The sequence below is a fragment of the Tachysurus fulvidraco genome, chromosome 13 (genome assembly GCF_022655615.1).
Source record: "Tachysurus fulvidraco isolate hzauxx_2018 chromosome 13, HZAU_PFXX_2.0, whole genome shotgun sequence".
NCBI classification, from domain to species: Eukaryota; Metazoa; Chordata; class Actinopteri; order Siluriformes; family Bagridae; genus Tachysurus; species Tachysurus fulvidraco.
The window spans coordinates 13,844,640-13,916,728 of NC_062530.1; the positions used below are offsets into that span (position 1 = coordinate 13,844,640).

At 39.7% G+C, this 72,089-nt stretch overlaps 2 long non-coding RNA genes across 2 annotated transcripts; one reads left to right on the forward strand and one right to left on the reverse strand.

Moving 5' to 3' along the window:
• Positions 1-10,666: 10,666 nt before the first annotated feature.
• On the reverse strand, positions 10,667-37,254 carry LOC113652730. Its single transcript, XR_003442927.2, has 4 exons — positions 37,124-37,254; positions 18,254-18,310; positions 14,917-14,991; positions 10,667-14,761 (listed from the first exon to the last, which is right to left on the reverse strand). It is a non-coding gene; the product is annotated as an uncharacterized LOC113652730 (long non-coding RNA).
• Positions 37,255-37,334: 80 nt separating this feature from the next.
• Positions 37,335-38,782, forward strand: LOC113652729. The gene is made up of 2 exons (XR_003442925.2): positions 37,335-37,822; positions 38,597-38,782. It is a non-coding gene; the product is annotated as an uncharacterized LOC113652729 (long non-coding RNA).
• Positions 38,783-72,089: the final 33,307 nt, after the last annotated feature.

The window sequence follows — 72,089 nt, forward strand, 5'->3', positions numbered from 1 at the left end:
AAACTGCACTTGTTAAAGTTACAAACGACTTGTTCTTAGCTTCGGACCAAGACTGTATGTCACTATTAGTTCTACCTTAGTGCTGCATTCGACACTATAGACCACAACATTCTTCTAGCTCGCTTACAAAATTACACAGGTATTCATGGACAGGCTTTAAGCTGGTTTAGATCCTACCTGTCGGATCGATACCATTTTGTAGAATTAAATGGTGAATCCTCCAGTTTATTACCAGTTAATTATGGGGTCCCTCAAGGATCAGTTCTCGGACCTCTGCTTTTCTCTATATACATGCTTCCATTAGGGAACATTATTAGAAGACATGGGATTAGTTTCCATTGTTATGCTGATGACACACAGTTATATATCTCATCAAAACCAGATGAAATAGCCACAGTGTCCAAATTAACTCAATGCCTTAGAGAGATAAAAGACTGGATGAGCTGCAACTTTCTATTGTTACACTCTGATAAGACAGAAATACTACTCATAGGTCCAAAAACCAGTGCACAGAAACTCTCACAACTTAACTTCCATTTAGAGGGATGTACTGTTACTAGTAGCTCGACAGTGAAAGACCTTGGTGTTATATTAGACAGCAACTTGTCTTTTAAAAATCATATCGCCCATACTACCAAAACAGCCTTCTTACACCTTAGAAATATTGCCAAGCTGAGAAACATCCTGTCTGTATCTGATGCTGAGAAGCTAGTTCATGCATTCATGACCTCTAGACTGGACTATTGTAATGCATTACTAGGTGGTTGTACTGCATCTTTAATAAATAGGTTACAGTTAGTACAAATGCAGCTGCCAGAGTTCTCACTAGGACAAGAAAGTATGACCATATAACCCCAATTTTATCATCTCTACACTGGCTACCAGTTAAGTTTAGAATTGACTACAAACTGCTGCTACTTACGTACAAGGCTCTTAATGGTTTAGTTCCCATGTATCTAACTAGTCTTCTAACACATTACAATCCTTCACGCTCTCTGAGATCACAAAACTCATGACTTTTGGTAGTTCCCAGAATATCTAAGTCTACTAAAGGTGGTAGAGCGTTTTCGTATTTAGCTCCCAAACTTTGGAATAGTCTTCCTGATAGTGCTCAGGGCTCAGACACACTTTCCCAGTTTAAACGTAGATTAAAAACTCATCTCTTTAGTCAGGCGCACACATAATACACCCCATAATATCATGCACCAGTACATAAGACCGGCACATTTTTATGAACAGCAGATATGTTAATCCCTTTCCACTGCTTCTCTCTTTGTACCCATCCCGAGGCACCCAGACATTGTACCAGCTCCCAACGTCCTCTATGGGACGAAGCCTTTGGACGTCCACTGAGCCGAGGCCGACTCTAAGAATCCTGAGACGTCTCCAGTTAGACTCTGTGATACTAAGGAAATCAGAAGTCCATGATCTTTACACCAATACAACATTTAACTGACTGTATATTACAATCACACCCCCAGTGTCACCCATATGAGGATGGGTTCCCCCTTGAGTCCGGTTCCTCTCAAGGTTTCTTCCTTTACCAATTTAAGGGAGTTTTTCCTTGCCACTGCTGCCTGAGTCACCTCAGACTTGCTCATAGGGGAATGAATACATACACTTTGTGCTATACTATATATATCTAATAATAACCTAGAATTTTTATTCTGTAAATTCTTATTTCTTTTATTTTCGTTATTTCCTTTATCATTAATTATGTCTTCTTTCTGCTCTATGTTTATGCTCTGTAAAGCTGCTTTGAGACAATGTCTATTGTAAAAAGCGCTATACAAATAAACTTGAATTGAATTGAATTGTTTGTCTCATCTCATTCGGTCCGCTACCTTGTGCATTTCCTGCAGTGCATCAGAGATGGATCCAGGTCGTCATCATTAGAAGGAATGAAGATGCAACAGTGACACTTCTTCACTAATAGAGTATCTAAGGCTATTCTGCTCTGTGCTGTAGTCAATATAAGGGCTGCAAGTTCTTGTTTGGTACCTTCGGCTGCCTGGTTAGTGGAGTTAATATAAGTAGCATGCAGACAATGTGTGACTTCTTGTTGATTCAATACCTGAGTCATCCCATATTGTGGGTAGAAGGGGTCATCTCAGTTTACCTTTTAGTCTATGTTCTAGCAGAGGAAAGGCATCATCAGAAACATCTCTTTTGGGTCACTTTGTTGGTAAGTGTGTGTGAAGTATGACCACACCTGGGTATTTAAACTTTACTAAAATACATACTCCTTTCCAAAAAGAGACTTCCTTTGGGGGACGTCACTTCCTGTGCTTAAAAAGTTTTTATTTATCGGTCATATAAATGATACTCTTTTTATTTATTTATTTTAATTCTTCACTTTCCTATCGCAGTTCATTTTATTGCTCATTTTATTGCATTTTATTTACGTTTTTGTTTCCTGTTTTCAAACAGCTAGCAGAGGAAATGCTCTTTGTTGATCCAAAAAAACGTTTGCCAACTTATTAATTTGAGTTAAGTCAATCTCATTTAGGAACTTCCCTCCCAGAAGAAAATGCTAATTTTGTTTATGTGACAGTGAAGAGAAATGGTTGTTTATTGATTTTTAATGTAACTTAAATGTGCCTAATGTATAACTGTAACATTTATTGGAAATTGTTTTTATCATTATCATCATCATATAACAAAACATGTTTACTTCATTTATTATACAACAGTAATACAATTATTATAAGTAGTGTTAGTAGTAGTAGTAGTGTGCACAACATATATTATGAAACAATTAATTTAGCGGAGGAAAACTTTTACTGTGTAATTTCGTTAACAAGAGTGGGCGCCAATGATCTCCTCTCACTAGTTTGCATAATATCCTACAGGAAATTATTATTGAAAGGGGTGTGTCATAGCTGTGCAGCTGTTGATGTTCACTAAAAAAAGTATAGTATATGAATAAAATTCATTGTCTGTTCCATTGTCTGTTTATCAATTTATGACCCTAATCATTCACTTTGTGTTTTTTCTTAAACAGATCTACCTTGAGATCACACTTCATGCAGTGCAGATACTGTAAATACACCTGCGCCAGTCAAAATCTGCTGCTGAGACACTACAGGCTCAAGCACTGGCACCCAGGCCAACGTGTATCATTGTTGTGTCTTTACCCTGAGTGTGTCTGCACTTTCAATACACCAGGTGCGTTGAAAAGACATCTATATAGGGTCCACACAAATTCTGATAAAAGGACAGTGCAAGCTACATTTAACTGTGACCTATGTGATTATAACAATGTTTGTACTGAAAAAATCTTTGCATTAACATGAGTACACAGGTTAGCTAGATCATTTTGAACTTAATCACTAAATGGTATATTTTGTTTCAGAAAACCATAATGTTGCTGCGAGTGAGTGATTGTGACTCCAGAGTGCATAAAAAAGCTGACACTCCCCAAAGTGCCATCATCAGTAGATGAGCTCAAAGAAATTCTTTGTGACAACCTGAAAATTGATCAAAACTTTGTGATCCAGTACGAGGACCCTGATTTTGATGGTCAGCTTTGCAATTTGAGTAACATAGAAGAACTTCCATCTGATAAGGTCACACTGAAGATTATCTGGGAAATGTTCAAAATAGCATCAGTAACAGAACCCCCAAGAAACAAAAGCACAGGGTCTGACACTGATTTTACACTAGACGCAGCAAGCATCCCATACAATCTGTCCAGTCCATCTTTCACAGTCAGGGAAGAGCGTTGGCCACCCGTTTTCCAAATTCCAAATTTCTCTTATGATGTAGAGTTCAGACTGAGGAAAGCTAATGAAGTCTATGAAAAACAGAACACTACACTAATGGATGTTACAAGAGATGTCAAGTCAGAAATACTGGAGAAGTTGGCAGAAACAATATACTCCTTTAAAGCTTACCCAAGTGACTCTGAAATTGAGCAAGTAGCAGCTGTGTTAGTTTTCAGACATCCATGTTTAAGGGAACTTGGCTGTGACACAGGATGCAAGGGCTGGAAGATGAGCTTAAAGTTTAAAATGGGGAATTACAGACAAAAATTACGCAATGCTGGATGTAGTGAGCTTGACAATAAAAGAGATGATGGTTCAAGAGTTCCCCAGAAGAAACCACGAAGATCAGAAGTCAACTTTCTTCCAGACAATCCTGTTGGTTTGGATGATGACGCATTGGAACATGAAAGGGAACAGCTTGAGCTTGAAGTCAAGAAAAGGAACATGGACATGACAATACTAAACTCTAAAATGGAAACTACATTCCCTCTCAGGGGAAAAGAAATAGTCAGTGAGCAGCCGTTGGTCTCTGTCATCAAAGAAAGATGGCCAGGCCTCTTTTTGGAAGAGCAAGTAACTTATTTTTTTTTTACATTTTCTGTACATTACTTTGTCCTGTTTGTTTATAGATTTTAATGTTGACAGATTTTTTTTTTCTTCTTTCACTTCCTCAGGTTTGCACAGAGTTCCAAAGGATCACTTGTGTGGACCTTAAAACAGCGTTCATGACGGCTCTTAACAAACATAGCAACACCCTCATCAAAATATTTTGAGCAAAGAGTAAAGACATTGGAGATGAGTTGAAAATTTTACTGGACCATTTTGACGAGCAGGTATGACTCCTATACTTATAATTATGAATCCTTTTATAATGAGTAGTTTTACTTTTCTAATTAAGTATTTAATGTGACACATTTTTTGTGACAATTACTTTGTGTTTTTGAGTACCAAGAAGATATATATTGTGTATATATATTGTGTTCCACTTCAATTGTTGACTACTGTATATACACTACCAGTCAAAGGTTTGGTAAGATTTTTAATGTTTGAAAAAAAAGTTTTGTCTCTCACCAAGGCTGCATTTATTTAATAAAAAATATAGTAAAAACAGTAATGTGAAATATTATTACAATTTAATTATAACTGTTTTCTTTTAGAAAATACTTTAAAATGTAATTCATTCTTGTGTTGGCAAAATGAATTTTCAGGACCATTACTCCAGTCTTTTGTGTCACATGAACTTTCAGATATCACTCTAATATGATGATTTGATGCTCAAGAAACATTTATCGTATACAATTGTACAAAATATTTGTTTACAATATTTATTTTTCAGGATTCTTTGATGAATAGAAAGTTCAAAAAAAAAGTGTTTATCTGAAATACAAAGCTTTTGTAACATTATATACTACCGTTCAAAAGTTTGGGGTCAGTAAGAATTTTACTTTACACAATTTTTACACAAATTTACACAAAATTTACACAAAGATAGATATTTGGAAGAATGTTTGTAACAAAGCAGATCTCGCCCCCACTGACTACCACAGTATTTGTTTCCCCTTTAGTAGTCAACTTCTTCCAAACATTCTTCCAAATATCTATCTTTGTGTAAATTTGTCCAAATATCTTTCTACAGCAGAACAAAAAACTCAACAGAACACTCACTCACTCACTCTCACTCATTTTCTACCGCTTATCCGAACTACCTCGGGTCACGGGGAGCCTGTGCCTATCTCAGGCATCATCGGGCATCAAGGCAGGATACACCCTGGACGGAGTGCCAACCCATCACAGGGCACACACACACTCTCATTCACTCACTCACACACTACGGACAATTTTCCAGAGATGCCAATCAACCTACCATGCATGTCTTTGGACCGGGGGAGGAAACCGGAGTACCCGGAGGAAACCCCCAAGGCACGGGGAGAACATGCAAACTCCGCACACACAAGGCGGAGGCGGGAATCGAACCCCGACCCTGGAGATGTGAGGCGAACATGCTACCCACTAAGCCACCGTGCCCCCCACCTCAACAGAAAAAATAAATTTATACAGGTTTGGAACAACTAGAGGGTGAGTAAAATACACACACACTATAACACAGACACACTACGGCTCTACAGGGACTCCCCTTGTACCTCAGGGAATATGACGTAATATCAAAGACTTGTCTGGTAGGTTTTCAGCATTTATTCATCTCATATTTTCATTTGATCATAGTTATTTTATTAAATGCAATATTTAATAAAGGTGCTGACATGGTTTCCTTGTGGCTTGTTTTCATCAAGTGTTTGTCAAGTTAGCACATAATGTGCCATGTTTTGTTTGCAATAGCTTAAAATTTTATTTTAAACTATTGAACCATTCATGAAATATATGTAATTCTTAGGACACTGATTTAGAGGAGACTTACACAAGAGGAGTGAAACTGGCCATTCTCACAGTCAAGGAGGATGATCTCTCACAGGCAACAAATAGATGTCTAAACTTCGGCATCATCCTGGAGGAAACCGTGGCCATGTAGGACCTACCTGACTTTCCCACTGCTTTCATGGTACTCTTTGGACTTCTATATGCGCTGAATATTGAATATCCAAAAGGACTAAAATACACATTTGAGGCAGTGCAGAACATCTTTGTGGGATTGGGAGAAAAGTGCACCAACAGAGTTCAGTCCCTGAAGAATAAGCTTTTTATTGTATTGGGAGTTTAAGATGCATTGAGTTTTTTCAGATGCTCTTATTGTTGATGGGTACCTTTTGGTATAGTAATGTTTGTTTAGATGTTACTGTATATTGTGTAATGGTGAATTTTGAGTTTTAAGTTTTAAGACTTGCAGAGTTAAATTATCTTAAAAGTGAAATGCTTATTAATTTAACTGATATTCGTTGATATAGGCCTACTGTTCATTCATACTAAATGTTTCATATTTAGGTGAGTCAGTGCTTTGTAGATGGATGGACTATTTTATAGATCCTTAAAATTTTGACCGTGTGCTGCTGCTTAGTCACATGTTTCATATTCAGTGGCAGTGTTTTGTACAACTCTTAACTGCAGTGTTTAATTTTAGTTGTAGAGTTGCAGTATTTTAATTTGAGAAATTGTAATTGTCATGATGATGGCTATACATTTATTTGCATTCAACATGCTTGTGAAAAGGGTTTTAAAACAAATGGCTGTTCGGAATAAATGTTTTGTTGCATTGACACACAGTTTTCAGTTTTTGACTTGGGCGATGTTATTCTAGTTTCCAGTCATAACATATTATTACTTAGTACTAATTTCCAATAGCATTTTTTTGTTTACTCAACTTCACTAGCCATTGAGTTCTACAGACTAAAAATGTTGAGTTGGTACAACTTAAAAAGGTTTTTATAGAACAGTTTTACCTCTCCAGAAAACAATCAATTATAAGTTCACTCAACTAAACATTTTTTGTATAACTGACAACTATATTTGAGTCAGTTTAACTGTTATTTATAAAAGTTGAGTAAACAAGAAAAAGCTAGGGGAAATCAGTACTAAGATTTTTTTAGTTGTACTGGCTTAAATTTTTTTTACAGTGTATGGATAGAGATAGTAGTGTAGTTCGGTAAGTTTGGCCAGCAGCATTGGGGATGACCCCCCCCCCCTAAAACAAGGGGTTGCCAACCCGAGGCTCTGGAGCCGCAAGTGGCTCTTTCATCCCTGTGCTGCGGCTCCCTGTAGATTTGGAAAATAAATATTTAATTTACATTTTTTATTTTTGTTAGTTAGTTTTTAAAAAATTTTTTTTTCTAAATTCTAAGATCATGATGATCTTGTACAATTAAAATAAACGTGTTTCGCACATCGTATTTCTCACACAGAAAAACTTTTTGACTATCATATATTTAATAAGCCGCAGCGCCCAAAATGTATCAGTCCGAACTGCTGTCTCTGTGGAACCGGGCAGGAATCAAGCGCGTTTCAGTTCTTAGTCGAGCCTGACACTTATCAGCCAATCAAAAACGAGGCTACACAATAGCCATTCAGAAAATAGCACTATTTGGGAAAGATTTAACGCAACATCCAATGAAAAAAAGCAAGGGGTTGGAGATGTCATGTTTGCCTGTCTTCAAAACTTGAGAGACCTGGTCACGAATACGAAGGACTCAATTATACATTAAACATTTTATTTGAAAGTAACCTTCAACCCAGCATCTTTTTTCTTAAGGTTAGTACAAACTGTTCAAAATATTTTTGTTTACCTGCAGAAATAAAATTGCGTTTACTCGGTAGCAGTTAATTGATTTCATAAATGCAATACACTACAGTTTTTTCTATACTTTCCATAAAGGTAAAAAACAATATATGCAGTGTTATCTTCATTTTAGATGTCAAAAGAATGTTGTGGCTCCCTGTGGTATTTTTTCTGTGGGACACGGGTCCAAATGGCTCTTTGAGTGTTTAAGGTTGCCGACCCCTGTTCTAAACACACACATACAGTATGTTATATTAGTATGAAGAACTTCTAATAAGTTAAACATATGTCTAGATTCTTGCTTGATGCATAGCGGATCATCATGAATAACTGCTAGGCATGGCTGCTGTATATAACTATAACCAAGTGGACAAGCTTTGTTTAATGCGACAAACTTGTTTGGTTTGACCCATATTTCTGTTAAACACAGAACATTAAACTTCCGATCAGTAATCATTTTATTAGCCATAAGAGCTTTAGATGCAAGAGATCTTATATTTAACAGTCCTAGCTTCAGTTCAAAGGTGCTGGCTGTGCATTCACTATGATCTAATTTTATGCCAATAAGTTTACTAAAACATAATTTCTGAGTGTTTATAGTATTTTGTTTCGCTCTGGAAACACAGTCTTTATATTGTGAACCCTGGATTAGCCTGATTGTCCGCTCTCTGTCCCTGGCTCCAGTTTGGCACCGATTAACTAGGCCTGGTCTCAAACTATGTGCTATGCTTCAAGAAACAAGAGCAGCACCTTCCAGAGTGGGATGGACACCGTCCCATCCTAACAGGTCAGCCTTGCCCTCAAAAGTGCTCCAATTATCTATGAAGCCCACATTGTTTTTGGAGCAGCACCTGGACATCCAGCAGTTCAGCAACCATAACCTGCTGTAAGTTACATCACCATGCCACATTGGGATGAGGCCAGAGCATACTACAGCATCGGACATCGCCTTTGCTAATTTACACACCTCTACATATTACTCCTAGTAGTCTCTGACTGATGAAGGTGTATATTGTTAGCTCCTATGTGGAAAACTACCTTCAAGTGCCTCTGCTTGCCTAAGACCCTAAGATTACCTGCTATGTCTGGCGCCCTGGCTCACGGAATACACCTAACCAGTGCTGCAGGAGCCTCAAAAGTCTTGGGTAATTTCACATGCCTTAAGATAACCAGAGCTCTTTCAGGTTTCTCAGCATGTGCTTCACTGAGGAGAGCAAACCTGTTTACTTTGGCTTTGCGCCTTTGCCACCGAGTCATCACCCATTCACACAGCTGTGAGGACTTTAATGCCGGATTTGGATGGTTACGTACTACGCCTAAGGCATCCAGAATTTTCCCTCTCTAGTGTCTGGATGGACACCTCTAAAATACATTTATCACAAGTAAAATTAATGCTAATGTTATAGCATTGCGGCAGCTCACACTCTGGACAGTCTTTGAAATACTTAATGCTTACATACTTTTGACTTGAATCAGATCGGAATATTAAAAAGATCCGAAGAGTGTTTCTTTTGCTAGCTGTTTAAAGACAGAAAAAAATAAAAGTAATAGTAGTACAGTTGTCCTAATAAATTCGATCTTGGGTGGGTTGGGCTTGTGTTATAATTATGAAGACATTTTCCATGAATCATTTAAGGGTGTTTTATAATTTAAGCTCTTATTCATCAGTGGGACTAATAAAACACAGGACCAGTGGTGAAATATTCAGCTCAAATAATGTATTATGTCTAGACACTAACAATAATGAGGATGATAAAAAATCTAGACAATTACATTTTCTATCAGATTTACAAAACTTATAGTTGTCAGGACTCAGACCGGACATTGGCCACGTGCATGTGTTTATGTTCTTTGTCATGTGTCTGCCCCGCCCTTGTCTGCTCCTTCCGTTTCCACACACCTGTTTCCCATTGTGATTACCCTGTCTGTTTAACTGTGCCACGTTGCCTTGTGCAGCACGGAATCTACTGTTGTCTTGTCCTGTCTTTAGTCCGTGTCATGTTTAGTGTTATTTTGTTATTAAATCCTGTTTATTTCACCATCCTGCATTTGGGTCTGGTTTGTCCTGCGTTCGTGACAGAAGATTCCGCCGCACCAAAACCCAGCAGGATGGCTGTAACCTGGACCGGCCAATTGGGAGCCTCTTTTTTTTCCTTATTGTTTTTTTTCCCCTGGACTTTGCGGTTTTGGTGACATCGGTCCGCATTTTTTCGATGAGGGATGCCACTCCGCTTCTGGTTTCTCCGCGTGGGGTGCCACCTCACTTCCTGGTTGCGAGTCATGTCACCAGCCTGAGTTTTGTTTTGTTTTTTCGGTGTCCTGTGACATCGCCCCGCACCTGTCCGGTGGGGGCGTCGCTTCACATCCGGTTTCCGTGGAGGAGGCCATCCCACTTCCTGTCCGCGGGGGTGTTGCAAGTCCATGTTTGGCCCCTTTGGATTTGTTCTGTTTGGTGGAGGATTTTTTTTTTCTTCTCTTCAGCTCGGCTGTGGGCGTCGCTCGGCCCTTCAGCTTGGCTTTGGACGTCACTCGGCCCTTCAGCTCAGCTGTGGACGTCACTCAGTACTGTCAGGACTCAGCGAGGACTTTGGCCGTGTTCTTCGTCACGTGTCTACCCCGCCCTTGTCTGCTCCTTCCATTTCCACACACCTGTTTCCCATTGTGATTACTCTGTTTATTTAACTGTGCCACGTTGCCTTGTGCAGTGCGGAATCTACTGTTGTCTTGTCCTGTCTTTAGTCCGTGTCATGTTTAGTGTTCTGTTTTTCTCCATCCTGCATTTGGGTCTGGTTTGTCTCGCGTTCAGAACAATAGGCATAGGACATCAAAACGTGCTGGGTAGAAAAACTGGACAACATGCACCTTGGCGTGACATACTGATGCAATATAGACCATAAAAGTCTACTACAGTAGATTGTGAGTTTAAATGTTGACTCACATAATTCTTCCTTAATAATCAGATAATAAAACATTTTTTTCATCAATCTAAGAAAAGACACAATCATTAAGCCGGGTACTGCAATTTACTTTCCCTGACCTTTTATTGATTACACAATGGCTGCTACACAAATATCAAACTAAATATTGATTGGTGCAAAGGGGGACGCAGTTAGATTTATAACTGCTGAATGCAGTACAGAGAGAAGTAAAGCGTTGATATAAGGAGAGAGTGATGAAGTATGATGCGCTGTGGTCAAGCCATCACAACAAAGGGAGCACTGGGATTAGATTAGATAAATTTATTACCAGTAATGGCCAAGAAGTATGTTTTGAGTGAACATGGAAGCACAGCTGGGGTTGGCCAAAAGGTGGGTTAGCAGTAAAAACACCAGATACACGAGTCTGTGTGTCTTCTCATTCGTTCAGTTGTTTTTTCCTTTATACTCTTCACCAGCTGCCCAGTCCTGAGGCTTTCTGTGTCTTTCTGATATGGGAGATAAAATTGGATCTCAGATTTCTTTAACTGTTGTTGAATCAGGAATATACAGTACATTGTTTCAAGTGCAAGGTTTAAATTAATGTGTTCCGAGTTTTTACCTCATAAGGAGTATTTATATGTTCTTATATCATTAGCAGCTGCTATTCAACAGACTTTGATATAAAGACTGTGGTAGCTTAGTGTTTAAGTTGTTAAAGTACTGATAGGAAGGTTGTGAGTGTGAATCTCAGGTCCACCAAGTGTCCACTGCTGAGTTCCAGAGCAATGTCATTAGCCCTAAATTGCACAGTAAAATAATTTATGATTAAATGAAATTAAATATAAATGTAAGTTACTCTGGATAAGCGAGTCTGCCATATGGTTCAACCACAAATTTAAGTTTATGACACATGGTTGTTAAATAATATTTTCAAATTTTCTGTTACGGGTTGCATAGATAAATGTAATCATTTTAAATCATGATTAATCTTTGTATGTGATAATTTAACTCAATTAAAAATGAAAACACTGAAATTCTTTAAATTTATTTATCAAATACATGTTTTAAATATGCATTTGTCTCATTTGTCAATGACTATCACAGAATAGTATCAGAGATCTTGAAAATAATTCCTAGATTAAGAATCTAATGACAATCAGCAAAAAATTCTTGATTGAATAAGAGACAAGAAATCAATACCTGGTCTCCATTTCCTTCCTTTGATATGAAAGATTAAAATGTTAAGATTAGTAAGCCAGAATACCTTTTAACCTTGGTTATTTTTTTCCTTATATGTAATTTATAATCTTCTCACCATTTTGAATCCATGGAGCTGCTAATGAACATGATAAAAATGGCTTCATGATTGCAATATGTCTATTATATAATATGTATGTGTGTTGTATTACATTTTTAAAGGCAAGCCCATACTTAACTGTATTATAAAAAGACATTTGGGAGAAGATGTCTAAAATTCAAAGTGGAATTATGCATCATTAATGAAAAACATAAAAAGCTTTAGTTTCAGATGTTGTTTTGTTTATTTTTTTTTACAGCAGCTTGATCCACACCTGCATGCTCTCTGTCAGGCCAGGGTCGTCTGTTGCACGGCAGGAGGATATCGGAATGATTAATTGCACTGTCTGCTGAATAGAGGTCTCGAAACAGCGGGATTCTCTGCATATGTAAATACAAGTTGTCTCCACTCAGCACTGAGAAACAGGTTTAACAAAACGAGTCTACTACCTGAATCTGACCAATTCACCAATCTTTTCTATTAGCTCTGACAAACCAAAGACATGGGAGAAATCCCACAGCCCTTTCATCTTCCCAAATAAAAACACAACACAACATCTGCAAAAGTTTCCTGAGCCATCAAAATGGTCTCTCAATTTGGTTTACTAGGCTACACAATCATGGGGAAGACTGCTGAACTGACAGTTGTCCAGACAACAATCATTGACACCCTTCACAAGTTTGTCAACTCAAGAGCAAGTTCCCTGCCACTGATGTCAGTCATTTGTTATTGATAGAGACTAAGTGTCTCACACTGAGCTCCCAATTCACAGAGTGTGAGACTCTTTAAATTGAGAAGCACACTGAACTTGTCTCTCATTTCACTGAGACTCTATCTTTCTTCAATAGATGATTTGGCAGCATCTACAACAGCATTAAAGAATGTCACTTCTAACTTCTTTAATGCATCAATAAAAGCTTCATCATGAGCTTCATAGACAAAGCAACGTTTCGTGCACCTCAACCTTTTTTGCTTTAGTGTGGCTTCTACATTCATGGCATCACAGATATCCTTGGCTGTTGCCTCCAGAGCTGCTGCAAAACCAGAGACTCTCTAGTCAGTGAGGGACCTGTGTGTCTTATTGAGCAGATCAACAGCTACTGTACATCTAACTGCATATCAGAGGACTGCATAAGCTTGCTTACTGTATATGCTGGACAAAGGAAAGAAAGTGGAGAAGAGCAAATGGAGAAACGGAATGAGCCCACTTCCTCTGCCAAAGACTGAACATCAATTCTGAGGTTTCCATCAGTGGTCTTTTCCCTCACCTCCAAGAGAGCTTCTCTTCTGCAGCCTGATAACGTAGAGCTTCTCCACTTTTAATTCTGCTCTCCCACCTTGTTTCTGTCCAGCCCTTTACATTGATTTCCACATGTTTTTTGCAAGAAGTATTGCCCACCTTTGAGGAACTGCTGAAAAAAGGCAGTAGATTTTTTGGAGGTATCCAAAATAACTACTTGCATCCAAAGAGGCTTTGGCTGCATTAGCTACAACTAAATTTAGTGTATGTGTACCACATGGTACAAAAATGCACGTGGATTCTTATCCAGCAGCCTTTCCTGGACACCCTTGTGCTTGCCCAATTGTCTCACCAGTGGTTGCTTCAGCTGCAAGGAATCCGAGTAAATGCTCCTTGAATTCAGGCATGTCATTGAAAGTGACTGTTCTTATGACAACTCACACTTGGTGGCTTTCATTGGGGGTGCAATCTAGAACGACTAAGTAGTATTTGGCAGCTTTAATTTCTGTCACAGTTTTTTCTGTTACTTTGCCACTCATTGCTGCAATAAGCTCATTCTGAATTGTCTTCCCCAGGTAATGTGGCTGGTGGCCAGTAGCACATTGTACTCTTGCAATATGTTTTTGCATTACAGGATCAAACTTAGCAAGAAGTTCCACCTCTTTTAAAAAGTTGCCATTGTTAGTTGATACAGTGTGTCACTTGATCCTCTTAATGCTAGGCTTCTGCATGCAAGGGACTGGATGATATAGCTACTAAATGGGTAAGAACATCTCTCTAGCATCTTTTCAGACTCTAGTAGTGACATTTCTTGCATGTCTATAGTTTTCCTTTTTTGAGACGCATCTCTAACTCCTTCCATGCTGCCAAATGTTTGATGTGTTCAGGAGAGATCTCATGGATGTTTAAATAAGATGGTGCATTTTCCCAGTCATTTATTCCTTTTCTGACTATGTTGTGCTCAGAAAACAGTTTACAGCAATAGCAAAAGAGTGCATTGGTTTTAGGTGAATAGCTTAGCCAGCTTCTCCTCATTTCCTCACCATTAACTAAGGTTCTGTAATAATAATTGCGGTGGCATAATCTACTGTACCATCTTCCGTCTTAGGAAAGGTGAAGTCAGAATTGGGTTGCAATGGACATCTGTTTACAAAATGCATTTTAACTGCATCTGATAAGACAGATGGCCAGTCAGCTGGATCAAGTGGTGGTGCTTGCATGACATCAGCAGATACATCTACAGCAGGTAAAGCAGTCTGATCTGATGTATGGGGTTCTGAAGACTGAGGTTCTGCCTCTGATTCAGTAAATTGCCTTTAAAAGTTAAATATGTATTAAAAGAAATTAATTAGCAATTCTAATCAATCAAGCATCAATAGTGTCAATTCTCTGCTAAGTTAACTTGTGCAAAATATAATACATACATTCAAATATGAACTGTGGGAACTAAATAAAATTGCATTCCTCACCAGCAGATCCAACTTCAGATAGAGATGGATCTGTCTCTGTAACTGTGGGTGGACTAAGAAATTTCAGCATTGCCCCTATTTATTAATAAGAAAGGAAACATGTTAAATAAAGACTGTAATGAAATGTTATAAAATATTAACATGATTTTATGCTTAAAATACAATTTCGAAATGAAGGGTACATTAAGGACATGGATATTAATACATAATATTTACTATAGGGTGATATAGTGTTCTGTATACTGTTTTTGAACTTTACTATAGTACCTTTTTTTAGTATCTAAGAATTTTACCACAGTATACTATAGTAAATCCATCCATCCATCTTCTACCGCTCATCCGGGGCCGGGTCGTGGGGACAGCAGACTAAGGAGGGATGCCCAGACTTCCCTCTGCCCAGACACTTCCTCCAGCTCTTCCGGGGGAACACTGAGGCATTCCCAGGCCAGCCGAGAGACATAGTACCTCCAGCGTGTCCTAGGTCTTCCCCGGGGCCTCCTTCAGGTTGGACATGCCCGGAACACCTCCCCAGGGAGGCGTCCAGGAGGCATCCGAAACAGATGCCCGAGCCACTTCAGCTGACTCCTCTCGATGTGGAGGAGCAGCAGCTCTACTCTGAGCTCCTCCCGAGTGACTGAGCTCCTCACCCTATCTCTAAGGGAGCACCCAGCCACCCTACGGAGGAAACTCATTTCGGCCGCCTGTATCCGGGATCTTGTCCTTTCGGTCATGACCCAAAGCTCATGACCATAGGTGAGGGTAGGAATTGTCAATCTCCTTCTCCATCCTTCCCTCACTCGTGAACAAGACCCGAAGATACTTAAACTCCTCCACTTGAGGCAGGAACTCTCCGCCAACCTGAAGGGGACAAACCACCCTTTTCCGGCTGAAAACCATGGCCACGGACTTGGAGGTGCTGATTCTCATCCCCGCCACTTCACACTCAGCTGCAAACCATCCCAGTGCACACTGAAGGTCCTGATTTGAGGAAGCCAACAGGACAACATAATCTGCAGAAAGCAGAGATGAAATCCTGTGGTCCCCAAAACGGACTCCCTCCGGCCCCCGACTGCACCTAGAAATCCTATCCATATAAATAATGAACAGGACCGGTGACAAAGGGCAGCCCTGTCAGAGTCCAACATGCACTGGGAACAAACCTGACTTACTGCTGGCAATGCGAACCAAACTCCTGCTCCGTTCATATAGGGACCAGACAGCCCTTAGCAGAGGGCCCCAGACCCCATACTCCCAGAGCACCCCCCACAGGTCACCACGAGGGACACAGTCGAATGCCTTCTCCAAATCCACAAAGCACATGTGGACAGGTTGGGCAAACTCCCATGAACCCTCCAGCAACCTGGCGAGGGTATAGAGTTGGTCCAGTGTTCCACGACCGGGACGAAACCCGCATCGTTCCTCCTGAATCCGAGGTTCAACTATCGGCTGCATTCTCCTCTCCAGTAACCTGGCATAGACTTTTCCAAGGAGGCTGAGGAGTGTGATCCCCCTGTAGTTGGAACACACCCTCCGCTCCCCCTTCTTAAACAGAGGGACCACCACCCCAGTCTGCTAGTCCAGAGGCACTGTCCCCAGATGCCACGCAATGTTGCATAGGCGTGTCAACCATGACAGCCCCACAACATCCAGAGACTTGAGGTACTCGGGGCGAATCTCATCCACCCCCGGTGCCTTGCCACTGAGGAGCTCAGTGACTTCAGCTTGGGGGATCGACGAGTCCACAACCAGGACCTCAACCTCTGCTTCCTCAGTGGAAGACATGTCGGTGGGGTTGAGGAGATCCTCGAAGTACTCCTTCCACCGTCCGAGAATGTCCCCAGCTGAAGTCAGCAGATTCCAACTCCCACTGTAGACAGTGTGTGCAGGGCACTGCTTCCCCCTCCTGAGGCGCCGGATGGTTTGCCAGAATTTCTTCGAGGCCAACCGATAATCCTTCTCCATGGCCTCCCCGAACTCCTCCCAGACCGGAGTTTTCGTCTCCGCAACCACCCGGGCTGAAGCTCGCTTGGCCCTCCGGTACCTATCAGCTGCCTCCGGAGTCCCCCGAGCCAACCAGGCTCGGTAGGACTCCTTCATCAGCTTGACGGCATCCCTTACGTCCACCACTGGGTATGGGGATTGCCGCCACAACAGGCACCGGAGACCTTACGGCCACAGCTCCGAGCAGCCGCGTCGATAATGGAGGTGGAGAACATGGTCCACTCGGACTCAATGTCTCCATCCTCCCTCGGAATCTGGTTGAAGCTCTGACGGAGGTGGGAGTTGAGGATCTCTCTGATCGGAGACCTTGCCAAACTGTGACCAGCACAGAAGTCCAATAACAGAACACCACTCGGGTTCAGGTCGGGGGGCCGTTCCTCCCAATCACGCCCCTCCAGGTGTCACTGTCACTGCCCACGTGAGCGTTGAAGTCCCCCAGTAGAACGACAGAGTCCCTGGTCGGAGCACTTTCCAGCACCCCTCCCAGAGATGCCAAGAAGGTTGGGTACTCTTCACTGCCATTTGGCCCATAAGGACAAATAGAGACCTATCCCCAACCCAAAGGCGCAGGGAAGCGACCATCTCATTCACCGGGGTGAACTCCAACACTGGTGACTGAGCTGGGGGGCTATAAGCAAGTCCACACCAGCCCGCCTCCTCTCACCACAGGCAACTCCAGAGTAGTAGAGAGTCACCTCTCTTGAGGGGTTGGGTTCCAGAGGTTGGTATCTCTCAGCCTCCCGCACCAGCTCAGGCTCCTTCCCCCCCAGCAAGGTGACATTCCATGTCCCTAGAGCCAGATTACGTGTCCAGGGATTGGGTTGCCAAGGCCCCTGCCTTCGACTGCCACCCAATCCACAATGCACCAGCCCCTTACGGTTCCTCCTGCAGGTGGTGGGCCCATGGGAGATCGGCCCCACGTCGCTCCTTCGGGCTGAGCCCGGCCTGGCTCCGTGGGGTAAGACCCGGTCACCAGGCACTCGCATGTGAGCCCCAACCCCGGGCCTGGCTCCAGGGTGGGGCCCCGGTTGCGCCATACCAGGCGAAGTCACGGACCTTGATTTTGAACCACTCTTTGTCTGGCCTGTCACCCAGGACCTGTTTGCCTTGGGAGACCCTACCAGGTGCAGAAAGTCCCAGACAACTTAGCTCCTAGGATCATTCAGGCACGCAAACCCCTCCACCACAATAAGGTGGCTGTTCAAGGAGGAGTACTATAGTAAATAATATTGTATAATAGTCTTTATTCCATGTGGGTTCATTTTTATTGTGATGGACATTTTTTATGTTTTTAAAGTAGCATACACATTAAACAATGTAAAGTAGAAGTAAATACCTTTACTTTGAGCTTGCTTTTCTTCCTCTGCTCTTCTCTTTTTTCTCTTTTCAGCTCCTGAAAGATACCGTTTTGATGCAATAGTTTGCCTACCACTGCAACCTCACTAAAATAAGTCTTATTTTTTACCTATAAGATTATTTTGTTATATGATATTACATTACCCATAATCCTGGACGTTTTATTTCCAAGCATGTGCAATGAGACGTATTTTGATACCTCCGCAATTGCGTCATTAACATTATACAACTTAGCCCACTGTGCTCCTATTTTGTAAAGTTTTCTGTCTTTATTTACAGTATACTTTGTATATGTGTCGTATTTATTGTCATTTTGCTGTTGATTGTTGTGTGGAGAGTTTATAGAGTTTATCCTGTTGTTAAATCACATTTTTGTGATCCCTGTGTTAATCAATAGGGTCCTTGCACATGCAGCGTGTATTACTTGCTGATCGCGTCTTTGAGGATTGTGAAATTTAAAAATTATTTTTATGATTTATGGGCCCTCATCTTTTCGTAGGGCCCCAGGCAATCGCCTGTATTGCCTGTTGGACGGGGCGGCCCTGCTCACCTCCTTATCAAGTTGGTAGGACTATTATTCGAACCACTAAAGACAGATTCACAAATAACCTGCCTTATCTGTTTCTTCTTACTAAACTCCTAAACACATCTGATCTAGATGATATGACTAACAGCAGAAGTCTTCACTAAAACATTAGACACTGTTGCCCCATCTAATTAAAAAAGGTTAGAAACAAAATACCTGCACCACGGTATAATATTCATATTTACACCCTTATATGGAGCAACCTATAACCTCAAGCAAAAGTGGTGAAAAACTATAGAATTGTGTACATTTACAATATGTCCAGCTACAGGCAGACTCTAAAAGCTGCTAGTGCTAGTAAGACAGTGAAGGTGGACTCAGAAGAATTTTTACATTGTACACAGCCCAAGATTTCTACTCCTGGCACTATTGAAACTGATATTTGGCATGACTAAGCAAAGGATTGGCTCCTGGCCACTTTTGGTGTCACCTGTGTATCTGTCTAGCCTTGGGAATAGCAAGTTAGCTGGCAGCATTAGCATTCATTTCACCCAGCACTTAAATATGACACACAAACTTTCATGCATTGTGAAGTAACACTGTACTGATTCCAAATGTAAACTTAACGTAGATTTTTCTGTTGTACGTAAATAGTCTTTATAGATTTTCAAATGCAAGGTAATCCATTTCTAAAATAAAAATTTAATCCATACTAAGGGCATGGATTACTGGAACCATGTCCTGTAGTCTGATGTTATTAAGATAAATTTATCTGGTGTGTTTTGCCTACAGTCAAGTATGGTGGTGGAAGTGTCATTGTCTAGGGCTGCATAAGTGCTGCCGGCACTGGGGAGGTACAGTTCATTGAGAGAACCATGAATGCCAACATGTACTGTGACATTCTGAAGCAGAGCATGATCCCTCCCTTTGGAGACTGGGGTGCAGGGCAGAATTCCAACACCTCCAAGATGACCACTGCCTTGCTAAAGAAGCTGAGGGTAAAGGTAATTGACTGGCCAAGCATGTCTCCAGATCTAAACCCAATTGAGCATCTGTGGGGCATCCTTGATTGGAAGGTGAAGGAGCACAAGGTCTCTAACGTCCACCAGCTCCATGATGTCTTCATGAAGGAGTGCAAGAGGACTCCAGTAGCAACCTGTAATACTCTGGTGAACTTCATGCCTGGGTTAAATCAGTGCTGGAAAATAATGGTGGCCACACACAATATTGAGACTTTTGGCCCAATTTCAACATTTTCTCTACGTGTTGAGTTAGTTTGAGGGGACAGCAAATTTACACTGTTATAAAACACTGTACACTCACTACTTTACATTGTAGCAAAGTATCATTTTTTCAGTGTTGACACATACAATACCAATGATATAATAAAATATTTACAAAAATGTGAGGGGTTTACTCGATTCTGTGACATACTGTATGTATGTATGTTCATACAGGGCCTGTGTAGGTTTGGATTTTGTTTTCGCTTAATAATAAAACCCTTCATTTAAAAACTGCATGTTGCATTTTCTTGTGTTATCTTGACTAATATTTAAATTCGTTTCATGATCTGAAACATTAAAGTGTGACAAACATGCAAAAATATAGGAGGGGGCAAATGACTTTATTATTTAGATATAAATATTCATTCATTTTCTACCTCTTATTCGAACTACCTCGTGTCGGAAATTTTTGCCCCTCCAAGTGGACATGTGCCAGGGGTGAATTACAGCCAAATTAATAGTTTTTCACACTTAATGCTAAAATAATTAAACTTAATGCTACTTAATTCATACAATAAAATATTTAATTACTAATACTTAATACTTCTTAATATTTTAATACCAATTAATTAATCACACTTTAATACTACTTAATACCATTTGAATTTGAATAATAAGAAAACTTTCCAGACCTGGATGAGAATGAGCAAAACTCTTTATTGGTGCTGATCAGCCACTGCTTCCATTGAGCTCAAGGAGGAAAAACTTCTAAGTTGAAAGTATCAAAGAAAAACACAAACCGCGCATCCCCATGCCACCCAAAAAAGTCCCCCCCCTTTCAGAAAAACCCTTCACTATATACCCTGGCACTCTTAGGTGCCGTCATACCTTCGTGCATCATTATCCACCTGACCTGTCTGACTTTTCTCCTGACACTACAGAATTACAGAATTGCCCGTGGCCCCCCAAATTAAGTCTGGCCTGTTGTTGTTGTTCCCGCCGAACTTCTGCATTATTATTAAGAATATGCTGCGTTGACAAAACTATTGTCAAGGCTGTGCCCCCAAGAACATCTTGTCCTACTCCCTGTCACGTATCACCCGTATCACCCAGACGAAACGCATGTCTTGAGGACCAATCTCACCAATCTCCCCAATCAATCACCAATTCTCCTGCTGCAATGGGTGAGTTTTCCCCTATCTGTTTTTTTCCTATATATTTGTATATGACGATTTGATATGATATGATTTTTCTTGATTTTATATATATATATATATATATATATATATATATATATATATATATATATATATATATATATATATAAGATGATTACCTGTATTGTGTACCTATACTATATGATTACCTGTATTAGTACTATGATTATCTGTATTGTACGCCTATACTATGTATATGTTGTATACGATTATCATGACAATCACATATAAACTATTCGCCCTACACTAAATCACTTCTCTACATATAACCTAAAGATATTAAAGATATAAAATGATCAGTTCAGTGATGATACTCAATTCCTCAATCACCTACCATCCCCTATGATATAGGAGTTCTGATTTATGATATGATTAATATGATTATGACATTCGACGGTTTTTTGATTAATTTTGTTATGATATGAGTTCCTTGATTACAGTAACATCAGGTTCCAAATCAACTGGATTATATATTAGCGGTATTCGACTTACAATTAGGATTTTTATCTGGTTAGTAGAAGTACTGCATTATTAAGCTAAGCTTTTGCATTTTATAATGTTGTTTTGCATATATGTGGAGATCAGTTTATGCTGACTCCTTAAATTTGCTAGACTGATGATCTCAGTCTGTTTGTACAGACTGGGCCTGCACATGCATTTTTATTTTTAAGCCTTAGTTCCTCTGTTCTTGCCTAAAGGACAGGTTTCCTTTTTCTTGTTTTTCTCAGATTCTCAGAGTCAGCAAGTTCGTCCTGCTGGCCGACCTATTCGGCCTTCTCGCCATTATATGAGACCTTATATGATGCCTTATGCGAGACCTGTGCCCACCGAACTACTGGCCTACGTCTCCTGTGCCTGGGCCTAGCTCTGCCTATTGAGATTTATAACTTCAATAAACCTACAGCCCCTTATATCTGTCACACGCTCCTATAGCTCCTATACTCACTATAACTCATATACGACCTAATGGCAATATACATTATTATAGCTCAACACTATTACAACATCTGGCCTACCCGCATATAGTGGTAATAGTTCATAGAATAAGAGCACATATCCAAATTTTCCCACATTACTCCCTCCTGTGAGGCTGTAAAGCCTCATAAACAAACCCCAAGAAGCACGTATAAACAAGATAAACACCACCAAACAAAAGCAAAATGAACAAAGCAAAAACAAAACATGACAATACATGTGCATGACGAAACAAAAATATATAACTATAACAAACAAACAAACAAAACCAAAACAAAAATATAAAAAATATAACAACAATATCCCAAAAAATATACTTTTACATATATACATACTCCCTCCTTCTTTTTGCATCATTCTCAAAAGGTGATCCGGGAGTGAGCGAAAAACCCTATGAGCCCAATTTGAGGGAAAATTCTAACTCTGCCCGCATATTGTGCGACAGTGAAAACCGTGTCACCAGGGTCACCAAAGTACACATATCACACATATAACCACATAACAAGCACATACGAAACAAAGTCTATATACAACCAGAGTTCAGTGATAGCTCATGAAGTTTTAGGGTGGCCACCACCAATAGTGGGTATGATGTCTTGAGTACATCCACTTTGGCAGAGGAGCCCTTACCCTTCTTTTGGTTCGCAACGCCCGCCAAACATTTGAGTACGTGTGGGCATAGGAAGTCCCTGGCAAGGTAAAGAACATCTGAATCATGGTTCCATGGGCGGTCGGTCAGCCAGTCTGGAGGCGGAGGCAAGTTTGCTAAGACCGCCCGAGTTCCAACAGTAAATGATGTCCATAGTGTATAGCCACAAAATAAAACAGTACAGTATTGGCGAATAGTCTTCTGCTGCACATAGCGGGAAATGAGAAACGCATCTTTCGTCCTGGATCCATAGAGAGATGCGACAACTATACAGCGTCGCAGTTTATAAGTACGAACCCGCAAAACCAGTCTGTTGGTCAAGGGATACTCTTCTTCTGTTGACTGTGAGGTTAACCACTGTCCAGTTTCTAGCATAATGTGTGCATTCGCAAGTATGAGAGATAGTGGCCGTGAGTCCTCTTGCGTTGTGACCCAGCCTTCATCGAGAAAGGACGTTGGACATGCCATCCACGTCCGATGCGGTTCCCCCGGGAGCTGATGGTGCATCCAAGCGTGAAAGAGTGACCTCCAGGCCCAGCAGCTTACATGCGGCGCAGCGTACAGAATACAAGGTGCCTTTCTCCATGTAGAATCTATACGCTATGCCCTCAGAGCTGCGATCCAGGCAGGCACATGTGCGTCGCCGTTGAGCAGGCTGGAAGCGTTGGATAGGATAGTTCTCCATGGATCTGCATACAACATGTATATATACACAAACGGAGAGACATAGAAAAAAAAACACATAGACAAAGAGTACAGGCCAAAGCATATATGTACATACTTATATTTATATATTACAACACAGTTATATGGTGCTGGACATTATTCACTCGTGTCATTAGTGTCCTCGTCCAGCAGTGGAATTGAGTCAAGCGGGTCCAACTCCGCCAAGTGTATCTGCATATATTGTCCAAAAAGGGAGTGGACAGTCTTGTCAATCAAGGCACGTAGGAGAGGTATTCCGCAGCAAACACTAAAAGCTACAATAGCCAACACTATTAGGAGGATCAGGCCTAAACGTGTGAGTCCTGCCATCCAGTCTCCTGAAAACATCATGTTTTGTTTGTACCATGTACCCCACATCTTGTACCATGCGGGGTCGGGTCGTTGGTATTACGGATCATCTGGTCTCGAGCTGCTTTCATGCGACTAAGCACTGTGCTCAGTGGTCCCATGGGGCCTGTATGTAAAGGGATGACCATGCAACACTCAGTACCAATTATCTCACATACTCCTTGAGCTGGCCCACGCATTTGGTCTAAAGCGAAGTGGTTTTCTACCGTCATCAGTGTGGTGGGATGCAATTGTTCTGATATTAGGCCTAAGGCAGCGATGGTATGATTAATAAAGCGTTGCTGATTGTACCATAAGTAATTAATCCACCTCATGTTTCGATGTACCTGTACACCAGGCAATAAGATGGCCCAGGCTGTGGAGGAGGTGTGGGATAAGGCTCTGTGCTCCTCTGGAACTCCCACAGATTCTCCTTTCCAGTTGATGTAAATATCTGGGTCCTGGGACCAATCAGGGAGCACTGACGAATTACTGGGTTGTAGATACTTTGAGATGTCTCGTCGCACACGAGAGGCACGAGCAGGATCTTGATTTATGAAGTAATCTAACATAGAGTCATTCATAGCCATTACCGTGAGGCACCCTTCTAATATAACCGGTGTACATAGTCCATGCCACATTCGGGGAAGTGTCTGCAGTGCTATTTTGTCCACACAATACCAGAAAACGTCGGGTAGCGGTAGTGTGCCAAATCTGAGACTAGGGACTATATGGTATATAGACTATATGGTCGTCCTGGTATGGGTGATTCACAGCCATATTCAGTGGTATTACAAGGCGGGAGCACGTTTACTATGGGATGGTGAGCATCTATTGTATTCTGACATGCCATTTTTGGCAGAAATCCTACATATACTGTTCCCTGTGATCGTACACACAAAGGAAATATCTGGTCAGGCTGAGTCTGGACTGTCATATCTGTGGGAATGGGCGAGGTTACGGGTTTATATGCACAGGATCTGCTAATATTATTCATCCATGTTGGACCATGTGTAGTGGCAGCCGATCCTAGCAGGCAAAGTGCGGGACACAAGTGTGTATCGTTATAGGGGGGCTTATCGCATTCATCTATTCCTCTGATGGGCATGACGTAGGGGATTTGGTTGGATCGGTCATGACATACTACGCAGGTACTGTTAGTAATTACCTGACGAGAAGATTCGGTTAGCCACTGGTGATATAGATTGCCTTCTGGTGTAGTTCAGCTGTAGTATTGAAAGAAGTGATGCCAGTTACGACTTATGACTTACGACTTACGAGTTATGTCCTTTAATTTCTTGATACCCTCTCCCAACGCAGAGTTATGGGGACTGCATCTAGGACTGTTGGTGTCGCCACATTTAGCCCAGAAATCTACACTTGCCTGACAAAATTGCCATTTAGGGTTCCATGCTGGGATATAAACGCGGACTTTGAATGCATCGTGAAATAGAGATTTTTGTGGTACGGTAGGATTTACGGCGGAGGTATGCAAACTGTAATACCATAGGGCGTGGATCATTTTGCAGCGGCTGCCTTTATCACCTTCGGCCGGACGTCCCGTGATGACAATACTAGTTGTTGTGTCCAATGTTATTTCGCCTGGAGTCTTTAGATAGACTTCTAAGGTTAGAGTATAATGGGATGATGATTGATTACTAGCCCACGTCACTGGGTTTGGTACTTTGGGAGCGGGCCTTTATAGTCCAAAGAGTACACTACCAAATAATTAGTATTGTTTTGTATTTTCTTTTGTATGCTTGCATGCGCGAGTAAACCTAGGGCACATTTTATGTGACCTTTCAACGCCTTTTGGGCCAATTCGTAGGTGGTTTCTGTCAATGTGGGGGTAGAGTCTTTTGCCTGAAAAACCGTACGGCCTCCTATGGTGGCTGACCCTGCTCCTATTCCTACGCTACGTCTAAGTCTCGGGGCATTATTAATGGTAGTGCTGGTGTTGCACGTGTTTGAGAATGCGGCATGGATCTCGATGACACCATAGCTTATTATGATTGCTAAATTCCCTACCAATACTATTACACATGCTATGTAAAAGATCTGGATGGTTAGTTCCCCTGCAGCTTCATCTTGTTTTTTACTTTTTGTAGAGGTCTCTCTTTTATCTTTATCATGGGACGCAGGTGATGGCATCTTGGTGTATAGGCACTACGGGGATCAAAGTCTCAGGCTTTTTCTTTTTGTGCATGTGCTTTAACTCTGGACTGGGTTCCACTAGCTGGGCCGGTTATAGGTTCGGGACCGTAGGGGTCCGTTTCGTCCTTGTCGCAATAGGTTATGGAGTTGTCCTTGGGCTCTGAACTAACCGGTAGTGTCTGGGTTGGTTGTTCAGTATGTGATGCTATCTTTGACGTCTCTGGCGATGAGGGCTGCTCCCCTTCAGGATCTGTTGCAGTTGTCGCACGACAACAGTGACAGAGGTGATACCAATAGTCCTTACCTTCAACCTTTACTGCGGTTGGAGTAGCTAGCACCACTTTAAAAGGTCCTTCTCTCCTTGGCTCTCTCTCTAATGTTTTCTTTTAAACGTACTGATGTATATGTAGTCTCCTGGGTCTTGCTCTTCTATCTGTTCCAGCGACGGACCCTTGTATGGTCCCCGAGTGAACGGTACCGGCATCGGTCTCCCGGTTACCATTTCATGAGGTGTTAAGTGTGTTGTACGGTTCGTCTGCGAGCACATTTTCATCAATGCTAGTGGTAATGCTTGTACCCAATTTAGGTTAGTACTAGTGCATATTTTTGCAATTTTCTCTTTTAATACTGCATTCGCTCTCTCTACTCTGCCTTGAGAACTAGGGTGATATACACATCCCATCCTGTGTTTGATGCACAAGGCTTCTGCAAGTGCCTTAATTACTCTATTTACAAAATGTGGTCCGTTGTCTGAACTCAACTGATCTGGTATACCAAACCTCGGGATTACTTCTGTACACAAGAATTTAGCTACAGTCCTTGCATCACTCCCGGCACATGTCACTGCCTCCAACCATCTGCTGAACATATCAATCACCACTAAGATATATCGTTTTCCTTCTGCCTTCTCCACCATGTCCACAAAATCCATCATCAAGTGTCAAAATGGGCCTCGTGGTTCAGGAATATGTCCTATCGGGGCTGTGAAATGTTTTTTGGCATTCCGTGTTGCACACAATTCACAAGTTCTTAGTGCTTTGTCTACAAAACTAGCTAGATACGGTGACCACCAATGTTTCTTGATTGTGTCTATTATCACTCTTCGGTTGCTGTGATCTATTCCATGTGCTTCCTTTATTAGCATTGGTAATAAGGCCGTGGGAGCTACCCACATCCCTTCACCTCCTCTCCACACTTTGGTTACCGGATCTGTGTACGCCTCCCGTTTTCCCCATAGCTCTACTTCCTCTGGACTAGCAGCGTTTTGTGCATCCCTAATCTCCTCGATTGACATTTCACCTGGCCCGGCATCTGGTTCCTCCCCCTGCATGACAGCCATGAGTGATCTTTCCCCAACCGCTGCCTTCTTAGCTGCTGCATCCGCCACGGTGTTCCCTTTTGTTACAATTGTTCCATCTGTCCTATGGGCTCTACACTTCACTATGGCTAATTTCTTGGGCATTTGTATAGCTGTTAGTAGATCTGATATAGCTGGCCCATGTGTGATGGTTGAGCCATCTGCCCTCTGAAATCCCCTCTTTGCCCAGATTGGTCCAAAAACATGACATACCCCATAGGTATATGCTGAGTCCGTATATATTGTGCAGGTTTTTCCTACCCCCAGCTTACATGCTGCTGCCAAGGCTTTTATTTCTGCCAATTGTGCTGAACAAGGTTGAGGGACAGTCATTTCACTAATTGTTCGGTGTACATTTTCATTAGGATCATACTCTACTACTGCATATCAGGCCTTATTTCCCTCATGGGTGCGATAACATGATCCATCCACGAAGAAAATACACTGTGCTTCCTCCAACGGTTGAGATTCTAAATCTGGTCGCGCTTTTAAGAATTTCTCGGATTCCTTTACACAATTGTGAGGAGTCCCTTCACTTGGCAGTACTATTCGGTCAGCTGGATTTACGGTATTACATTGTGCGATTGTTAATTCTGGTGCTGATAATATCACATCATATCCGGTGTGTCTTGCATTGGTTAGTACAAATGCCGGACTTGTCAACAGTGCATGTAACGCATGTGATGTGTATAGGGTCACTGGATGCCCCATAGTGATTGTGGAAGCTTTCTGGTACGCAAACGCGGCTGCTGATATTGCTCGATAGCAGGGTGGCATACCTTTTGCTACTACATCCAGAGCCGTGCTAAAATAGGCAATTGGCTGTTTTCCTACGCCGTCTTGGTGTTGCATTAATACAGCTGAGGCAAATCCTTGCCTTTCAGATACATATAAGTGAAATGGTTTGCTATAATCTGGACTAGCTAGCGCTGGGGCTGAGGCTAGTGTACTTTTTAACAATTCAAATGCTGCCTGTGCATCTGGTGTCCATGTTAGCCATGCATTAGCCTTAGTCTGATCGACAGCTTTTATCATGTTTCGGAGGGGTTGTACTTTTAAAGCAAACTCACATATCCATGGTCTGCTAAATCCTGCCATGCCTAAAAAAGACAACATTTGACGTACAGTTTGAGGTCTTGGTGCCTCACGTATAGCTTGTACATGCGCGGGCAATATCTTTTGCGTTGTTCCTTCTAGCACCCTCCCCAAATATTCTACCTTTCTCTGACAGAATTGTAACTTTTCTCTGCTGACTTTATGCCCATTATGTGCCAGAGTAGTTAGTACCACTACTGAATCCTGTAAACACTGTTCCTTCGTCTGGCTACAAATCAGGAGATCATCGACAAAAATATGGCGGTTGTGGCATTAATCCTCCTTGTGGCTGTCCGCCTGAGGGTGGAGGTGGCACTGCCTGCCCTGCAGTTGGTGCAACAATAACAGCTGCTTGTTTGGCAGCACTCTCCTTGTCTTCTTTTTTCTTCTTCTCTTGACTCTCTTGCTTATTTCTCACCAGCTCCCCCAGCTGGGCTTTATGAAGTTGCACCAGCAGCTCTTCTGCATTTTTCTTTGCCTCCCGTTTTCTTTTCCTGTATAGCTCTGTATAGTGGATTATGTTAGCTTCAAATGTGGCCCATGGCATGGTGTTCAGGCCCACAACTGTTTCCAGCTGATCCTGTACTTCCACTGGGAGTGCTTTTTTAGCATGAGTTTGAAAAATGCCACGCTTGCTGGTGCCTCATCCCAGGGTGCTCCCATCTCGTCTCTCCATGAATCCTGGAGTTTCAATATAAATTGAGCATTTTTTCCACCTTAGTACATATCTCTTAGCACATTCCATAACGTATTTCTGTAATCCAAAGGCTATTCCATCTCCCCTTGGATCATCCGCCATTCTTTTCAGTTTAGCATTGCCAAGCAGCTCTATCATTTTGGCTTTTCCGACGGTTTGGCATAAGATTGCCTTCAGATCACCTATGGCCAGGTGCTGTCCAGTAGTTTGTTCTTCGAATTTGGTGATCCACTTCTGAGCCCCATCACACATGTTCGGCAGCCATTGTATTAATCCGGTGACATCCATAAACGTCCAGGGCACATAGTGGGCCTGCTTTCCTTTAACGATTAGGGGACATTGTGCTGCAGCTCCCAAGATCTCTTCCTCCTCATCTTCCTCCTCACTTGAATTTTCCATTTTCTGGTCCTCCTTTTCCTCTCGATGGCTCTGTGCTTGTGATCGTGTTGTTATATGTCGCTTTCCCTGTAATACAGTCCATCTCAGATTGTCTCGTCTTCCCCTTGAATAGGGCTTCATTTTCTCTGCTCGAACTTCTTCAGTCTTGGCCATTTTCTCCTCCTGCATCCGTAGCCGCTCTTCGACCCCCTTGCACCATGCTGTAGTTGTTTCCAGTTTTTGTTTGTACTCTCCTGTTCCACTTCTAATTCTTTTAACTTTAGCTCCAGTTGGGATGTTTGCCTCTTCAGCTCCCGTGCTGTCTCTGCTGTCTCTGCTGCTTCCTGGTTTTGTTTCATGGCTTCTTGGCTAGTCTGGTTAGTCTCCGGTTTTCCTTCGCAGACCCATTTATCTTTATTTTCCAATGGTGTTATCTTCACTGTTCCATCTACTCTAGCCCACATTCCATCTACTTCTTCTCTTTGTGGTGGGCAAATTTCATCACTGGTTATGCTTATGCTCAATGTGTGGTGATCCCTTGACTTGCATGCTTCTTTTTCAGCTGATGCTCCGGTTTTCCCATCCCTATATGGCTCTTGGTCCTTATCCCGTCTTTCCCTAAGAGACTGCTGCCCCATTAAGGACATTTGTTCCAACATCCTACATAGCTTGGTCATATCCTCAAATTGTTGCGCAGGGGGGTACTTTGCATCCTGAGTGCGTACTCTGGGAGTACTGTGGGATTGCTGTTCCGGATCACGATAATGTTCTTGTAGCCATCGTTGTGTGAGATTTATTGCCTCAAGGTTTATGGGATCCTCCCACCATGATTCCTTTCCATCCTTTTCGTTGATTGCAGTTCCCTCTGCGCCTTTTGGCTGTACTGGTTTTGGGGTTTGGTTTTCATGTTTGCTCCTATTTTCCTCTGTCTTTTTATCTTGGTCTTCTGAGGGAGGGGCACTGGGCTCCACTGGTTTTTGCTAAAAGTCTTTTTCTCCTTTTTCTCCAGCTCTTTCTCCGATTCCTGTTGACACTTGCCGTATTAGGCCTTTGACTTGCCCACTTATGATTCCTAATTCTACTTCTCATATTTCACTTTCTTCACACAACTGGAGGGATGGATATATCCCGTGATATTCAGGCGTGCAATGTTCAGCATAAGATGGGGGCGGACGCTGTTCCTCACCTTCTCCCGATGGTGGGGCTGTAGCATTTTCCTTACTCTGATCCTCTTTCAATTTTTCTTCCCTTCTCCGGTTTGCCTCCTGTTCAAACCAACTCACTATTTCCCATTTTCTCATTGTCTTGTCCATGTTCTCCCTTTTTACTTCTCCCCAACATTCTATCCTTTCTTTCATTTTCCTACATTTATTCTCGTCAAACCCCCCCCCCCCCCCCCAGGCCACTGCAACTCTCCATGTGTCCTCTCATGCCATTTTCTCATGTATTTTTTAATATCTTTTTCAGCATCCTTGTGCTTTAATATTACTACTGCAGCAGGAGTGATTGAATTTTTCCCTTTCTCCATCACGCACCGTCGTCCAGCACCTGTTTCCAACAATTCTTGTATCAATTAATTAAGTGAGTGTGTCTTCAGTTTATAGCCAGAGAAGGAACTTCCAAGTAAACTAAAGTTATCAAAAATCAGCTCTACGTGTATAAGCCCGAGTTCAAATCAGGTGATAAGGTTACTCAATAATCACCATCGAAGATACCTTGAATTAAAATTAACTAATTACACTTGTAACCAAAGACTTAGAAATATGAAACTTGATTAAAATGAAGTACACTTGAGTTAAAAATTTAAACCAAACCCAAATTCAGTTACAATTAAAGACAACTTGAATTAGAATGACTGAATTAAACTTGATGATCTGTTCTATGTTTCCTTTTTCCCTCCCCTAATTATTTCAATCCTAAACTGACTGCTCCTGTGCACTGTTTACAGTGAGTGATGCAATTTTCTTCACCTACATCTATATGACATAATGCACAACTGTGTAAAAATATGAACCTATATGAAATATATAATATATATATAATATATATGTGTGGAATAGGAAAAAAAATATATATATATATAAATATATAGCTTCGTATTCTTCTTATCTGTCTCCCTTTTTTATTCTTCCTATTTACTCATGCTAATCTTGCTACTATTTTAATAAAGTCCACTAGGTGTCCATCGTGAGGCACTCTATGCTCTACGTATGCTGTGGGAGGAACAGGGAAGTGCAAACACTTACAAGGGGGCTGGAAGTGGACGTAATAAAGACTTCCCCCTTAACTGCGTATGTGTGTGTGGTGGGTGTGTGTGTGTGCGAGTCACAAATTATCAACCGAGATTAACGCCTAAACATGAGAAGATCAATAAGGTACGGCCCGTTTTCTTTTCCTATTTTCAAGTATTCTATGTGGCCATGTAACAGCATACAAAGGCATACATATACAACACTTGTGCACACCACAACACTTTCTGCCACAACACTTAGTTGCAACTTGCACGATATATTACTCTATTACTCTACGTTGTTTTGTTCACTATATAATTCACAAAAAACAAACATACAAGTTTTTCCTCCACTACTATGTCAAATTTAACCAACAGGAAGCTTTAAACCGTTTACCCTGATCCTAAACTAAAACACGCTATCCGTGTTTCCCCGCTTTGAGGAAGTGAAATGCGTCGGCGCACAACAGAGCAAACTCTCAGAACACAAACCACATTCACCGCTCACCGCGCACATTCATACTCATACACATTCATCTTGACAAAACAATCACTCATTCAGTTCCATAATGATATATTCATTCAGTATACAGTACATACAACATACACTATACAATGATTCAAAAAAGATGGCGGCGCGGCAGTAGCACGCAGCGGCCTCTCCGGATTCAATACGGTGCTAATTACGTTTTTAAGTCTTTATTTACGGTTCTGAGCCCGACCATTGCTTCTACATGGATGCCAGAGACAGCGGTGTTCATGTATACAAACATGTATACAAACACCAGGACCTAATAAAGTACAGAAATCGTGTAACAACCAACCTGCACGATGATGTACTGGTTAGGCTTCGTGACCTCGGCTTGCTGCGGAGACCAGGCCTCCAGTCCCCGGTGTCGCCTGATACCAGAGACCAGGGGAGGGGACGCCGAAAGCGGTTCGCGAGGAAGCGGAAGCGCGGTAAGCGAGCGGGCGTCCGTGCTAGGCTAAAAACAAACCCTAGCCGGCCGGCTCTCCCATCCATTCTACTATCCAACGTTTGCTCCCTGGACAATAAACTGGACTACATCCGACTCGAACGCTCTACACGGAGAGAGGTTAGAAACTGCTGTGTGTTTGTTTTCACGGAGACGTGGCTCAGCGACAGAGTTCCGGACACCGCCATTCAGCTGGACGGTCTAACTTCATTTAGAGCCGACAGAAATGCAGCTCTTTGCGGTAAGACTCGCGGTGGTGGTGTGTGTGTTTATATCAACACGGAATGGTGCAAGAACTCTGTGCTTGTTTCTACTTACTGCTCATCGTCAGTAGAGTTTGTGACTGTTAGATGCAGACCATTTTATTTACCACGGGAATTTACTACTGTTTACATTGTCGGAGTTTACATTCCCCCTAGCGCTAATGCTAAAGAGGCGCTAAGTGAGCTATACGGAGCTATTAGCGACCTACAGAATGTTCACCCCGACGGACTTTTTATCATCGCCGGAGATTTCAACCATGCAAATCTTAAGTCAGTGCTCCCTAAATTCCATCAGCATGTGGACTTTGCTACGAGAGGTGAAAACACGCTGGATCTTGTTTACACAAACATTCCCGGCGCGTACCGTGCGGAGCCCCGCCCCCACCTCGGCTACTCAGACCACATCACTGTTATGCTAATTCCAGCATACAGACCACTCGTCAGACGCTCAAAACCGGTTCTGAAGCAGGTGAAAACCTGGCCAGCAGGAGCCACTTCTGCTCTTCAGGACTGCTTTGAGTGCACTGACTGGAATATCTTCAGGGAGGCTGCAACCAACGGCGACTCCGTCAACTTGGAGGAGTACACGTCAGCAGTGACCAGTTACATCGGCAAGTGCATTGATGACGTGACCGTTTCCAAGACCATCACTACACGCCCCAACCAGAAGCCGTGGATGAATGCTAATGTGCGTGCTCTGCTGAGGTCTAGGGACCTAGCCTTCAGAACAGGGGACAGGGTGGCCCTAAGAACAGCAAGGGCCAAACTGTCCCGAGCCATCAGAGAGGCAAAGCGTGCACATGCCCAGACAATCCACAGCCACTTCCAGGACAGCGGAGACACCCGGCGCATGTGGCAGGGCATACAGGCGATCACAAACTACAAGACAGCTTCACCTGCTTGTGATAGCGACGCCTCCCTCCCAGACGCGTTGAACGAGTTCTACGCTCGGTTCGAGGTACAGAACAACGTTACGCCAAGGAAGACCATCCCTCGTCCCGACGACCAGGTACTCTGTCTATCCACGGCCGACGTGAGGAGATCTCTATGCAGAGTTAACCCACGGAAGGCTGCTGGACCAGACAACATTCCTGGCAGGGTGCTCAGAGAATGTGCGGAACAGCTAGCGGATGTCTTTACGGACATCTTCAACATTTCCCTGAGCAGCGCCGTTGTTCCTACGTGCCTCAAAACTACCACCATCGTTCCTGTCCCAAAGAAGTCTACAGTGTCTTGCCTCAATGACTATCGTCCCATTGCACTCACACCCATAGTTATGAAGTGCTTCGAGAAGCTCGTCATGAGGCACATCAAGACCCAGCTACCACCCTCACTTGACCCCCTACAGTTCGCGTATCGTCCAAACCGCTCCACAGACGATGCCATTACCACAGCCCTCCACTTAGCCCTCACCCATCTGGACAATAAGGACACTTATGTACGAATGCTGTTCATAGACTTTAGTTCAGCATTCAATACAATCATCCCTCAGCACCTGATTGGGAAGCTGAGCCTGCTGGGACTAAACACCTCCCTCTGCAACTGGATCCTGGACTTCCTGACTGGGAGACCTCAGTCAGTCCGGATCGGGAACAGCATCTCCAGCACCACCACACTGAACACTGGAGCTCCTCAAGGCTGCGTGCTCAGTCCACTGCTGTTCACTCTGCTGACTCACGACTGTGCAGCAATGCACAGATCGAATCATATTATTAAGTTCGCCGATGACACGACCGTGGTGGGTCTCATCAACAAGAACGACGAGTCAGCATACAGGGAGGAGGTGCAACAACTAACTGCCTGGTGTAGAGCCAACAACCTTTCTCTGAATGTGGACAAAACTAAAGAGATGGTTGTGGACTTCAGGAGAGCACAGAGCGACCACTCTCCGCTGAACATCGACGGATCTTCTGTAGAGATCGTCAAGAGCACCAAATTTCTGGGTGTTCATCTAGCGGAGAACCTCACCTGGTCACTCAACACCAGCGCCATCACCAAGAAAGCCCAGCAGCGTCTCTACTTCCTCCGAAGGCTGAGAAAGGCACATCTCCCTCCCCCAACCCTGACCATGTTCTACAGAGGGACCATTGAGAGCATCCTGAGCAGCTGCATCACTGTCTGGTTTGGGAACTGTACGATCTCGGATCGCAAAACCCTGCAGCGGATAGTGAGGACAGCGGAGAAGATCATTGGGGTCTCTCTTCCCTCTATCATGGACACTTACACCACACGCTGCGTCCGCAAAGGCAACAGCATTGTGGATGACCCCACACACCCCTCACACACACTCTTCACCCTCCTGCCGTCTGGAAAAAGGTACCGAAGCATTCGGGCCCTCACGACCAGACTGCGTAACAGTTTCTTCCCACAAGCCATCAGACTTCTCAATAACCGAACTGTACTATACTGAGCACAACATACACACATATCATCTGTATGGACTGCACAGACCCTCACAAAACACACACACTGTTTTGCACACTTTTCTGCTGTTTTTGCACATATTGGACAATATCTCAGTCATCTGCTGTTTTTTGCACAACTCCATATATAATCCAAAGGACCTGCTGCTAAGAACCTGCTGCTGTTCATTCTTTTACTGCACAAAATACTGTTTGAACATTCAGTATTTACACCGGTCGGTCGGCGCTGTTTCTGTTACTGTGTATTGTCTTCTGTGTATTGCATTTTTTGTACTTTTTGTATTGTCTTGTAACTTAATGTCTGCACTGTTTTTTGTCCTGCACTGTCTTTTGTCCTGCACTGTCTTGCTTGTCTTGTCCTGCACTGTTTGCACCAGGTTGCACAGTTGCACTTTATGTGGCTAAGACTACTTACATGTCCTTAGCCCTGTCTTTGTTTTATGTAGCACCTTGATCCTGGAGAAACGTTGTCTCATTTCACTGTGTACTGCAACAGCTATATATGGTTGAAATGACAATAAAAAGCTTCTTGACTTGACTTGACTTGACAATATAATACAATATATAAACTGAAATGCTATGAAATCTTTTCACTCTACACGTTATCTCTACTCCCAGATGTTTCCCTATTATATAATATAAAAAGCCTACTTACCTTTTCCTCCTCTTCCTTCTGAGACTTTTTATTTCATTAAGTCCACGAATATTTACACTTGCCAACTCCTAACTCACCGTAATCACTACTACTCCATACCTCCATACATTCTTATTACCATCATTACAATACAACCAATTTCCTCTTCCCCCTCTAATTATTTCTAATTATTGCCCTAACACTGTGAGTGGAACAGTACAGTCGCCTGTATTCATCAAATGTCTGTCCTCCTGAATCGTCATTCAGTTCGACACATAAATACAAACACTGATACACATGTTTATCTCAAATACCCATGCACATCAACAAATACATATAGATACACATGTATATTCCAAATACACATGCACATCGACAAACGTGACAAAACAAGGGGCCTCCCCGCCCTACCAAACAGACCTGCCTCGCCAGACAGCGGTATCTAGGGCAACGCGTTTCCTTTTCCTTTACCTGCCCGTTCGGCCCCGGCGATGGATTAATATAGCACCCACCCCGGCGGTACGCGGCAACCCGCCCGTTCGGCCCCGGTGATGGATTAATATAGCACCCACCCTGGCGGTACGCGGCGATAAAAATATAAAAAATATAAAAAATGTAAAAAACATATAAAATGACACACAAACACACACCGGTAGTGGCCAACTACTAAACCATAAACCCCATGAACCTTTAAATCTTCCCCAAAACCTCGAACCCTTTAAATCTACCCAAAAACCCAAAACCGTTAATTTCCCCACAAACCCCAAAAACCAAAACCGAAACCAACTTAGTTGCTATTTGCTATTTCTCATCCAGCTCTTATTAATTATCATATTTTCATAAAAGTTCACTATATTTTTATTACTATTTTCTTTTTTCTTTGGGAAAGTTCTTGACTTCGAGGGCAGTTGTCTGCCTCCCTCATCAGGGCCACTCCTCCCATGTCAGGCCACAGATTCACTATACACAGACTTTTGAATATAACAGGCGTCTGCTTACCGTAATGTTATGGCCGGCCTCTGTAACCCGTCTGAGAGAGCGGTGTCCGACTCTGGGCGTGGATCACACTATCCCTTGCGGGGATTAAATATGTCGGAAATTTTGGAGAGCCCCCCTCCAAGTAGACATATGCCAGGGGTGAATTACAGCCAAATTAATAGTCAATAATAGTTTTTCACACTTAATGCTAAAATAATTAAACTTAATGCTACTTAATTCATACAATAAAATATTTAATTACTAATACTTAATAATACTTCTTAATATTTTAATACCAATTAATTAATCACTACTAAACCATTAATACTACTTAATACCATTTGAATTTGAATAATAAGAAAACTTTCCAGACCTGGATGAGAATGAGCAAACCTTTATTGGTGCTGATCAGCCACTGCTTCCATTGAGCTTCTATACAGAATTACAGAATTGCCCATGGCCCCCCTGCCTCATTTCCCCGAAAAACAAGTCTGCCCTTTTACCGAAAATTAAGTCTGGCCTGTTGTTGTTCCTGCCGAACTTCTGCATTATTATTAAGAATATGCTGCGTTGACAAAACTATTGTCAAGGCTGTGCCCCCAAGAACATCTTGTCCTACTCCCTGTCACGTATCACCCATATCACCCAGACAAAACGCACGTCTTGAGGACCAATCTCACCAATCTCCCCAATCAATCATCAATTCTCCTGCTGCAATGGGTGAGTTTTCCCCATCTGTTTTTTTCCTATATATATATATGTATATGACGATTTGATATGATATGATTTTTCTTGATTATATATATATATATATATATATATATATATATATATATATATATATATATATATATATATATATATATAAGATGATTACCTGTATTGTGTACCTATACTATATGATTACCTGTATTAGTACTATGATTATCTGTATTGTACGCCTATACTATGTATATGTTGTATACGATTATCATGACAATCACATATAAACTATTCGCCCTACACTAAATTAATCACTTCTCTACATATAACCTAAAGATATTAAATATATAAAATGATCAGTTCAGTGATGATACTCAATTCCTCAATCACCTACCATCCCCTATGGTATAGGAGTTCTGATTTATGATATGATTAATATGATTATGACATTCGATGTTTTTTTGATTAATTTTGTTAGGATATGAGTTCCATGATTACAGTAACATCAGGTTCCAAATCAACTGGATTATATATTAGCGGTATTGGACTTACAATTAGGGTTTTTATCTGGTTAGTAGAAGCACTGCATTATTACTTAAGCTAAGCTTTTGCATTTTATAATGTTGTTTTGCATATATGTGGAGATCAGTTTATGCTGACTCCTTAAATTTGCTAGACTGATGATCTCAGTCTGTTTGCACAGACTGGGCCTGCACATGCATTTTTATTTTTAAGCCTTAGTTCCTCTGTTCTCGCCTAAAGGACAGGTTCCCTTTTTCTTGTTTTTCTCAGATTCTCAGAGTCAGCAAGTTCGTCCTGCTGGCCGACCTATTTGGCCTTCTCGACATTATATGAGACCTTATATGATGCCTTATGCAAGACCTGTGCCCACCCAACTACTGGCCTACGTCTCCTGTGCCTGGGCCTAGCTCTGCCTATTGAGATTTATAACTTCAATAAACCAACTACACCCCCTTATCTCTGTCTCACGTGTCATCTATTCATATCTCTCTCTCTCTCTCTGAACTATTACCACTATATGCGGGTAGGCCAGATGTTGTAATAATGTTGAGCTATAATATTGTATATCGCCATTAGGTCGTATATGAGTTATAGGGAGTATAGGAGCTATATGGACTATAATTATAATGATTTTATATATATATATATATATATATATATATATATATATATATATATATATATATATATATATATATATATATATATATAATCATTATAATTATAGTCCATATAGCTCCTATACTCATTTATAACAAATTACATTGTCTCAAAGCAGCTTTACAGAAATATAGAAACAGAAAAACAAATAAATAAAAATAATAATAAAAATAAATAAATACATACATATAAAATTTTAAAATAATGAAAAAATATTAATTTAAATTTAAAATACTATATATCTCTAACCTCCATACCTAATGAGCAAGCTAGAGGTGATGTGTTTTTTTTTGTATTGTCTTGTAACTGTTTGTCTACACTGTCTTTTGTCCTGCACCGTCTTGTTTGTCCTGTCTTGCACTGTTTGCATCAGGTTGCACAGTTGCACTTTATGTGGCTAAGACTACTTACAAGTCCTTAGCCCTGTCTTTGTTTTTATGTAGCACCATGATCCTGGAGAAACGTTGTCTCATTTTGCTATGTACTGTAACAGCTATATATGGTTGAAATGACAATAAAAGCTTTTTGACTTGACTTGAAATGAGTCACTGGCTGACCATGCCAATCAATCCCTGGCAGTGTTACCAACAGGACACGAGACCCCAACCAGGGGTATGATGCCAGGATTTACGAAAAAGATTCATAAGAACAGATGAAACTTTCCCCTGACCAACCTCTGTCCTTCCTCGTTCAACAATAGTTCAATTTCCACTGGTACCCGGTAGGTCAACAGTGCCAGTGGCAGTCGTTTTTAACCTGGGCCTTGACCGATCCAGGTATGATTACCACTGACGATTCGCATGTTTAAATTTCTCACGTTTTATGCCAATGCCCTTCCTGATGCAAACCTCTGTATTTATCCGAGCTTGTGACTGGCACAGAAGTCACAGGCTTGCAACCCCTGTAGCTAGAGTAACCAGTAAAACACTGTTTCTCCACATGAACAGACAGTAAGCACCTTTAGCTGATGTCATGCATACTTGTATCCCACAGAACACTTTTATAGAACTATATGAAAAGAACTACACACACACACACACACACACACACACACACACACACACACACACACACACACACACACACACACACACACACAGTGTGGGTAACCCTAAATCACAGTTTTTGCATAATTTTGTATTGCTACAGTGCCACAACCCATATAGTTTAATATGCTATTATTGATTACCAACCTCACATAACTTGACCTGCTGATGAAAATCCCAGTTAGTTAGAGGCTCTCTAGAGTGCCCCCTTTAGCACTGTGCCACTAAATGCATTATATCCTTCCAGTTCCATCTCTCATACACTCGCTCTCACCAGGGAGCCTGAACCAAATGCATAATTTAAAAAGTCCTTAATCTGCAATGGCATTCCCATTTGTTAGCCAGCAGACTGCACTTTATAATGTCAGTTTTCTTCCACAAAGGTCAATAGAACTTTCTCTAGTGCTCACACTCTCTTTACCTCTTAAACAATGAGGTCTGGTGTGATGCACTGCATGGACTAGAGGTTTGACACTTGACATCATAGCAATTATGAATCTCCTCTCTCTCCAGGTGCAGATCTGTCCATTTTTAAGGCTAGACCAGCACTGCATAGTATTCTATGTTTATTTTTCTGAAAATAAAGTTTAGTGTACCAAAAAAACTGGTATATTTGGATTATTTTTCTTTGCTCTACAATTCAAAAAATAATAGCCTGAAATATGTAATAGCCAAAAAAATGGTGAAAAATGTTTTTATTTCAGTTGCATTATGACTATTATATACTGTGCATTAGATTAGACCATCAATACTATAATACACAATAAGATTAAGCCTATTTATAAATAATTCATGCTTGTCTCATGCTAATCTTTTATCTTATTTTATTGCCAGATAACTGCTTATTTTTTACAGACAAATTTGGCTGAAGCAAAATATTAGCCAACAAATGACAAATTCAACCTCTGAATTAAATGCAAATGCTGAGTAAATATTTTTTTATTTACTTTTTTAAATAGGCATTAATATTTCAAATTCAATCCTATAATTTATTGTGCACTAATCTTTTCTTTTACTTCTTTTTCTACTTTTTGTTCTTATTCCTATGACTCATCTTACACATTACAGACATTTCATTGTTGATTCTAGGTGAAAGCATCACCCTACTAAACCCATAATTTTTAAGATTTGCTCTATCCATCACCGAGGTCGATCACTGAATGAATAACAAATGCATAACCTTACAATAAGCCTGTCATGAAAATATCTTGAACACGAGCCAAAACTAAGACTGTGTAACAAGGTCTTGAGCTCCAGAGGCCTGATAACTATTTTATTCTTTTACTTTGCCATCAGCTATTACAACTGAACTCAATATCCCACTTCATGCTGGAATTTATAGATGCTCCATTAATAGAGGATTGTGGAAAGGAGATAGTGGGAGGTTTGAGGGGGGTGACATACTATGGTTTTCTGAGGATGTTAAAATTGCATCCTAGATTATGTAATTTGACAAGTTTGTCATCACTGTGCACATACAGGTTCCTCCAAGTGTTCAGATATCATTAGCTTCATTGCTTCTAATGTGTGTGCAGCCAGACAGGTCATATATTGTGCAAATAGGTGGACAGGAGCTGAGTGCCTGGAATTATTTGGGTGAAATGGTTGGTTTATTTTGAGATGATAGGGATTGTTCTGCCTTTCATTCTAAATTTATGTCTGCTCAATCTTATTTCTTTGCCAAAAAACCCAAAAACATTAATAGTTTACATGTAGTGTGATTTCTTTTTGAAAAGAAAAGGTTAACAGCCAACATGATTAAATCAGTATGGTCAAAAACCCATCCATGATTTTCATGCTTTAACCTTTATTACTTTTATTTTACCATTTGTCAGGACTCATCCCGAACTTTGGCCACGTGCATGTGTTTACGTTCCTCGTCATGTGTCTGCCCCTCCTTCGTCTACTCCTTCCGTTTCAACACACCTGTTTCCCTTTGTCATGACCCTGTTTATATAACTGTGCAGCGTTGCCTTTTGCGGCGCAAATCTACTGTTGTCTTGTCCTGTCTTTAGTCCGTGTCATGTTTAGTGTTCCTTTGTTATTAAACCCCGTTTATTTCGCCATCCTCCATTTGGGTCTGTTCTATCCCGCATTTGTGACACCATTTGTGACACCATTAGCAGGATATATATATATAATTAATTTTAATTAATCAGAGAATTATTTGGAGACCATAACAGAGGGCATGTTTGGCTTAAATCAAATATAGCATTTCAGCAACAGAAACTCATACCAAATGTGAAACATGGAGGGGGAAGTGTTATGTATTGGGGATGCCCTGGCCAGCTCACCATCATATAATCCAATGTGAATTCAGAAAGTGCTTGAGGAACATATGAGCCCATCTGTCAAAAAAAATAAATTTAGTGAAAAAACATACCAGTAAATCAACCAGGGCTCGCTGCAAAGAAAGAAAATGGAGAATTCTGGAATGGCCAAGTCAAGCCCAAATCTAAGTCCTATTGAGTTCATTGTGGTGATTTGAAATGGACATTTGTTATCATTTGAAAGAATTCTGCATTGAAGTGTGGGGGAAATTTTCTTTGAGTCGATGTCAGAAACTGGCAGATGGCTACTAATACCATCTCATTGAGGTTATTTCAGCCAAAGGGGGAAATGCTTGCTATTTTCCTCAGTTGAAATACCCATACTATTGATTTATTTTGTTTAATAATTGAAAAGTGTTTTGTTGTTGTTGTTGTTGTTGTTGTTGTTTGCAAGCTATTACATCACTTTTATCTACAGGTACAAATTAAAGCAAGATCAGAAAATGACATGTAGACATTTCTTAATAAATAACTTAATATTTAATGGGGTGTCCTAATTTTTTCACATGACTGTATGTTGTAAGCTTTTATTATATTGCCAACATAAATGAGGCAAATATAAATGGTGGAAAATATTGTAATCCATGAAAGCAACATTATTTCACCATCAATCTCATACATTGTCCAACATTTAATGGATGCCTTATAATTACACACATATGTAAACCATCCCCATATGGCTACCATAACATTAGAAGCACACAACTGTTTTTGTATGCTGTAGCTTTACATTTTGTCTTCACTCCACCATGGTCTTACTTGTATTTTTGCCTTTTTCTTTATTGTGTATGATACTGGTTGCATGTTTTTTTTTGTTTTGTTTTGATGACTTCTTTGCCTGTCTGCCTCTTTGGATTACCAAACTTTGTGTGTTATTTTGACTCTGCCCTTGTTTCACGTTTATTTCAAACATGGTTCCTGCCTTTCAATCATTACAGCACATCCAGTCAAGATATTTACCTAGATCTTCTCAAACTGAAAAAATTCCTGATGAACACAGGCAGGCTGCATTATACCGGCCATTCTCATTTTTCTACTCTAGAATAAATGTTTTAGTTTCTTAGCATTCAATTTTAAAAGGCTATTGTTGAACTTTACAAATAGTTTGTTCTCATTGTTGATTGAAAACACTGCTACTTATTTGATTTTAGTTTTGTGTCCCTTATAACAGGTTATGCATTAAAATAATTAAAAAAAAAGAAAACATATTTCTCTTCTAAATTATGTTTTTGTGCTCCAAATATAAATAACACACACACACACACACACACACACACACACACACACACACACACACACACACACACACACACAAATATATATATATATATATATATATATATATATATATATATATATATATATATATATATATCTAATACATTCCTTTTTTATTTTATTAGTCCACATTAAATACACATATTTCTATTCATCACTGTCTTACATTTCATATTAATCCCAACAGGGCTAACATTGTTCAATTCCATTTCATTTATTTGTATAGTGCTTTTAACAAAAGCATTTACAGAAGCATAGAAACATAATAAAATTGTAAAGTTAAAAATTAAATTGCTCCTAACATCTTTCATCAATGTACAAGCCTGGAGACAATTCACAAGGAAAAACTCCCTAAGATGATGAGCAAGAAACCTTGAGTGGAACTAGGCTCACTAGAGACCCCATCCTCATTTTGATCAGAACAGAAAATAAATAATGTAGTTTTTTACAGTAGTTTGTAATTTTTTGGAATTGTGCAACCAGGAGCTCCTAAAGGACTAATATGTCAGTGTAATTTCTGAGTTCATTACAGAGATCCTTTCCTGCCAAAATATTTAAATGTTCACTGATGAAGACAAAGAAAACGGTCTCCAAGTGGTTCTAAACACAGTATTTTAACAGAGTTGAAAATTATAACAGTTGACAGCACAGAGTGATTTGTTGGACCATATATTCAGTTCAGCTCATTTAGATGCTAACCTCCAACATAAAGGACACAATGGTTGCCTGATGGGGGATGATCCAAATGTACAGAATAAATCTCAGAGCCATACTTGCATGTGAAAAATTCTGTCTGTATTAAGCACATGTCGTCATTTGTTTCTCTTCAACTTGACAGTAAGCATACTGTTGCTTAATGATGAAGAAATGCCTTAAACTTTTAGTGTGAAACAATTTCCTGGGTTCTATCCACATCACACTTAACAGTTTACCTTCACTATTCCTCATCACTCATTGGTCTCTCTGTCTTTACAATCCTCTGTGTGAATGCCATTAGAAACAAGAACTTTTTTATTCCTACACTCACCATAAATTCACTGCTTGAAAATTTTCAAGCTTTAAAGTATTTATGATTTTAAGCTGCGAAAGCAGCTTAAAATCTATTGGTTAAGGAGTTCATGTGATGAAGCAGAGCATGCCAGCAAGGCAATAAATGGGCATCTATGCCACATTGCTTCAGCTTCTATGTCTTCAGGATGTGCCCTGTATATGTTGGTGTGTATTGTCTGTCTTATTGTCTAATACTAAGGCAAAAGAAGATATATACAGTATATATAAAGACCAGGGACTTTTATTCTTTATCATGGCTAGTGGTCAGCTCTGAAGGGAGCTGATTGAGTGCATTATAAGCAATTGCTCTTCGCAACCTCCACTCTTGCTTGGCTGCATTCCAGGCTGGAATCTTGTCCTTGTCAAGGCAGTGTGTCAGCTTCGTTCATGGAGGTTGCAGTTTGGGTTAGTGGAAATACGTAGAATAAGAGATAGATGAGTCCCTTTTTTGTCCTCTCTTATAAATCTAATGTCTCTGCTTTGGTGCCCATAACAAAAGAAATCCACGCTCCATGCAGCACATTATGCTGGGTAGTGGTAACTTTCTCCTAGGCTTATGAGACATGCTGTGGGTCTTCGTCTCTAAGGATTATGGCTCGCTCCACTAGTTGTATTTCGTTGTCTAGCACATTGGCTAGGGATATTCCCCTTCAGGATATTTGTGCTGTGGTGGGTACTCTCCGCACTCCCTTATCAGGTTTTCTAACTTGGACCTGGATCCCACCCCTGGGTCCTGGATAATACAGCTCTAATAGTGCTCTGCTTCTGGCTTGTTTATGCCCTTTTACAACCTCAGGGACAGGTATTGGCATTCCCATAGTGTTAGACATGATGCAGTGTTGAGTTCCCATATAGGAAACTACACCAGGTTTTGTATGTAACCCAGATTCATGAGAAGGGAACAAGATGCTGCATCCCTGGCCACACTCCAGGCATCCACTCGCAGTTCCTTCAGACAAGTAGAAGATGAAGTAATGTTACATAGAAGCCCTTATGTCTTGGTCCTGTCACATCAACACTATAGGTCCAGCAGCATCTCTATCATCTCAGAAGCTTAACGGACATTAAACTGTCCTCTCAGGGGCTAAACACTTTTTTTACACTTTCTATTAAAGAACATTCTGACAGTAAGCATTACAGCCTGGTTGGGGAACAGCAACAGACAGGAGAGAGAAAAATCTCCAGAGGGAGGTGTAATTCGCTGAGCCTTACATCCACACTGAGCTATCTATCTACAGCATGGGGTGCTTGACCAAGTCTAGAAATACAGTATAGTGAAAAACCTCAACTATCCCAGCAATGGACTTTCTCTCTTGCATTCAGGGAACTACTTCTGCACCCCGAAGGCAACACAGGGAGAATAAGGAGGAGCTTGAAATATTTAATTGTTCTTTAATTTGTTTCTAATTTGTCTTATTTTTATTCCATTACTTTTATTCTACATTAGTGTAATTGGCTGATAGTCAGAAGTGAAGTAAATGCAATCATTCTATATGTTCCATGTGCAAATTGATAAACACAACCAATAAAATCACTGTGTTCATGGATCATTTTTGTCATGGATCATTGATCATGAATCATTGTGACATGGATCATTTTTGTACATCATAATCACCACCAAAGGAGTTGTTTTTTGTCTGAGCTGTAAGAAATGTAATGAAACATACGTTGGATCTACATACAATTGATAATTTTATCAAGCACCTTTGTACCACCAAAATGAATGTGTCAGGATCACGCCCAGACTTTTTACTTGTACCATGTGTTTTTGTTTACTTTTTTTTCACGTCTGCCCCACCCTTGTCTAATTCCTTCCCGCCTCAACACACCTATTCAAATTTAAATTCGAGTTTATTTGCATAGTGCTTTTAACTATTGACATGGTCTCGAAGCAGCTTTACAGAACATAATACAAAAACACAATGTATGAATATTAATCTTTATATTAACCTTTTGTTTTATGTTTATAAAAAAGGTTAATATAAAGATTAATATTCATACATTCATTCATTTTCTACCGCTTATCTGAACTTTATATATTGCAAAAATTCAAGATTAATATTAGATATATTTAAATGTATTTGTATTTATCCCCAATGAGCAAGCCTGAGGTGACAGGCAGCTGTTGCAAGGATGGATGGAAAGGAAGAAACCTTGAGAAGAGCTAGATTCAAAGGCGAACCCATCCTCATTTGGGTGTGAAAATATACAGTCTGACAGTCTGTCCTCATGTGTCTAATTGTCTCCCTATTTATCCTTGCCTTTGGCAGCAGAGAATTCTCGTCTTTGTATTGTCTTTGTCTGCTCGGTCTTGTTTTTTGAGTTGTTGTTTTTTTTTTCGCCAGTGTGTTCCCAGTTTTGTGTTTTTGTATTATGTTTTATTTAATAAATCATGTTTTTAGCTATCCCTTCATTTGGGTCTGAATTTTATCACAAAGACACCCTAGTATTCTGACAGAATGAATATCTCCTTATTAGTGAAGGCAGAAATTATGGACTTAATAGAAATTACCTACAGAGATATTAAATAATCTCTATGTGTGTAATGAAGTAAGGATCTAGACTCTTGGAACTCTGAAATTCTAAGAAATTATTGATATTTTTTTGATTGCTGTCATTCCATCATCAATCACCTACTGGTTTTACTACCTGCGCATAAGAACTCTGCTTTCACAACATGATGCAGTTAAGAGCATAATTCAAAGGGCCAGAAATGTTTAAAAATTGTTTAAAAGTCATTAAGTGAAAAAAACACTAATGAACTAATGGATACACACAAAAAAATTGTAGTCCAATTACACTTAAAGGAAATAATTAGACTAAAATAAGTTTAGTCCAATATTTACCATTAACTGCATAAACCATGTGTACATCATTCAGATAACATCTTGCATTTAGATAACAAATCTTACAAAAGATACAGGCAAATTACACCATACACTTATTAAACTTATTTTTGATCACATAAAGATATCAGCCAAGTTAATGAGGATGTGGGCTCTCGGGCTATGCACGTCTCTCTTCGCTTTTTCTCTCCTCCTCTTTTTTCTTTCAAGACAGAGACAAATCCACACACCTAACCCATGCTTTTATTAAATTCTCCTCAATAAAAACTCAGACAGGATTTATTAGCTACTCAGCACAGGCATTTAGTTTCCCCTCTCCCCTCTAATTATTAAGTGAAAATCAATAGAAAGCAAAGAAAATGGAAGTCATACAAGTGTTGTCACCCTGATATTATGTTGGCCGTCAGGTTAGATTCATGACAGGGACATGGAGGGCCTGAAAGCTGGACTTTCTGCTTACATTGCAGGACATGAAGTGGAGGTTATTCATTAGAGTAAGCCAGCGGTCAGATACATGTCCTCTCTATTTCACTCGTATATCTTGTATGGAGAGGGGGATGTTGATATACCCTAATAGAGATGTCAGCTTTTATGCAGCCACAGTAGATTTATTTTTATTTTGTTCTTAAGACCTTTTTTAACAGCCTAGTGCTACACACATAAACCTAAAGCACACATAAACTGAAGATGTGACTGAATCATTAATTGCATTGTCTTTTAGAATGTGTGATCAAAATCAAGGGAAATTGGTAATTATTTAAATAGGGTGATAAAATACTGTTGCCTCCTCTAAAGTTAATACATTTTGGTGTGATTGTGTCAACACATTAGTAAAAAATTAAATGTTATAAAAAATTATATTTGTGATAATTATGTAATTATATTCAAATTTGTATTTCTTTGCCATGTATTTATAAATTAATTTCAATTGTGTTAGATATCGAAAAGAGAATGCTGAAACGTTAATTGTATTAATAGCACTAATTCAACAATTTTAACTTTTTCTTAACAATTTTAGCTATTTTTATTTCTTTCATTCTTTCAAGCTTTGTCTCTTAGTTAGCATTTTCACTCAGTAAAATTGAAATACATGGAAGACAGGAAGAAACATTTAAGCAGCTTCTAATACATTATTTGTAATTCCTTGCATTCCTGGTAGTAATGCAAAAATTCTTAAGCATGCACCTGAGACACTCAGAGTAATTGCTTAATACCTTCCCTCAGATCTCCTGTGATTTTTTTTATTACCCCAATCTTTTTTACATAACCACTGCTCCGGGTGTGTGTTCACGGTGTGTGCGTGTGTTCACTGCTGTGTGTGTGCACTTTGGATGGGTTAAATGCAGAGAACTAATTCTGAGTATGGGTCACCGTACTTAGCCGTATGTCACTTCACTTCTTCTCTGCAAATTAAATCAAATTTCATTACTCTAGTTCATCCTAATGGTGTGTGTGTGTGTGTGTGTGGGGGGGTGTTTCTACTGCTCAAGCAGATTAATCAAAGACTCAGCTTCAGAGTCAAACTGAAGTAAGCATCGATCCACCAGTCTGGGTGCCTCTAGTGATTCCAAGTGTTGGGAGGAGGGGTAGATGTTACCTTTGAGTGAGAGACACTCACTATCTATTGATTCTAATATGTTAAATGCATAGCAAATATTTGCATCAGACAGGAACTTGATTTTTTTAAATAGGGCCTCTGAACTGTGCTTCCATTACTTAGTTGAACACATTGTATAAAGTGTACCACTCAGTAAGTTAGATACTTGCTAAAATGTGTTTTAGACCCTTGCATTTTGCCTACCTGCCACACTGATCCCACAAACAGGGTGGTACCTATAGCTTATCTATCAAGCACTCAATATGTTACAATGCCTATTAGTTTGCATGAGTTGCTATGCAGCACCCAATTATTGTGATGTACAAATCGATTATAAGTTGTGATAATATTCATTCATTCATTCATTCATTCATTAATTCGTTCATTCATTTTCTACCGCTTATCCGGGGGTAACCAGGAAACCAGAGTACCCAGAGGAAACCCCTGAGGCACAGGGAGAACATGCAAACTCCACACACACAAGGCGGAGGCAGGAATCGAATCCCCAACCCTGGAGGCGTGAGGCAAACGTGCTAACCACTAAGCCACCATGCCCCCTGTGATAATATTATATGTTACAAAACAGATTATGTCAGAACGTAATTTTGCTTAGACAGCTGTGGGTTTCACCATTAGTTTGGAGATATTTAACACCTTTTGGGGTTTAGTGGGGGTTGAGCTGCTTGGCCTTTGATCTCTCAGGGGTAAAGTCTTAACAAAGGGTCTTTTCGCCACCTACCGGCCCTCTGGCAGCTTTCAAATCAATTCCTGACCCAGAGTGGATGCAGATCTCAAGGTTACACCTGAGTGTTCAAGGGCAGGTCCAAGTGTAATCGGCACTTAGATCAAAGATTAATCTTATTTGCCATCTATTAGGCTTGATTCCTTTGTCCCTCATTCTCCCAGCCAAAGCCAGGATTATGGTGATAGTTTAAGATAATGGATTCTTATGGAAGGGGAGGTCAAGAAGTCTTCTTGTTTCAGGAGCTGCAGATAATATGATTAATCTAAAAGCTTCTCAAAAGGGGTGCCACCTTCACAGGTCTAATTGTAAAAGAGGGGTGGAGGAGAGGAAATAAATCTGCAGCAGTGGCTGCAAAGTCACTGTAAGCGATGCAGTAAGAGATGCATTGCTGTGTAGTGTCGGTGTTGTGATAACTAGCATCTTTATGTTTGCAATTTTATCCATTCTATTTAATATAACAATCAATACATGCTTTAAAAAAAAACATATACAGTATAGGCAATATTAAGAATATGAATATGTCTACTTATAATTTTTACATGTTTATATTGTGCATATAGTAAATGATTATATATTGTAAAATAATATATGTATATATTTCTGGATTTGTATTGTACTCAAAAGTCATGTTTAATAGTCAATATCTGTTCTCCAAATATTGTGATGTGGCTATTATGTTTATGATCAATGGAAAACAAATGCACAAATTTAAGTCTTTTGCTCTTGCCTTTTCTGTCTGACACCACCAACAAAATGTGTGTGTGTGTGTGTGTGTGTGTGTGTGTGTGTGTGTGTGTGTGTGTGTGTGTGTGTGTGTGTGTGTGTGATTGAATTTTGGTGGGTATTAATGTTCCAGTCATTTTTAAGCAAGTGCTGTAATTATACACAGGTATCGTCAATAAGGTATTGAGCCAAAATAGGCTGATAGTGCACCTTGGCATAGAATCTAAAAGTCTCAGCTCAACATCTCCCATAAGTGTTTAGCTGGATTGAGATCTGGTGACTGTGAAGGTAATATTATTGTCATGCTCATCAAAATATTCACATGGAGGGAGAGACAGAACATGCATGACATTTATTATGAAACATTGCATACTTCAACTATCCTGACACATTTTATTATCCCAAAACTTCATCAGACCATCACAACTGACTGCAAGAACATTTATTAGGTATCAATATGAAGGACAACCTTGGCAACCTAAAAACCTTGATATTAATGGTTTATAATATTTTTTCTGTGTTTATATTCCAAACTCTCCAGTCCCTACCACTTATTGAAGTGTCTAATGTAAATGATTATCAACAGAAAGAAAGAAGAAAGTTTGTATTTGGCTTGGAGATAAGTGACTAAGCAATATTAGATTTAGTTGCAATCCTAAATTGTACCTACCTAAAGGAACTTCAATAAATTTAGTCAACAAACATTACTCAAATGTTGCTGCATTAAGTAAATGGATTTTATTTGAAAAGGCTAATATTTCATGTAATTATCATTTGCAAGAGTTTAACATATTAGTCACATCCAAATTGCTGTGAAAAATACTAAAAAGCTACATGCTGTAGGGTTGGTCTTTTCGTATGTACACGGATTCAGTCCATTTTAGCTCTCTCATTTGTATAATGTTAAAAACTGAATTTCATTCATCATTAATCTTATGTCAAAATGTATCACATTTGTGAGAGAACTTTATTAGACAAATAGAACTGTCAGGCTTTTTAAGCTTTAAACAGTTAACAGTGTGGATAAGAAAAGAGATATTACCTGTATAAAGGTAGAATCAGGACCAATTTTCATCAGCACTTGAGTGCCACACTGCTGCTCTCATTAAAAACTCTCAGTCACCACACACATGCACACAAACACACATACAGAAATAACAACAACAACAAAAATGATAATAATAATAATAATAATAATAATAAAAATAAAAATAATAAAAATAATAAAAAAAATAATAATAATAAAAGATGGTAATCATGATAATATTAATAATCTTATATTATTAATTAATAATCTTGTGTGTGATACATATATAATCACACACAAGATTATTTATTAATTTTTATATATTAAACACCCGAGATAATCAGGATAAGAACAACAGCAATGCACAACTGTGTAAATCACAAAAATGATTAAGCAAATGAATACATTAACCTTTTACCACAAAGCTCCATAAAAACAACCACTCAATAACGAAGTGACCATGATCTTATAAGCCCACCATTATGCATGTGGTCCCTCACTAATCCATACTTTGTGCCACCTGATCATCAAGGCTAAATGTGTCTGAATATGCTAATGTCTCTAATTGGACTACTAATAGAGCATGTCTGTGTAGTTTTTAAGCTTGCCAATGGCTGTGTAATCAGCTCTGACAGTCGTTAAGTGAATAAAGAGGCAAGCAGCAATGTCAGGAGAGGGCCAGGCGGTTCCGGCTGACACTACCCCAATCTTCTAGGACCCATTAAATGGCTGTTTCAACACATTACCTACCATAACATCCTTGAATATCACTGATTTTATTTGAGGTACCAAACATTTCATTTCATGCACCATTAATAGGAAAGTGCTGAGGTTCTGATGCTGCCAAAACATTTAGTAACTACCTGGACCTGGAGAAACCAATTAACTCCAGGAACAATACAGCAAATTGAGAGCAAAAATAGGTTATCCCACCATTGTTGGCGATCTATTAATTCAACTTTTTATATAAATGCATCTATCTATCTATCTATCTATCTATCTATCTATCTATCTATCTATCTATCTATCTATCTATCTATCTATCTATCTATCTATCTATCTATCTGTCTGTCTGTCTGTCTGTCTGTCTGTCTGTCTGTCTGTCTGTCTGTCTGTCTGTCTGTTTAGTTCCCTGCTTGGGCTTGAGAATTAAATACTGCCTGCATCGATGACAGCACGGGAGTCTGCTGCTGGACCACCAGGGAACTAGACCGCTTAAACTAATATAAATATAATAATTTCATAGACATTGCTTTTGTGCAAACTATGAAGATGAATTAAATCAATATTGAATGATTACTTGCATTACAGTATTAAAAAATCATTAGGGTGTACTTTCACTTTATAAGACGAAAAAAAAGATACATTTGCTCTAATCCAAAAAAAAAAGAAAAAAAGAAGAACATGGCAAAAGGGAAGATCTATTTCACTAAGTAATTTCATTCTGCAGCTGTAAAGTCGTTGCTAACCATCTAAAAACACTTAATGGTATAACTCTTGGCTATGTAGTAAAGAGATGAGGGGGTCACCATTAGCTTTCCTTTGTGTGATATTTAACCTCCTATGCCCTGGTGTCCACATACTGTACGTGGACATCACTGCATCTAAAATGCAAGGCCAAACCAAAGCTCGGGTCTTAGGAGGTTAATGCAGTTATACAGTACCTAACACATACATGGAGTGGCACTTCAAAAGATAGAAAAAAAGCACATCCCCCACAAATAAATTTATCAAACTTTATCCAGTGTGCACATATATGATTGAAATGAATGTGCATGCATGTTTGTGTGTTTGTATGTGGGTCAAACGAAGACTTAAAAACAAAACAGTAAATTCATGTATGTATGTATGTATGTATATTACTTACTTACAAAATTCATAATAACATCAGTATTAGTAGTTTCAATCTGGATTAAGAATGAATAAGAGATAGAAATTACTAATGTGAAGATCATGGTATATGGTCTCTGAGTATATTCATTGACAAATGCAATCAGTTTGTCTTCTGTTGTATTTTCTTTAACAGTCACACACAATCTTTTTTCACAATTTTATTCAGCTGTTGAAGAAACAAAATAATACTGCTATAACTTGTATGTATTAACAAAGATTAACTACAGCAAACCAATGATCTCACTGTTTCATGCCACCTCCCACCCCCTGTGTTCATAGTAAAAACAAAAACAACATAAGGTATGACTCTGTGAACCTTGAAACTCTAACATTGCCCTTCTAATTACATATAAACTATCTTATCTTATTCTTATTGATTTTCAGCTTGCCTTCAATGGGTCCTAGTGGAATGAAGTCAAAATGGAGCTAATGGGTAAAGAGAAAAAGAAACATAAAATATCATTACTGTGGCCTCCTTCATCAACACTCTCTGATTACCTCTAGAGCTCTTGACCTTGTAGAAGGAATACAGATAAGGAATATGATCTGGAAGCCTCACTGATAGTTTCCACTGTTCCACAGATTTGATTACAATGCAGTCCAGTTTAATACTTTGGAAATCATTTGGTTACAGTTGTTCGACAGTAGAACAAATGATTAATAATAATAATAATAATAATAATAATAATAATAATAAGAAGAAGAAGAAGAAGAAGAAGAAGAAGAAAAAGAAGAAGAAGAAACTTACAAAGCATACAGTACTTAAAACATAAATAAACACACATGAAGCCTGGACATGTGTACAAGTTTTTGTTTGTTTGTTTGCTTTTGTTTTTTATTATGTTGGCTTTGTAGAAGCCAACATTCTGATTTCCGTTATAAGCTTATTATTATTATTATTATTATTATTATTATTATTATTATTATTATTAGACAAAAATTTATTTAAAAAAATGCGGCATAGGGCGTTCGAGCCACATGCACCAAATTCGGATATGTTGTAGACCCTGGTCTAAAGTTTGTTGCTTCTATTTTTCTAAGCGATCGGAATTCCGGCATTCCCGGTACGGACGCTCAAAGTGGCCTTTTTTCCCATAGACTTCCATTATAAACTTTTGAGGTTTAGAACTCAGCAAGTTTTCGAGCGATTTACTCGGACAGGTTCTTTAGGACCTTACTCCGGACAAAGTTTTTATTTCGGAGTTCCGACGGAATTTTCGGTTTTCCGGTAGTTGACGATCGAACATCCCATAGACTTGAATGGGGAATTCCGAAATTTCCTCTAAGCTCTCACACACACAGCGTGCGCAGAGCTCAGGCACGGCTTCTCTCTCTGTGATCCACGCAGTATAATAATAAGTAGAATCCCATAATGCCTGCAGTATTGACATGAAATGTCCAAACCCTCAGTAGCCACTTTTTGCCAAAAGTATTGGCACCCCACCGGATAATCTGGTGACGTCACTCGACACCACGTGACGTCACGTGTAGCCCCGCCCCCAAAACAAGCGAAATAAAAAATTTGCACAACATGGACATGTGACATATCAAAACACTCAGCACAATGAGGGGAACTGCCCCTCGGGTATTCTGGTTACATCACGTGACGTCACGTGTAGCCACGCCCCCAAAACAAGTGAAATAAAAAATTTGCACAACATGGACATGTGACATATCAAAACACTCAGCACAATGAGGGGAACTGCCCCACGGGTATTCTGGTCACGTCACGTGACGTCACGAGATGTCACATGTAGCCACGCCCCTAAAACAAGCAAAATTAAAAATTTGCACAACATGGACATGTGACATATCAAAACACTCAGCACAATGAGGGGAACTGCCCCACGGGTATTCTGGTCATGTCACGTGACGTCACGTGAGGTCACGTGTAGCCCCGCCCCCAAAACAAGCGAAATAAAAAATTTGCACAACATGGACATGTGACATATCAAAACACTCAGCACATTGAGGGGAACTGCCCCACAGGTATTCTGGTCACGTCACGTGACGTCACGTGTAGCCCCGCCCCCAAAACAAGCAAAATTAAAAATTTGCACAGCATGGACATGTGACATTTCAAAACACTCAGCACAATGAGGGGAACTGCCCCACGGGTATTCTTGTCATGTCATCTGACGTCACGTGAGGTCACGTGTAGACGCCCCCAAAACAAGCGAAATAAAAAATTTGCACAACATGGACATGTGACATATCAAAACACTCAGCACAATGAAGGGAACTGCCCCACGGGTATTCGGATCACGTCACATGCTCATGTTTGCTCACCTCCAAAAGTATTGGCACCCTAGCGGTCCAGTAGCTTTCACAGTCTTTCTGTCCACTCACCTCCAAAATACTTGCACCGTCAAAGCCAACATCAAAGTTTGTCGCGACGAACTTTACAAATCTAGTTGTCATTACTGTGCTGCAGTATGACACATCAGATCCAAGTAATTACTATAAATTAATAAATTATTGTAATTCAAAGGACTGATAATGCAAAGGTTTCCTGCACTGCAAATACTTATATCTAAAGTAATCATTTAACAATGTAGGATTTATAGAAGTGTTACTTTTATCTCTAAGCCATTATGTCTCATTGTAGCGCATGATGAAGAAATGAATCTCTTTATCTTAGTGGTTAATTATGACTTTTTTTTCTTATTATATTTGGGGGTGGTGGTGCTAAAAAGCAGCTGTGTTGTATTGTCAAAGTGTAAGTTACGTGTTGATGTAAATCAAGTATTCAAGTGGTTCTGACTGCTATGTCTCCTCCAAAAGCCACTAAAGATATGTTATACTGCACAATCCTTTCTAACCACTTATTTAATTTTCCATTTTGGGGCTGCGGTTTAAGTTATAAAGTTCATACAGTTCTATGGCTAAGTTAAACTGTGCTCACGGCTTCAGATATATACCATGTTTATTTTGAAAAGTGATTACTAAAACTTTTTTGATATTATACTAAAGAAACCTTAAGTCAAAAGTGCAGGTGCACAGGTACACCTGATTCAGATTGAATAATGATGCAGTTAATGGGCCGGTGTATAACTGCACAAGTAAACACAGGTGCCTAGAGAGCTAAGAATAATCATTTGGAGAAAATGGAGAAAAATCTTTTTTCATGTAATAGCAACGTTTCCATCTCCAATGAAATCAGTCATTTCTTAAAACAACATTTCATCTGCTGTTACCCTTTGACCTTTGAACTTAATTTTCTATCCAAACCCATTTCCATGTCTTTGCACCCCTTCCCATCCCCCAACACACACAAACACAAGCATCACAACACAATATATCCAACATCTGTTTATCCAAGAGTCCAAGATGTGTTAAATGTTTGAAAGGGATAGACAAGCTGTCCCCGACATTTTTGGCCTGGTTCTATTTTTATTTTTTATTTTACTTTTTTTTATTTTTGGATTTCAATAAATAGTAGATATGAACAAATCATGCTATTCGGAATTTGATCCACTGATAGATCATGTCATTAATGTGTCTGTATGAATGATTAATATGTAGTGTTTGTGACACAGAGGACCCCTTACTGCTACTAACAGCAAGGAACACCAGGGGAATGGACCAGATGACTAGGCGCTTAACAGACATTGACGGAAAGGCTAAACAGACAGTGCATAAGACAAACATTCATTCACAGTATGGAATTACAATATTGAATTAAAATGCTGTACCAAATGTACCATCACATATAAAGCTTTCCTTTTTAAAAAAATATAAAATTCTGTAAAATATAAAATATAAAATATAAAAAGTCTTCTTTCTGCCTTATAATTTGGGTATAGTTTTTTTTGGTTTCTAAATTCTTATTTGAAAACTTAATCCTATAAACTAAGATTTATGTAATGAGCCTTATTTTATAGTTTTTATGTATTTACCAATTTTGATTTAGTTTACAGTACAGGTCCTAAATTAAATCATATTTAACTGGTTGCAAATGGTTCTATGTTCTAAGTTTTATATTTATATAATTGTATAGGCTTTCCAACCCAATTGAAGAATAACATGCTTATGTTTACATGAACCCGGCATATCACATAAGCATTAGATTCAAGTATCAAATTAAAATATACTCAAAACATCAGATAAATATCAACCGACCATATCAATATCAAATTGCTAAGAACATGAAACCTCTTCGATAAAGCAGACAGATAATTGGAATGTCTTAATTTGCAATGTGTCTATGAGAGAAATGTAAACAGTTCAGTTTGTGTGAATTACAAAGACTTCAAAGTTCAGAATTTGTCTCTGTAATCATAGATGCAATAACCCCTATTCCAATAGGATAAGAAATAAAGTGTACTTATTGTATTCACGTGTCATGTCTGACTGTTGCTATAGTGATCCAAGTTATACTTAAGGTTGGCTTGCCATCTTGCTTTCACAGAGTTTGTGGACCCAAATTATGTTCACAGAGTTTTACAACTCATATCACAGACCTGACCATGTCACTCAAATAGACACCTCTTCACGGTCATCAAAGGTTCCACAATCGGCTTGCATCCATTTAACGTTAACAATCATCATACATTTTGCAAGCTTTGATAATTCATCTTGTGTTTTTCTGACTCGAGCATCATCTTACACTCTGCCTGTAGTTTCATCACATTTGCATATATTACCATGCATTATTTCTGCATTTTATTTATTTTACTTATTCTTAAACAGTTATCAATTTGATTACATACTGTATATTTGCATTGTAAACATTTTTAACAAAATAATTAGTTTTTCTTTCATTCATTAGATTGAATTTAGGGTTCCGGTGATTAAAGCTTAGTTTCTTTTAACCTGTGTTATAAATACATATTTTTATTTTTCTACACTATATTACTTTATTACTACACAAGCTCTTAAACATTATTACATAATTAAAAATCACTTCACTTAACACAGTCATGTATTTTATAATCTCTATGGAGTAAATCATATTTGTTACACATTTGTTACACATGTATTCATTTAATCCAGACCATTTTATTTTACATTGTATTACAAAGATGATTAAGATGATATTTACTAAAATATTATAAAGCTTTATAAATATTATCTATTTCTGAATAGCTTTCATACATTGAGAGCCATGGGTTAGCCCTTGAATTATTAATGAACATTTAAAATTATAAATACATTTCTAAAATATTTAGCCATTAATGGATTTTGCCATTATATATACAAATTCAAATTTAAACAAATACAAATCTCAAAGATGATAAAGTTTAACTAGTGTTTCTACACTGATCTTTTGTGACTGAAATTATTTTTAAACGTGTAATAAATTTTACAGTAATAAGGGAATATAGTGTTAGTCCACATGAACAGAAATAATGAAACTACATTCCACAGGGCACAATAATCATATTATATTACACATAACAAATGTAAATGTCTTGGTAAATTGAGAATGTATCATTTATTAATGGACATTATTAGTGTCTGTATTTAAACACAGTTTAGATGGTATGTATGTTTACATCAACACGGTATGGTGCAAGAACTTGATGCTTGTTTCTAGTTACTGCTCATTTCTAGGGGAGTTTGTGACTGTTAGATGCAGGCCAATGTCATTTATTGATGGACATTATTAGTGTCTGCATTTAAACACAATTTAGGACACCACAAGTAGCAATATAGCTGACCAAAACTAATCTGTCACTTAGGCATGAAAGAAAAGGAAAGATTAGATTAGCACTAGATTTTGCAACAGCAATAGGGAAAAAAGGGAGCCTGTGATTAGGCCAATGTGTAAATCTTCAAACTGGGCACACATTATCCAGCACAAAAAAATTTCACTCTCATTTTCATCTAACTGTTGTCACTATCTTTTGGAGGAAAACAAGGGTGGCAAGGATTGAATACATTTACTTGGCCTTATCGGTACATTGACATTTTATAGAAGTTTCTATAGTTTCTATAACTACTGATTGGTATTATTTTCTCTCTTTTATTTATAAAAATTTGAATGTGTTTTACAATCAACTGTATCTCCATGACTCACAGAACAACCCCAAGATCCTAACCATTCTGGCTTCAAAGTGGCACGTTGCACAGATACTGCCCTGGCTGTAACTTAGAAACAATATACTACTAGATCAGTCAAACAGTCATCTGTTCTTTTTTACAGTCAGGAATGTTCACCATTAAGAGTCTGAATTCATGGACCGACTTGGTAATGATTTGCTTCCTACTTGGAAAGTCATCCATATACGATTATATGGAGGAGAGCTGCTCAATGCAGACACCGTACTGGCATCCTACAAGTGTCAGTACATGGTTCTCCTCTTTTCTCCCTCAATACTTATTTTTTGCAAAGTTATATCCTCACAGTGGTTATGCTGATGACACTCAATTAATCTCCTCCTTTCCTCTCTCAGATGGCACTTTTTCTGCGCAGCTTACAGATGGCAGCTGAAAAATAATCCCAGTGAACTTTTGGTCATGTCAGGTGATTTTTCCCCATGTAAGGATCTTGTGAGCTCCCTGAACTACTACACTGCATGCAATCTAGAAATAACCATAGAAAATCAACTGTTCTTTTCTTTGCATTTTGCATATCTTCCACCTCTGACAACAATTCAAAATCTACAAATGATTCAAAATGCAGCTGCATGACTTTTCAATATTCCAGAGTTCTCCCACACCACTCAATTGCCAAGCTCCATGCACTGCTTTCCAGTAGTTGCCCAAATCAGATTTTAAACACTGATGATTGCCAACAAATTCAAAAACAGACCACCACCCTCAAATGCTCTTAACTTACCCCACACTGTACCACACTGCTTCAGATCTTCTAGCACTGGGTTCAAGAAAGGTAAGCATCAAAAATTGGTAAGCACCAAGTCACTGGCTGTCTTCAAACAAAGGGTTGAGACTGACCTCTTCCTGAAATACATAAACTAGCTCTTGTTTGGGTCTTGTTTATCTCTTGGAGGCCCTGAGGTAGACATATGTTTAGTAAGGTTAGTAATAGCTTAATATGGCAGCAAATACACACTAAAAAAACATTTATCATCAACTTATCTGTCATATTAAAAATGAAACTAACTAAATAATAATCAAGACTAGATATTTTGCCTAACCTGACTAAACCAAGCAGCATCTGCAAAATAATATGAGCTATTACTGATCTTAATGAGGATTGCTGTACTCTCCTGACAATCATCCTGACACTTAGGGCCCCACTGTGTGATGGTACATATGCTCATACTTATGTTCCTAAAATCCATGAAGATATGTCTACATATGAGCATGTGTGTGTGTGTGTGTGTGTGTGAGAGAGAGAGAGAGAGAGAGAGAGAGAGAGAGAGAGAGAGAGAGAGAGAGATGTGTGGGAGATACAGCTGGAACAGAAATTGGAGTTGTACCGACATGCCCAGAGGCCAGATCACTGACACAGCTCATTTAGCACAATTTCATAATTTCTTTAATGAATCCCAGCTTGATAGTATTTCTAATAAAAAGGTTGCAGAAAATCATGAGTTTTATTTCAGACTACATTTGCCTGCTTCTTTTATCCTGTTCATGAATCCATAGATTTTTATCATTGCTAATTTTTTAGCCTATAACCCATAGCAATGACCAAGAAAATGCTATGGATCAATGATCATAGATATTATACAGCATATTCAACACCACAAATGACAACAGAAAGTTATCAAAATGAAGAGCAGAGTTACTATGAACACTTTCATAAACATCTTTAAATGACAAAATGAGTGCAACAGCAGCATTTTTCAGGTCAAGCAAAACATCTTCAATATCCTGCCATTTGCTCTTAAAAAAGTTTATGCATTTTGTACTAAACCATTCCACACAAAGAGATAATTCAATCACTTCAGGGGTCTTTGCTCTGCCACCCTTGGTCTACCATCACACTTTAGGTTCAGCCAAGCATCTACTCATTGTTAGCACCTTTGGCTCCACAATAGCTGCTAAATTGTTAGAATCTTTCACAGGTCAAGAGCTGTGTAGAGGCAAGGAGGGTACCTCAGCCAGTGGGAAAACAAAGCCATCCACCATGATGGATCATAGTTTGGTGTAGGGATAGATGTGTATATTGTGAAAAGGGTGGTGAAGTTGGAGAGGGGTTCTTAAATGTCCCCACTCACTTTATGATCATGAATCTTCAATGTATAAATATCCATTTCTCTATCCCACCAAGCATGCAACAGCCTATCTGTACATCCCTGGTCTCTTTAGTACAGGCTAATAGATTGATTCCTCTGACATGGCACATAATGAACTGTAAATTGTCTCTTAATTCTTATTTGGTCAGGCAGGAAAACATATGAGGTAATATGGCCAGAATAAATGGAGCATATAATAGATCTCCAGCTAAGGCATAAGGATAGGCCCTGATGGCAGAACCTCATGATTAATGAAAATAATAATACAGTTGAAATTGATTTTTTTTTAGGGGACAGTCTTCCAACTTTACCTCTGACAATTTATGTGCACTATGATTTGTAGATAATTTACTGCACATCGTTTGTTTTCCTGGTGTTCACTTTTCTTTCACTGCATAATGTACACAGAGCATTCTTAAAAATAATAAATTAATAAATTTTAAATAAATATATGGAAATTGATTCTTAAATATATAAATCAATGCATGATTTAGAAGTGACATTAGGCACTGATCTTTTTTTTGTTTCCCCAAATATCATGAATCCTTTTTAATATTTTCATGGAAGAATAAATGTGTCTCTTTGCTCTTGTTTCTTCACCATAGCAGGCCTGGTATGTTAATAAAGGTGAGTGTGATTGCCTCCCATTTTTTCTGTTCTTGTCACAGTCTTATGAATGTCTGTTATGTAGCTTGTGCGCCTCTTTGCTTTCTAGGTGGGACTATTGATGAGTATCAGACTGATTGCAGGCTCTCCTCTGAACACTGTACATTTTCCTTATAATGTAAAACATTTCAGTATGGTTAAATTTACAATTAAACGTACAGTTACTGTCTTGTAAATGTGAGTAAACTCAACTTGTTAATCAAGTTAATCTTTGCTTCAACTTACAGTCAGTCAAGTCAATGTAAGTTTCAATTTTGAAAACTTGAGTTTAATATTCCAAAGTTGTAAGTTCACCTAACTTAAACAAGTTATCATGTTTTGCATTGTATAACATCCTATTATTTAAATAACATTATAATTTATCTGTTTTGTAGTGCCACACTGACACTCCTGTATTGATGACAGTAAACCATTTGCATACATAACAATAACAACAATTAAGTGTGACAATTAAGTAGCAATTTGATTTTATTCATGACTAAATTTTAATGAAGAAAAATTATGACTCAAATTACAGAAGCAACACAAATAAATTAACATTTTTGTCTGTATACATTTTAATAAATTACAAATTGATCAGTTTAATATTGCAAAGACAAGCTAATACAGGTTCACCATACCTTAAAAAATGAAGTTACAATTTTGCCTATTAATTCTCCTTGATATTCAATCTTTATGCAACCTCTACCGTTAATGCAATGCATATGAACACAACAAAGCAGAGTTGTACATTAATGTTCAAAGAGGTGGATAAGAGACCCTGTTGGGTCCTGGATATTTTTGATGAGGCCAGTTGGTTATGGACAGAAATCTAAATGGACCGAGATCTAGAAGGGAAGTGCCTCAAAAAGATTGCATCCAGGAAAAAAGGAATCAGCCAGAATCTTAACTGACTGCTTCATGGTCCTCAAAGTGTAGAGGCCCTGAAAACATAGCAATTGCAGCCAATTACCTTCTCAGATGAGACACTCTGCACTCAGACACTCTGCAGTCTGTTTTTGTCCCTGATAGTGGCACCAGCATACCAAGTGGTGATGGGAGTGAAGTGCACCATCATTGTTTTTCTTAGTTTTAACTTCTTTAGCTGCTGCAGGAAGTACAACTTCTGCTGTTTTTTCCTAATTATATGAGCAGCACCCACTTGGGATCCTGGGTGAAGATGGTTCCCAGAAAAGAGAAGGAGTCCACAGTATTCAGTATTGACTGGGAAGTCAAACGGGATCATAGGTGTGGTTGGTGTTGGGTTCTTCTTAAAGTCTTCAACCATCTCCACTATTTTTACAGCATTAATGTTGCAGGTGGTCAATCTCTCTCTTGTAGGCAGACTGAAAGCAAAAGTGAAATCCACAAAATAATTGCTGGCATAGCTTTCTATGAAGTCCAGGTGCTAGAGGATGAAGCAGAGGGCGATGCAAATGTACATGTACAGACCTGTTGATTCTGTAGGCAAACAGATTGGGGTCCAGGGAATGCTCTGTGATGAATTTGGGGTAGGGCGGTCACCTCTGCTCAGGTCATTAGCAGAATGGGGGGCTTTACATTTGCAGTTTGTTATCTGTCTGAGCCCTTTCCAGACAGAAACAAAGTAATTTGCTGAGAACTTTTGTTGAAGTTTCTCAAAGCACAACTGTTTAGCTTCGTCACTACTTTGCTAAACTTGGATTTTAACACTTTAAGCCTGATCCTGTCCCCACTCTTGATCTCAGCTTCTGCCTTAGCTGCCTGAGTCTGGCTGTAAGCCAGAGTTTTTCATTATTGTAACAGCTGGTGTTCAAACAGATCAATTGCATTGAAAGTATAAAATATGCTGATTTCTATGATGCACATCATCAAATTTTTGCATTGCAATGCATCATGTCACATCATGTCACCTGTGGTCAGAAATCAACCATTGGACATGTAATTCTTTCAAAAATTCACTAGCTTAATGAGAACCGTCTTTAATGAAAAAATAGTTGCAGACACCTATGCAGACTTTTAATTTTACTTTTAATCCCATGTCATATATGTAGAATACATAACAACTGTATCATTGAAGCAGTTATTTGACAGGAGTCAAGACAAGAGAGATGAAGACTAATTGTGCTCTGACCTGTCCAACAGGACTGTTGCACATCATCCCTTTGTCACATCTTCCCCAGCTTGCATCAGTCCCCACTTTCCCTTCACCTTGCCTGTGGCATGGTGATAGATTACAGCTCTTAACTACCATTGATTACCTTGGGCTTCTCCACTTTGGGTGACAACTGCTGCAGTCTCTCCAAATGGAACCTAATGGCACATTTGAGAGAGGAAACAAACTGTTCTCCCCATTGTTGATTAAGCCTGCTTGTTGCTTAATAAAAACAAACTGAAGTGTGTTTTTTTCCAGTAGCATGAGACCAAGACCTGGCAGGTTTCAGAATGTCAGCTGGAAACATTCAAGGGTCATATTTGGTAGGCAGTTCTGAGAAGAAAACGTTAAATTTTGTTAGAAGTAATCTTTGTGGATTAGCAACAAAAATTTTTAAAAGGATACTTGTATATATACTTTCAATGAAGGATAGGAAAACTTTTTAATATATTTATTACATTATATATTATGCACATAGTTTTATTGGTAGCATATAAAAATATATAGAACAATCTATACAACTGTTTTCATTATGCTTCATTCTATTAGAACTGGCAAGGTCACTTTTTACAAAGTCAATCAAAAGTCCTTTGCTTTATGCCATCCAATACTGCAAAATCCTAATTATTATCTCCTTGTTAAAAAATATGGACATAAAATATTGAACAATCTGTCCAAAGTGATGGTACACCCATCAATCCAAATCAGTTTTGACACATCTGTCATTGTCCCTGACCTGGACCATCCTTGTAGGGACAAACAACATCCACTTGGGAATGATAAAAAAGCAAAAGCAGTGAACCCCTCATTTGAATAAGGATAATGTCATCTCCAAAGAAAAGTGCCATTCGGAGAGGTTTGTAGCAGCTGTCTAAGAGAAAGCCTTTGTTTCATGGGCTACATAGCAGGCCTTCATGCAGAAGTGTGCCCTGCCAGGTCAGGGTGCCTATGGGGTCGGGGCTTTTTGGCCCTGCAGTGCCACAGGCCATGGTGCTGTCTATGACTTGCTGTGGGCACTGCTGTCATCTCTGGATCATGTGAAATGTTGAAAAGTCAGGTTTAGTATTGCAAGGTTAAACTGATTAGCCATGCACTTGTGCACCCTGGGTCAAGGCTCACAAGAACAATAGTTATAAGATCCCAATTTCTTTTTCTTTGTTATAGTGTGGCTCTTGCCTTTCTATTGCTCTCCAAGGTGCATAAGTCAGATGATCATGGTATGGATGGAGTGTTCTCTGTGAATGTTCCCCTTATTTTCAGCCCTACCCTTTCAAGCTTATTTCTCTACTTTTATCCCTCGTTCCTTATCTTGTATTTGATATTGCTCCATACCAGATTGTGTGTGTGTGTGTGTGTGTGTGTGTGTGTGTGTGTGTGTGTGTGTGTGGGGGGGGGCCTCAGTCCATCTTTCCACATCTTTCTTTCTTTCTTTCTTTCTTTCTTTCTTTCTTTCTTTCTTTCTTTCTTTCTATCTTTCTTTGTTCATCCTATTCATCCCTTTCTAGTTTCCACACAACACTAAACCCCTAAAGATCCAACACACCACCCAACCAATCCCTTTCAGTGCTTTACCTTGTTGTATTCCATTTCACCCACGCCCCTCTCTGGGAAATGTGGACCTTTTCCAGACATGTTGCGCATGAACTGAAAAAGAAGCAAGGCCTCTGGAGATCATCAGATAATCTGCTGCCAAGAAATGCGTGGGAATTGTTTAGATAAGAAGAAAAGGGGCTTGTTAATTGTTTTGTTTTTTATTTGCTTCCCGCACATGGAATTAGGCTGTGGAAAAATGAACGATTGCTCATTTATTTATCATCAAAGAAGTAGGGCTAAAGTTGTGCTTTCCATTGGTCACATATTAAATGCTTGTGTTTGGTTCCCACATGATACTGCAAACTCATCAAGCAAATGCAGCTGGAATAACTTTAACTGTATTTTTGAGTTAAATCAGATGGTTTTTGATTGGTGCATTTTAGAGTTCATTTGTAAAGAATAGGCCTTAAGAAAAGTCTGCAGACAGATGTTATTTTTGCTTGAAGGCTCCCAATCCCTAATAATTTCATTCCAAGACATCCTTTTGAGTTTATAGTCCTAAAGGAGTTTATGAACATAAATACACTGATTTTACACTCTGTGGTTGGACAGGTTTGTGTCAGGGTTCCTCGTCACGTGTCTGCCCCGCCTTCGTCTGCTCCTCCCTGTCACCACACCTGCTCCTCATTGTGTCATTATTGTCCTGTGTATAAATGTGAGCCGCGTTGCCGATGGCAGTGTGGATTCATTAGTTACATTTACCCTTCGTCATGTCTAGTCATTGTTTACTCCTCGTCATTGTATTTTACTGTATTTGTCTTTATCATTTATTAAACCCCACTCCTTTGAAGCTATCCTGTGTACGGGTACGTCTTCCTCCTCTGGTTGTGACAGAATCAATCTGCCGACTGTTCTGGCCGTGGTGGAAGATCCCCCCCCCCTTCCCTCAGGTCATCGAGGCGAGGGTTTAGCCGCGGTGCGTCGGGGGACGCTGCTCAGCACGTCAGCTCGGCTGTAGACGACTCTCGGCCCTTCAGCTTGGCGATGGACGTCGCTCAACCCTTCAGCTCGGCGGTGGACGTCGTTCGGCCCTTCAGCTTGGCGATGGATGTCGCTCGGCCCTTCAGCTCAGATGCGGACGTCGCCTCGGCTCTAAGCTCGGCTGTGGACGTCGCTCGGCCCCCTCTGGCTGCGCTGCCGTGTGACCTGCCTCGCTGTGGTCCTTGACTCCCCCCGCCTACTTCGCCGTGGTCCTCGCTCCCCTCACCTGCCTTCGCCATGGTCCTCGCTCCCCTCATCTGCCGTCGCTGTGGTCCTTGCTCCCCCATCTGCCATCGCCGTGGTCCTCGCTCCCCCTTCTACCTCGCCGTGTGCCTCACCCCCCCTCCTGAACCTTGCCAGGATTTGGCGCTTCGGGAGCCACGCCTCGGGGGGGGTACTGTCAGGTTTCAGCACGGACTTTCGGCGACGTGTGTTTATTGTCGTTCCTCGTCACTTGTCTTCCCCGCCTTCGTCTGCTCCTCCCTGTCACCACACCTGCTCCTCATTGTGTCATTATTGTCCTGTGTATAAATGTGAGCCGCGTTGCCGATGGCAGCGCGGATTCATTAGTTACGTTTACCCTTCGTCACGTCTAGTCATTGTTTAGTCCTCGTCATTGTATTTTACTATATTTGTCTTTATCCTTTATTAAACCCCACTCCTTTGGAGCTATCCTGTGTACGGCTCCGCCTCCTTCCTCCTCTGGTTGTGACAGTTTGATGGGCAGGAAAAACTTTTTTTTTTCCTCTTTGTTTTTTAAAATACTTTTGATATAATTAATAAAATTTTGCTTGCTATACCTGTATTATTAAGGTAGATTGACATCACAAAATATAATAATCTCCATAAAATATCAGCCTTTTCAATATAAACATTTAATTTGCTTACTCCTATTTGCAACCATTACTCATTACTATGTGTGTTTGGTAGTTGAAGGTGTACAAAGGACAAAAAAAAGGACAGACAGCAGTTGTTACAAATAGAAAATGACTTTTTTTCTTTATTTCATTACATAATGTTAAAATGGTCATCAGGGAAACTGTATTCAATTGAATTTGCAATTTGTTACTAAATTAATGTGATGGAAGTGCTACTGAGTTTAGCTGTTTAGCTGTGGCACAAAATCAATAATTATGACAACTAATCCTAATTTAATTTTACAATAGTTAATAGCTATTCCTGTATTTCAATGCTGATATATTTTTAAAATTAATTATATTTAATTAATATAATTAAAGCTAATATACATATATTATGTATTATGTAAAGCTAATATACTATATACATATACAATATTACATACAAAAGAATATTCAGCTGCTTGGAGATGAGACAGATGGCTACAAGAAAGCAGGGCCAGTGGACTGAATCAGTTTGAGGGTAGGAAACTGGGTATGATTTCAAGGTACAGCAGTGGGTTGCCCACTCATAAAGAACACAATAGGCCACATTTCCTCAACACAATTAATAGGCAATGTGATGGGGCATGCGTCCATTACCTCTAGGGCACAGGCACCATATTAGAATACCTTTGAATGTGCACACACAAAAATGATCCCTCTTTTATAAATAATGTCAGGTTTTATCTTCTTCCTGTTGTGGGATCATCATTTTGACTGTCATTATCTGAATACGTTTATTAACCAATCCACATTGTTTAATCATGGTTGTTATTGATCAATTAATATTTTCAACATTTTAAGAAATATTACTATGGTTCAGAAGAGTCATCTCACTTTTAGACAGTTTGTGATCGGCCAGCAATTTTTGCACTACTGGCACCACAGGCTCATTAACATATGGTGATAATGGTGATGAGATCAGTTTTGCTTATGCTTTGCAGACCACTCTAATAAAATACTTAAAAAAAGGGACAAAATGATTAAAAAAGGATTGTCCTGTTGCATATAATAGCCACAATTTACTAAAACCTATTACAGAAAACGGGAAAATCAGTGTGCATAGAAAGGAATGCAGGGGATATCAACAAGGAGATAGATGGAGCCAGGCCCTGGAACTTTTTTCTGTTCAAAATACTGATTTTTTTTTAAAGTAGATGTTCCCAAAATCCAAATTGGAGAATTGTTGATTTAATTAGTATCAATTTACGTGACAAGGAAGGTACAGGCTAGTGAGCAGGCTACGAAGTCCCCTCAGGGAATATGGTGCAGTCGATTGATCTGGGACAAATCACTTCCAAAGACAATTTGTGGGAGCTGGCAGATTGCAGCATGAAAAGAGAAAGAGATGGAAACTGAGGAGAGGCAGGCACAGACAGGGGCTTAAGAGATCTAAATGTTTAATATATTTATTCATATAGCACTTTGTTGGACTTGACTATTAAAATAGATTGCAAACAGTTTAAGATGTTATTTTCCAAATTACTCCTCAGACCCCAGACTGTTATGCCTTAATATGCTTTTGAATTTTGCTTATTATTTTGTGACTGTCACTGGTGGTTTCTTGTTTCAGCCCTACCAATTATGCCACGTTTTCGTCTGTAACTTCATTGGCGATCTTCATATGACATGCTAATGTTCAGGCGGACATTTAATCCACGTCAACAAGAGTTCCAGAGAGAGGGAAAATAGTTGTGAATGGTTGTATGCTGTGGCTTGCGTACCGTGTTACCTCGTTGTGCGAAGCACCGTGTGTTGTAGAGCTTGTGTTGACTTAGTCATTCTGTGTTTTCTGCCTCATTGTATGTGCGTCCTGTTGTATGTGTTTCCATGTAGATTTTGTAAATATGGATCTATGTAGATATTGTAATCTACCTGTTCGGTGGTTTGTAGGAAGTCGGTGCCAGTTTTGGTTATTCTGGTTATTATTGTTTTTAGCTAGATAGGGAGCGAGGGAAGGACATGTATTTTCTTTTCTTTTCTTTGGATCATGTAGGAGCCAAATTGAGCTTGTGCTAATTCCATGTTTCTTTCTTGTGAATAGTTGATAGTTTCTTTCCTGTGAATGATTATGTGGCCATAGGGCTGTCTACCCCACCTAGAGGACAGTTGGGAGGCTGAAGGTGAAGCCCAAGGGGAAAGGCCTTAAGGACAGGAAGTGACAGCCTCTGGGCGTGGCTGAGAGGGCAAACAGTCTTTGACCGTGTGGTGGTGTGCCATAGAAGAGACTGCTTTAATTTAATTGTATATTTTTATTTTACTTCAAGTTTTCTGTAAACATTACAACAACAGCAATAAAAGGTCATTGGACAAACCGGATCAAGCTCTATTACTCATCTACACAACAACACGCGTCTAGTATCAGTAATTCAAGGAACAAAGAAACGACCTGAAAAGGCTGATACAATAAAGTCTAAAGACTGCTCTGGGTGGATATACTTGGATGAAAGGATTATTGGATCAACAGGACCAGATACAGAAGTCTAGGAAATGCATGTGCCATCTTGGATTGTTTGTAGGCCAAAGCCAATCCAAGTGAATCCGAAAGAATCTTTATGTGAAACCAAGAACCTTTTAAGCAATTTTGCTCTGTGTGTTTAGGAGAATTCATTTTGATGAACATTGAGTTATATTTTTGGAAGAAAAGGGACCTTTGAGTTTGCCACATGGAACAAAGAGTCTCAATCAATATGGATGTCATTAACTCTGATGTTGCACCTGTTGAGGAAGAAAGGCAGAAAGAATTGTTTGAATTAGAAAAGAAGAAGAAAGAGGCAAGAAATGCTAGAAAGAATAAGTGTGCTGCGTTGACTCGTAAAATGAACAAAACAACTGAGCTTATGTCTGATCTAGTCAATCTGGAGAAAGTAAAGGAGAATGTTCAGAAATACACTGAAATGTTGGAAGAATTTAAAGATCTGCACAAAAGTTACCAACAGTTATTGTCAAAAATGAATATGTCGCAGACACAGAACAGTGGTGTGAGCCGAAGTTCATAAACATCAGTGAATTTAAGTTTAAGGCTGACGACTGGATTCAGTCCTGTCCTGGTCAACCACTGCCAGGGAGCGGAGATAACATTAGTCCCAAAGACAGTATCTCTGTAGTAAGTTCGCAGTAAGAGTTCATATGCAAGCTCAGCATCAGCTCGTTTGGTGGCACACACTGAGAAGGCAGCACTTTTAGCTAAGGCTGCTGCTTTGAAAGAAAGGCATGCTTTGGAAGAAAAGGAAGAGCACTTAGCTAAAGAAAGAGAGGAAGTAAGAAGGCAAAAGGAGACTCTAAACTTCGCAGCTGAGTTGTCTGCTGCAAATGCAAAGCTGGCAGTGTTGAATGGCATGGAAGAACAAGTTTATTCCACCCCAGTCGATGGTATGAACTCATACTTTCAGGAGAGGAAGCCAGAACCCGCCAACAGGGAAACTCTGCCAACAGATGCTCCAGCAACCAATGTGTATGAATATAGGAGTGTGCACCCAAAGGACAGGGCACAGCATCAACAGCTGCCATTGTATCAACTATCACAATCTCTGCAGGCAGAAGGTATAGCTAGAGAGGGTGCTAGGGTAGTTGTGAAATCCCATGATCAATCCGACAGAGTGGAACTCAGTACAGAAGATAGGCAGCTGGCGGAAGACGTTTTTGTTAAACCATATTCAGACAGAGCAGATCCTATGTTATCAGAACAGGAGCTCGTGCAACGCAGACCATTAGAGGGCAGTGTACTTTCCAATAGTCTCATTGCTGTCTTAAACAGACAAAATGAAATCACATCTATGCTTCTCAAACATGGCGGACAGATGGCGGACTAAAGCTCAAGAGAAACTTGAAGACGACAGCAGGATTACATTAACAGACCTTGTACAGTTCATTGAGAAACAGGCCAAGATATGTTCTAACCCGATATTTGGAGATATACAAGAAACTGTTGCAAGCAGGAATAAAAGGCCCAATGTAAGTAAAACCCTTTTTAGGCCCAAGTCTACCTATGCAACTAATGTAACAACACTGAGCACTCCAGCTGATCCAAGCATGAATAGGGATGTGAAAACATGCCTCTGCTGTGATGGTGCCCATTGTCTGGAGAACTGCTCCCACTTCAAGAAGAAAACACATAGCGAAAAGTTAAACCTTTTAAAGGAAAAGGGACTCTGCTTTGGTTGTTT